A 71,675-nucleotide genomic window follows, 5' to 3' on the forward strand; every position below is an offset into this window, starting at 1 on the left:
CCCTCCCTCAGCAGAGTGCTAAACACGCCAATTTCTAAAGAAGTGTTTTCTTTCTTTCAGGCACGAAAATTAATGAGCTCCGTCTTTGGCATGGGCTAGAAAATTCCACTGTGGCACTGGCAGGGTTTATGCAGAATCAGAACTTTAAAGCAACCCTGCGCTGAATGCTGTGAGGAACAAAGGTAAGGCAGATTGGTCTGACTTCCTTGCTCACAGTGGGGAAGAGACCGCGGGGAAAGGAGGCAAGGACAAATCACCTGGCTAGGAGAGGTGTGTCCAGTCGGAGGAGGTGCTTTCCCGAATTCTGAATTCTTTTCGGGACGTGTCTCTGCAGGCAGCACAATGCCCTCCTTATTCCCGCATCTTCACACCACGGTGGCTGACTTGGAGCCTGATGGGCAGTGGCAAGCGTTCAGATCTATGGCCGACGGGCACGTCTTGGACGGATTCCTTCAGCCACTGGGGTGGGAACAAGCAGCGTTTGCCTCACAGTCTCTCCTTGTTGCGATGAATTGGCAGATTGAACTGCATACATACAACGTGTGGCCTAATTATCAATAAGTACTTGTTCGTTCATTCAGTAAATGATTTTTGAGCACCTACTGTGCTCCAGGGGCTGGACATACAGCAGTGAACAAAACCGATGCAAAGCCTCTCCACAAGGAGGTGTGGGATGGGAGGTGGACAGTCAGCACAAAACCAAGACAATTTCAAGTACTCATAAAACACAGTGATGGGACAGAGTGGGAGGAGGCTATTTTGGGATGATTAGGTAAAGCCCCAAGAGACACTGGAGCTGAAATCTGAATCACCCGAGGGAACCAGCTGTTGAAGATGCGGGAGCAGAGGTCTTCTAGGTGCAGGGATCAGCATGTGCAAAGGCCCTGAGGCAGGAGGGTGTTCGACAATCTTAGGAACTGAGTGGAAGCTGGTGAGGAAGTAGTGCTCGTGAGCAAGGAGTTAAGAGGTCAGAAACAAAGGTAAGGCCTGGATTTATTAATATATTGTGTGAAACATTACATCTAACATTGTAGTGTTTTATAGTTTGCAGGGGGCTATTTTTCTTTTTTCTCTCTCTTTTTTTTTTTTTTAATTGAGACAGGGTCTTGCTTTGTTGCCCAGGCTGGAGTGCAGTCATGCCATCACAGCTCACTGTAGCCTTGACCTTCCAGCCTCAAGTGATTCTCCTCCCTTAGACTCCCAAGTAGCTAGAAATAGAGGTTCGTGCCACCAGGCCTGGATAATTTTTTAAAATTTTTCTGTAGAGACAGGGTCTCACTTTGTTGCCCAGGTTGGTCTTGAACTCCTGGACTCAAGCAATCTTCCTGCCTCAGCCTCCCAAAGTGCTGGGCTTATAGGTGTGAGCCACCGCACCCTGCCTGCAGAGGGCTTTGAACATACACTATCCTAATTCAATCATCCCAACAAACTGATTATATAGATAAGAAAACTGAGCCTCAGGAAGTAACTTCCTTTAGGTCATAAAACGAGGAAGTAGTGGGACAGGGACTTTGACCAAGGACTCTGTTTGCAAAACTCCAGAGTTGTTATAGACCACCATAAGCACTTGCCTTTAGCAGCTTGAAATTTTTAAAAAATGAACATTTTTCATTCTGTTATTTAAAAAGTAAGGCTGGGTGTGATGGTGTAATCCCAGCACTTTGGGAGGCTGAGACCAGAGGATTGCTTGAGCCCAGGGGTTTGAGACCAGCCTGGTCAACAAAGGGAAGACCCCATCTCTACAAACAATAATTAAACAAAAAATTAGCTGGGCGTGGTGGCATGCCTGTAATTACTCGGGAGGCTGAGGCAGGAGGATTGCTTGAGCCTGGGAGGTCAAGGCTGTAGTAAGCCATGTTCACAAACCTGCACTCCAGCCTGGGGTACAGAGCAAGACCCTGTCTCAAAAAAAAAAAAAAAAAAAAAAGTAGAATCACATAGGTAAAATTTTGGTAAATTTAAGAAGATACAAAAATTACCTATAATCTCATCTGTGAAACATAACAACTTGCACATTTTAGTGTATTCTTTCTAGTTTCTTCCCCTAGAAAAACCTAGGGTGTGTGTGTGTGTGTATTACACATTACATATGCACACACCACACATACATATATGTGTATATAGTCACCTTTATTGAGGTGTAATTTACATGCTCTAAAATTCACACATTAAGTGTACAAGTTGATGAATTTTGACAAATGTATACACCCGAGTAATCATCGCCATGATAGAGATCTGGAATATTCCCTTCATCCCATGGAGTTACCTGTGCCATTTAACCTGTTCCCCCATCCCCCACTCCAGGCAATCATTGACCTTATCTCTGTAGCCTCAGATCAGTTTTGTCTATTCCAGGACTTCATATAACGGGAACCATGTGTGTACTCTTCTATGTCTGGCCTCTGTTGCTCAGCATAATGTTTTCAAGGTTTATCATGTCATCATATATGCATCAAGAGTTTGTTCCTTTTGTTGCTGATTAATATTTCATTATAAGAATATACATTCACCTATTAATGGACATTCACCTGTTAATGGACATTTGGGTGTTTTTGGTTTGGGGCTATGATGAGTAAAGAAGTTATGACCATTCCTGCACAAATCTTTTTATGGACATGTTTTCCTTTTTCTTATTTATTGTAGAGATAGGGTCTTTCTATATTGCCCAGGCTGGTCTTGAGCTCCTGGCCTCAAATGATCCTCCTACCTTGGCCTCCCAAATTACAGAGATTACAGGCGTGAACCACCACACCCAGCTTGTAGATGTGTTTTCATTTGTCTTGGGTAAATACCCAGGAGTAGAATCCTAGCTTATAGGGTAGGTCTTTATGTTTAATTTTACAGGAAACTACCAGACAATTTTCCAAAGTGGTTATATTATATTACATTATGTGAGAGTTCCAGTTGTCCCACATCTTTGTCAACACTTAGTATTGTTGCTCTTTTTAATATTAGCCATTCTGGTGGGCATGTAGAGGTTTTAATTTGCATTTCCCTTACCACTAATAATGTCGAACATTTTTTCCCAGGTAAGTGTTTTTATAGTTGTAATTCTTTGTCTGGAGGCAGAACTAAAGACTGTTTGAGGCCATCTTTTGAGTCCTGGGTAATGCTGAAAATATTGATATTGTTATTGATGCAATGCTCTGGTACAGTAGGCTTCATTCTTCCTCTAGCCAAGTTGAAATGTGGAGGAAAATAACTCTGGGTGCCATGTTGCCAAAGAAATGATTTGTGTGAATGATCAGCCAAGCCGCGATTGGATCTTTTCAGTGGCAGTTCCAGAATTTCAGTACATGCCGTGTCTGATTGGAAGAATGGGAACTGGACTTGAAGAGTACTTTCTCGACATGGTGTTTTCGTTTGGATTGTAGTGTGTTAGCAGGATCTCTAAGAGATCTGATGGTGATGATGATGATGGTGATGATGATGATAATGGGGAGGAGAATGTGGAAGGAGTTAGGGTGGAAACTAAGGCCCCCTGCAAAAGCTATGGCAGAGTTGGATTAATCCTACCAAAGTGCAGGTGTGAGGCTGGGTGTAGCATGGTATTGAGCAGAACACCCAGGAAAGCATATTAATCCTAACAGGCCAGCAGATATCCCTAGCGAGCCTTCTCTAAACACCTGAAAGTCCCCCAAAAGCATGAACAAGAGCCATATTTTATATGGTGCTAGCTCCACCTCCATATTCTTATTCCAGGAGGAATTGTCCAGGGAGATGGAAAGCAGGTGGAATTTGTATAGCAAATCAGTCCCCTGGGGGTAGCACATTCAGGCCTCCCTGTGCAGAGGAAAAGGCCTTTGGGCCAGGTTGCCAGGCCTCCCCCTGAGCATATCAGCTCATGTGTTTCCTCAAGACATTCCTAATGATACTCCAAAGGCCAACCAGCAGAACACCTCCATCTGCCCTGAGACCTGACACTCACCGGTTCCCAGACATTCTGAATTGTACCAAGCCAATTTATATAGTTTCTCCATCTAAATGTGAACTTATAAAGAACAGACATCATTTCTTATTTACAAAGTCTTAGTTTGGGTTCCCCCTGAAGCAGACCCTGAAACAAGGATTTAAGTGGAAGTAGTTTATTTGCAGTTTGATCCCAGGAAACATAGGTAGGGGAGCGGGGAAGTGAGGCAGCGGATGGGGGCAACAATGTGGGGTATGTTGGCAAGCCAGTTGCCACTGTGGGCACTGATATGGTTTGAATATTCGTCCCCTCCAAATCTCACGTTGAAAAGTGATTGCAATGTTGGAAGTGGGGCCTGGTGGGCGGTGTTTGGGTCCTGGGGGCAGATCCCTCGTGAATGTCTTGGTGCTGTACTCATGATAGTGAGTTCCTGTGAGAGCTGGCTGTTTAAAAGTGTGTGGTACCCGGCCAGGTACGGTGGGTCATGCCTATAATCCCAGCACTTTGGGAGGCCAGGATGGGCGGATTATCTGAGGTCAGGAGTTTGAGACCAGCCTGGCCAAAAAAGTGAAACCCCATCTCTACTAAAAATACAAAAAATTAGCTGGGAGTGGTGGTGGGTGCCTGTAAATCCCAGTTACTTTGGAGGTTGAGGCAGGAGAATTGCTTGAACCCGGGAGGTGGAAGTTGCAGTGAGCCGAGATCACGCCATCACATTCCAACCTGGGCAACAAGAGTGAGACTCCATCTCAAAAATAAAAAATAATAATAAAAAAAAGGTGTGTGGTACCTCCCTTGCCTTGTTCCCACTCTTGCCATGTGATACACTGGCTCCCTGTTTACCTTCAGACATAATTGTCAGCTCCTTAAGGCCTCACTGGAAGCAAAGCAGGTGCTGGCACCATGCTTCCTGAACAGCCTGCAGAACTGTGAGCCAATTAAACCTCTTTTCTGTGGAAATTACCCAGGCTCAGATATTTCTTTATAGCAAGAGAATGGCCTAGCATAGGCACCTACGGGTGGGTCCTGCGGGTCCTCTGGGACATGGTACAGAACATGACTCCAAGTTATTCCACCTGAGCAGGGAGGGAGCTGGGTTATTTATCTACCAACTGATAATAGTCATTGAATGAGGACACTCTGGAACTTGCAGCTGCCCGCTTGTAGGCAGGGTGGACTCCAGCAGCTGGCAAAAGCCCCCAAGCAAAGATACGCAGGTACTGGCAGCTGGGAGTCAGGTTACCTTTGTACAATGAAGTTGTAAGGCCAAGAGGCTATGGGCAGGGCACTGACAATGTCAGTTGTGCTTCCCCAAAACGTGGCTCAGTTCTGGCAATGAATAGATCCTCAGTAAAGCGTGCTGGTTGAACCCAGAGAGCTCAGCCAGCTTTGGCCCCAAAGCTACAGCTCCTGTTTATTCTCCAGCAACCCCTGAATACTGCCATCAGCTGGCAATACTATTTCAGGATCAAACCTAAGATACCAGCACCCTTACATGTTCTTAAAGTGTGTAGTCTCAGAGCAAGCAGCCTCAACGTCATGTGGGAACGTGTAAGAAATGTGAATTATTGGGTTCTCCCCCAGACCTAATGAGTCAGAAACTTTGAGAGTGGGGCCCAGGAATCTGTATTTTAACAAGTCTTCCAGGTCATTCTAATGCAACCTACAGTTTAAGACCCACTGTTTTGGACTCTAAAATTTAGGGCCACCCAACAGTTTCCAAAGCGAAGCCGTTTGCTCTTGGTTAGAACTCCTCCATCCCCAATCCCAAGCACCAGCAGCAAAAGGGAATGGAATCTCTGGAAACATTTTATACTTTGCCCCCTTTTTTGAGTTTTTCTTTTCTTTTTAGGCTTAGTAAATATACATTGTACCAAGTTATCAATTACCAACAATGGAAAGTAGCCCAGGCATATATGCTATAGAGGATAACCTAAAAGACACCTGTGTTGAATTTAACTTGAAGGTGGGAGGATTTATATTTCTGCTTGTTTTCCTGAGCTAATATTTAAGTTACTTCTCTTTCCTTGAGTCCCTACCAGGTGGGCAGTAGGGGGAAAGTCACGGGTATACCGGTAGAAGAAAAAGCTGCCCTGGAATTTCAAGTCCATCACAGAAGATGTGCAAGGAGCTGGGGGTACCCACGGAAGTCACTTTGTGCAGGAAAACTGTATGAAGGATGGACTTGGTTTAACTGAATTGACGCAGGCCAGGTGAGAATAGGAACCGTGGCAGCAAGTGGCAGCAGGTGGATTCATAAGCAGTCTTCCAGGCTGATGTTTTCTGTGCAGCAGACATCCCTCACTCTTTCCCAGCAACCCCGGCTGAGAACAGCACCCAGACAGGCTGATTTCTTCTGGAGAGGCCTGAGGTTCTTGCTCCTGCCCTGCCCTGTGCCCTGATGCCAGCAGCCACTGCAGCCCTTTTTGTGCTCACCCCCGACCTGTGGTGTGACGTCACAATGTAGTCCATTCAGGATCTTGAGACTGACTTGCCCCATGGGCCTAAGACATAAGCTGAACCTCTGGCCTGCAGTTCCAGATCCAAGGTGACTGAGACAAACTGCCGGCTGCCACTGGCTTATCAGGAGCACCTGGTGAGTATCCAGAACTTTCCCAAGCAGCATGGAAGGAGATACAGCCAACAGCTGGCTGTCTTAGCACTTTAAGGTCTCATTCTCACACAGGTTTAGATGGGCCAAACCGGTGGACAGGAGTTCACCAGGTACGCCCCAAACTCTTCCTGGGAAAGCTGACTCACCTGATGCACACACCCCTTCCCAGCCTCTTCCTGCTGTGTCACCATCTGCGGGAGGTGGTACTCTAGTCTCCCCTAAGACTCGGCTTGCCACCTGCACCAGCTCCCTGGGCAAAGGTCACCTGTGTTCTTAATAGACAGAGCAGAGAGGCCAGGCTTTCAGATGGCACATTCACTAGAGCATCACTTCTAGCCCTAATTGAGGTCAGGGACAGCCATTGGCCAAATGACACACCACATAGCAGGATGAGCAGAGGTAGCTGACACAGCCACCTCCCGTCCAAAATGTGTACGATGGTCCTTCCTTTCTGTAAGAGGCCTTCCTGCTTTGGCTGTTTTTAAATTCACCTCCTGGTGATCTGCTGGTATATCAAATCACTTCCTTTCCTTTTGGGACAGTAAGAGAGCTTTAGGATGGTGACGGGAAATAAGGAGATGGATTAGAACACCAGGAAAGTGGGCAAAATCTAAGGTAGGGGGGACGGGGACAGAGGCCAAAGCCGTCTCTCAAAGAGGATGCTGGCTCTTTCCATATGGGCCACCTGCACTCGGTTGAGGGTGGTTTGAGACCCAAGGCCTTCTACAACAAACAGTGGGGACCCATTCTGGGCCCCAGGAGGCACAGCCGCCTTCCCTACCATGGACCATTCGTGTTTTCCCACAGTCTGTCTACGGTCCATTCACCATCTGTGAGTGCCAACACGTCCACACAGCTGCAGCTGTGTCCCTTCTCCCACAAAGGAGTGGCTTCTATAGGGACCCCATGATTTTGAGAAGGCTCCTGGCTCTCCTTGGCTGTGTAAGGTAGAAAGGGAGGTGGTGGGGGGTGGATCAGAGAAATATTTTACCCTTAGGCTTTGCCATCCCTCCTTAGTTTTATATGTGATAGGCTGAAGCCAACCTCTGCTTCACACACAAATCCAAGACGCCAATGGTTCACCAAGCACGCTAAGAACATTTTAGCCCATGTTAGGCCCCACTGGAAAAGGAAAAAAGACAGTAGAGGGGCTGGCGCTAGAGCAACCTGTGGTCCCCGTCCTGCAGCAGGTTTAATTTGGAGAGGAGAAAGGGAGCAAACGCTGAACCTCCCGTGCCAGACCCACCAGCTATGTTATTGCTCTTAATTCCGACCTCTGTGAAGCAGGTGTTCTCAGGTTCATTCTGCAGACACAGAAACTGAAGACTGTTCTGTGCTGGTGCCACATGTAAAGAGGGTCATTGATCTGGAGCATGCCTTCACCCTCTATCGACTATCCCCAACATTAGAGCTCTCTGAAAAGAGAATGGGCTGCTTTGCGAGGCAGCAAGAGTGTGCAGGCCACGGCTCTTCCGTCAGCAAGGAAGGGAACGGGATTCTTGTGATCAGCTGGGAGCTGGACCAAAAGATCTTTAAAGGCCGTTTCCAAATCCAAGATTGTAGGATTCTGGGTCTTAGTACTTTGCCCACCCTCTGCGATTGAACTCAAGTGGGTCACGCCTTAAGGACGGCTGCAAACTTTCTGTTAGGCAAGGAGAACTGGGAAGAACCATAGAGATCAGCTACAGGCCCCAGGTAGGAAAGAGGAACCCAGGCTGGTTGAGGGAGTTTTCCAAGGCTCCAGAGCCAATTTGCAGAGTTAACCTGTGTTGACTGAACAAATGGAGGAGCCAGTTCTGAGTGCTGATCAAACGTTCCCATGCCCATCTCTCTCATTCACCTGGTTCTTTCCTATCAAGATTATGATTCAGCCACCATTTACAAAATGCCTGCTGCATGCCAAGTGTGTTTCCAGAGATTATTCCACCTACTCCTCCCCAGCTCCATGAGGTGGGTGTCATTGGCCCCGTTTCTCAGATGAGCATGGTTAGGTAACCACCCCAGAGGATCAGGTACTTGTGGAGATGTCATAAATACTAAATGACGAAGCAGGTCTTTCTAACCCCAAGGAAAACTTATGTCTCCATCTGCCGCCTCCCAGCTTGTGTGAGGAAGCAGGGTCTCCTTTCTTAGCCTTTCCCTAAGACAAACTGCCATCGATGTGCCAAGTTCCACAGTGCCTATTTCCAGCTCCTCTTGGACATTGCCCTGATGGATGCTGAACTCCCTGTGGGCCCGCCTGTTTCACTGGCCCGGTCCCTCGCTCTGATGGGGCAAGATGGAGCGATGTCTATACACGGACAGATGTTATGCACCAAGGAAGAAAATCTGCTAATCGAAAGCAGCTTCAGCTAATTGTGGCACTCTCCCTTCTGCGTGGTGCCCTGAAATAGTAGCCATGCTCTGTTCTTTTTTCACATCTGGGAGCCCCAACTGGCAACTTAAATGAGGTTGCAAAGAAGTCAGTTACACAAACCTCTGCTGCCAGTTTCCACGGATGAGGCCTTGCTGATGCTCCTTGGATAGGACCCGTGTGCAACTGTTTGTGGACTTGGCTTCTTGCTGTGGATAATTTGGACTCACTGTTGGGCTAGAAAAGCCTCATTTAACCCTGGGGAAAACTGGAACCTTCAGAAATTTAATGGAATACTAAGCCCAAGAACACATGGTCTGACCTTGAACCCTGGTTCTGATCTGCTTCTGAGTTATTCTATAGCCATCTCAGCCAACAGAACCGTCACGGGAATATTCTGTCTCTGTGTTGTCTCATATGATAGCCACTAGGCACACAGGGCCACTGGGCACTTGGGATGTGGCCAGTGGGACTGAGGAGCTGCGCTTGTTGTTTAAATGGAAGCTTAGATTACACAGCCGTGGGTGGCTGGTGGCCGGTGTGCTAGACGCTGCTGCTCTGGCCCCTGCTGACTTTTGTGACTTCATCTCTGATCTCATTCCCCTCTCCTGGCTTTCCCTTTCCCTCTGCCTTCACTCCCAGACCTCCTGCGCTTTTTGATTTTTGCATTTGCTGTTCTCGCTGCCGGCATCACTTTTTCCTCTGATCATTTTATGGTTTGCCCCTGTTCAACAGGAGGGCCTCAGATCAAGTGTGTGTCTTCAGAAAGATCTTCCCTATTCTACCTAATTGTGTCCCCAGCCCCATTCCAATTGCTCCTTATCTCTCTGAAGTTATGTTTGTGTGTTTTCTTGTCTACTGCCCTCTCCCTGGATAAAAATCCCAGTTTCACCAGAGCAGGGATGCAGTCTGCCCTCTCCCACTCCATCTCTGTGCCTGGAGCAGCGCCTGAGAGGCAGAAAGTGCTCAGTATGGTGCTCACAGTGTGTGAACATTCTGCAGGACAGCCCCCTCCTTCAGTGAGGAGGAAAGGCGGTCATGGCCCCAGTAACTTCTGCTGTGTGACAAAATAACATGAGCACAGTGGCCTAGAACAGCAAAGATTCGTATTTCTTCCAATTCTCTGGGTCTGGAATGTGAGCAGGACTCAGTTCCACATTGTGTCACTGAGGGTCACTCAGCTGGGGGCTAGGCTGGACAGGGTGGCCCAAGAAGGCCTCACTCACACAGCTGGGACTTTTGGGCTCTCCAAGAAACATTTCTATGTGGTTTGTCTGGGTTTTCTTACAGCATGGAGGTCTCAGGGCAAGTAGGCTGACTTTTTTTCTTTTTTTGAGACAGTGTCTTGCTCTGTTGCCCAGGTTGGAGTGCAGTGGTGTGATCTTGGCTCACTGCAACCTCCGCCTCCCAATCCTGGGTTCAAGCAATTCTCCTGCCTCAGCCTCCTAAGTAGCTGGGATTGCAGGTGCCTGCCACAATGCCCAGCTAATTTTTGTGTTTTTAGTAGAGATGGGATTTCACCATGTTGGCCAGGCTGATCTCAAACTCCTGACCTCAGGCCTCTGCCTCGGCCTCACAAAGTGCTGGGATTACAGGTGTGAGCCACTGTACCCAGCTGGCTTCTGAGAGAGGAAGCAGAGGCTGCCAGGCCCAGAACTGGCAGCACCATTTTTATCACCTTCTACCGGGCTAACTAAGCCATAGGGCGAGAGCCCAGACAAAAGGGGAGGGGAAACTGTCCACTTCCTGGTGGGTGGGCAGGATGTTCATAGCAGCAGGAAGGGGTCTATGGACACGCTACACAGTCACTTCAACAGTGCTGTGGTGGTGCTTCTCAACTTTGATCATGCACATGGGCCATCTGGGGTCTGGTTAAGATGCAGATTTAGTAGGTCTGGAGTGGAGCCTGAGATTCTGCATTCCTAACAAACTCCAAGAGACGTCAAAGCTGCAGGCCCACAGGCTGCACGTGGAGTAGCAAGGCTGTATTAGAATGCATCCTATCAGGACTGAGCCTATGCTTAGGTTTGACATTGCAGGGCCCTCAATTCCACTTCTAGAGTGGACAGCATTTCTTTGGGTTAAGCATTACCCAATGTTGCTGAGGTCTACATGATTGGTCCCTTCTTCCCAGGCATCTGGGCTTGTGCCCACATAGGGTAACTGTCCCATCCTACCTCCCAAGCGCTTCTCACGCATTGCTTTACCAGCCTTTAAGGCCCCTTCCTTCTTTAACATTTAATTATCATTGTGTCCCTTGTAAAATTGGTGGAATGGGGCTCTTTCAGTTAGGATTAGAAACTAAACTCAAACTAGTTAAAAGGCAAAGGATTGATTGCAGCACATATGGCTTCAGGACTGGCTGTATCTAGGCCCTCAAATGATGTTGTCAAGAAACTACTTGTCACCATCTCCAGTTCTGCATTGCCAGGATCGCTCTGACAGGATCCCCAACAAGTGGAAGAAGAGACGAACACTCACTTAGCAACCCCAGCAAGAAGGGGGCACCACTTCTTGCCTAATCTTTCTGGCAAAAGTACCAGGATTCTGTCTGGCTGGCCCAGCTGAGGTCACGTGTCCACAATGATGCAGTCACTGTGGCCAGGAGGATGTGTTACCTCATTGGCCAGGCCTGGTCATGTGTGTTGTTACCTCACTGGCCAGGGCTGGTCATGTGTGTTGTTACCTCACTGGCCAGGCCTGGTCATGTGTGTTGTTACCTCATTCGCCAGGCCTGGTCATGTGTGTGTCCCTGGAGCCAAGTGGGAGACTGGCCCCACCCAAGCCACATTGGATGAAAGCAGGAAGAGGTGATTCTCCATGTAAAATTGGAGAGAAGGGAGAGCAGTTAGAAAGCTAAAAAAATTGTCCCAATTGATCATGAGAACAGGTGTTGGAGTCCTTGTGTGATGGCTGAGAAAACAGAGGGCAGGAGCCTCATAAATTCCAGAGGGCCCACAGCTAACCAGGCCTCCCAATCCCTAGCACAGACTCAGGGGCTGTCGAATTAAAGATCTTTAGCACCAGAAGAATCTTGAAAATTAGCCAACGCATGTTCCACAGAACACTGGTTCAAGGGAAGCTAACTGATGTTACTTAAAAGGCTGTCTGGTCTAGGAAAGGTAAAGGATAATGGGCTAGGCCAGGTCAGTAGTTCCCTTGCTTTACAGGACTTTTCAAAGCCGTAAATAGGCTGGTGTGAATAGGATTGTGAATCCCTGAGAATGGGGGGAGGCCTAGGGACTATTGTTTGGAAAATTAGTAACCTAACTCTGTTCCTCCCCATTTTATAGATGAAGCAACTAAGGCCAAGAAGGGAAAGTGATTTGGGCAAGGTTATGCAACTAGTTCATGCTGGGATTACCCCAGATGCTATGTTGAGACATACTTCATGCTGTGCGGAAGCATCTCTTTGTACCTCAGGGCAGCCCTGGCCTCCTGGTTGTGTTCCTGCTGTCTGGAGTCTGTGTGTTTTCCTTTCTCCCACATATCCCTGCATAAGGGTTTGTGGGCTTCTACGGCACTGCTCCTGTGAGGGCCCATGGGCACCCAAAGTGCCCAACCCCTGCCTGGGACATGCCCCTCACTGCTGCATGCCTGAGGGAACTATTGAGAGGTGCAGAAAACCACATGGGTCTGTACTTAGGAAAATGCAGCCACCCAACTGGCAAGGTGACGGCATAGATGAGGTTGAAGGGGCTTGAAGGTTGGCCAAATCCAGAGAGTCAGCACAGACAGACACCAAGTGTGCCAGGCTGAAGGGTGAAGGTTCCTAGAGCCAAGTACACACTTTAAATCCAGGGAGAGATTGTGGGTCAGGGCTGGGGTATGCTGACGTGAGGGTGATTGTTATAGCAACATTACCTTTGAGACCCTCATTCATCTGGGCACTTCATATGAGCTCATTCTAAGCCACTCAGTGACCTGGCTTGGGGATTATCACGACCCATATAGATCAAGAAGAAAAAAGTAGCTGTTGGTTAGTTGGCTGAACTCACAGGTATGAGCTTAACACGAAGGATTCAAGCTCTGGCTCTTCTCTTCACCAAGTATATGATCTTGGGCATGTTACTAAACTGTCTAAGCCCCCATTTCCTCATCTGGCAAATGGGGCTCAGATATGTTCCTACATCATAGCTTTGTTGTGAGGATTAAATAAGATGTCTGTGAATTAGCAAGACACCTAGCCCATCCATAGTAGGGGATCCTTAAGTGATGGCAGGAATGGAGAGGTAGGAACAGATCCACCAAGTAAAGGGTAAAGCCAAGATCAAACACAAGTCCAGCCAGGTGTGGCTCCTTCTGCCTTTTCACTGCCACTAAGAGAGGGGTAGCATTCAATGAGCAGATGGCAGTGGCTCAGAGTGCAGATCAGTGCAAAGGTCTTTCTCGTCTTCTCTGCAAAGAAGGAGGGATGGCATATGTGTATCTGGTCATTTCCAGGTGACTCTATCCAAAGTCCATGCAGGCAAGTAGACGCTGTGAGCAGGATGGAATATACAGATCCAAACCTCTAGAGCAGAGCTAGGGCCAGGCATGACTTGATCAACATCTAAATGCCACCAACACCCAAGGGCCACACAGAGGGAAGAGACCGGGGACCACATCTTGGCACTTTCAGATGGGTTTGCAAGCACTGGAAATCAAAGCTTCACCAGGGATGCTTTAAAGATGAAAATCCCAGCCGGGCACAGTGGCTCACGCCTGTAATCCCAGCACTTTGGGAGGCCAAGGCAGGCAGATCACGAGGTCAGGAGATTGAGACCATCCTGGCTAACACAGTGAAACCCCATCTCTACTAAAAAAAAAAAAAATACAGAAAATTAACTGGGCATGGTGGCAGGCGCAGTCCCAGCTACTGAGGCTGAGGCAGGAGAATGGCCTGAACCCAGGAGGTGGAGCTTGCAGTGAACCGAGATCGCACCACTGCACTCTGGCCTGGGGGACAGAGCGAGACTCTGTCTCAAAAAAAAAAAAAAAGAAAATCCCAGTAAGGATTTAAGGGAAGATGCTGGGAGTAGCATGTGGTCCCCGAGTAGGAAGATGGAAGTACAGCAGAGGCAAGAATGGCAGTCACTGTTTGTAGATATTTTTCACAGGGAAGGTCAGAACATGTCCCAGGGAAACCATGTCCAAGGTTCAAGATGAGAATGACCTGATTATTTATATATATATATATATATATATATATATATATATATATATATATACACTTTTTTTTTGAGATGGAGTTTTGCTCTTATTGCCCAGGCTGGAGTGCAATGGCATGATCTCGGCTCATTGCCACATCCACCTCCTGGGTTTAAGTGATTCTCCTTCCTCAGCTTCCCGAGTAGCTGGGATTACAGGCATGTGCCACCACACCCGGCTAATTTTTTTGTATTTAGTAGAGACGAAGTTTCACCATTTTGCTCAGGCTGGTCTCGAACTTCTGACCTCAGATGATCCACCCACCTTGGCCTCCCAAAGTGCTGGGATTACAGGCGTGTGCCACTGCACCCAGCCCCAGCCAAGATTGTTTTTTAAGAATCAAAACTTGACTATGGGCTGGACACGGTGTCTCATGCCTGTAATCCTAGCATTTTGGGAGGCCAAGGCAGATGGATCACTTGAGGTCAGGAGTTTGAGACCAGCCTGGCCAACATGGTGAAACCCTGTCTCTACTAAAAATACAAAAACAAAAAAACAAAAAAAAAAACAAAAAGAATTAGCCAGGTGTTGCGGTGCATGCCTGGAATCCCAGCTACTCGGGAGGCTGAGACGGAAGAATCACTTGAACCCAGGATGCAGAGGTTGTGGTGAGCTGAGATCATGCCACTGCACTCTAGCCTGGGTGACAAAGTGATATGTCTCGAAAAAAAACAAAAACAAACAGAAAAAACCCTGAGATCCCTGATCCACAAAAGCCTGAAATATGATGTCAAATTGTATTTTTATGTGCAAGGGGGCATTTTTCTTGAAGGAAGGTCCATAGCAGGAGAGGCAAACTGTGGCATGGCTTTGTTTTGTTGGGTCCATACAGCATTATGAATATTTGAATGATTTCCCAACATTTAAAAATTGGGTACTAGTACATAAAAATCTAGATGTTGGGCTTCTCTTGAAAAGACTCAGAAGAGCCAGTCACATGGGACCCACATTCCAGAAAGGGGTGGCCTCCTTTAGATGGGGTCTGGGACCTCAGTCAGCTACACAGTCCATAGCACTTTTGTGACCTCCTCAGTGGATGTCCAATGTTGGTCCTCTTTTATCAGCGCCCTTGCACTGTTTTCTTTACTGCTTTATTTTTTTAATTTGCCTTGTCCCTCTGGCTTTTTCGTTTGCAACCCGTGATTTGAACTTTTAATAGATGCTGAAAGGGTGGCTGATTTTAAGAAGATTATTGAAACCGAGATCTTTTTTCCAGCTTAAACTCTTTCCCAACAATCCAGTGTTGAAACTGACCCTTAGTAGAGGCAGAACACCACCCTTCCCAGGCCCAGAAACAGATTCTTTTCCTCCTAAGGAATGCGTGAATGTTGTTTGTCCAAGCGCATGTTTACAAATGGCAAGCTTATCTTCTGATGTTATAAAACACCAAAAGCTATTTAGAAATTACTGAAACTCCTATCTATAGTCTCTGCAAGATACTGCTCAGGTGATAATGCAATCAATGAAAGCAATGACAATCTGGGAAATCCTTTCTTTATAACCTTGAGAATGTGGCTTTGAATGGAGACAAATCAAACAGATAGAACTCTTGCTCAGGCCCCTTTTCTGAAGCCAGAGCCAACAAGCCTAGTGATTTTCTTTTGAAAGGGTCTTAAGTAGGTCTTTGCATTTGGGAAGATCAGGCAAGTCACTTAGAGCCGATTTCTGAACTGAGACTCACAGAAGCACATACTCACACCCTCCTATCCGGAGACATGTGGACCCGGAGGGCTGGAGGAACTCAGATGCCTTGGTCCTTAGGAGGATCCAGAACCACCGCACTGAGGCCTAGCAGGCAAGGGCAGGACACACAAAATGTGAGAGCAGAGGAATGAAGGAAAATTAAATCTTGGGCGAGGCATTCTGTCCAGCAAAGAACAGGAGGTGAATACATGGCACGTGGGCCTTCGATATCCTATGAGTGGAATGAAGGCAATGCTTAAAACACTGCACCACTGCACAGCTCCACCTGTACACAAGATGCCCCTTTGTTTTGGGGCAGCCAACTGCTGCATCTCCTGTTTATATGTGCACCCAAGCAGAGGAAGTCAGTCCAAAGCTAGAAGGAGGGAAAATGATTGCCCAGAAGCTCAATGGAAGCCTTGCTTAATATCTCAGTGGTTGAGAACACAGATATTAGGCTGAGGCCCACTCGGTTTAAGGCCTGGCAATGCCATAGGTCAGTTAATTTATCTTATCTGTGAAATGGGATAATCATAGAAGCTATCTCATCCCAAGGGCAGGTGGGTGGATGAAATGAGATGATCTTGGTGCGGAGCTTAGCACAGTGCCTTGGTAAGCCTGGATAAGCATGAGCTGCTCTCTTAGGTGGGTTTCCCAGTTGCTGACCTGATCATCTAATTGCAGTGCAAATAGTTGATATGGAAAGGGCTCCTGGTCCCATGAGGAAGGGAGTGAGGATGTGAGACCGGGAAGGGAAGGTGGCCTTGAGCAGTTACTGCCATGAGCACTGGGGGCTCCCTCCCACTGGGGATGTCTGGATATCACCTAATGTGGGACAGGCCCCAGAGCTGTGCCACCTGAGGGGTGTGGGGCTGGATAATTACCCACCTACTCACATCCTGGCCGAGGGCTGCTCCCAAGGTGTCTCGTCCCCAGCCCTGTCCACTTGCAGGGCGAAGAGCCACCATGGAAACCGTGAGCCCTGAGGGGACATGGGCAGGGCAGGGACAGCATCTGCTAGAACTGTCCTTGTTGTTCTGACTCCCGTCCTGGAGAGGGAAGAGCTGGTCTTTGGAACCACCCAGACCTCAGCCTGTAGCTCATCACTGTCTTTTACTAGATAGGTGGCCCCCTTTGCCTCTTCGGGCCTCCATTTTCACATCTCTTAAAATAGGAACAATTCTCTAATGTTGCAGAATTCGTTTTGAGGACTATGTGTGACAATGGCCATACAGAGGCAGGCACGTAGTAGGCGCTCAGCCACCATGAGCCCCCTTACTCGCCAGCTCAATTCGGTTCCATTTCTCCCGCTTGTCTGTGATCCTTATTCTGTTTCTAGTCCCGGGGTGAGCCCAGGCTGGCACCAGACCTTCTTTCCATGTGATCAGGGACAAGCTGACATCCAGACTAGTGCTTGCCTCCGAGGTGACTTCTGAGTGACAAGCTGCTGCAGTGATCTCCCAAGCTGTGTATATTTTTTTTTAATTATACTTTAAGTTTTAGGGTACATGTGCACATTGTGCAGGTTAGTTACATATGTATACATGTGCCATGCTGGTGCGCTGCACCCACTAACTCGTCATCTAGCATTAGGTATATCTCCCAATGCTATCCCTCCCCCCTCCCCCCTCCCCACCACAGTCCCCAGAGTGTGATATTCCCCTTCCTGTGTCCATGTGATCTCATTGTTCAATTCCCACCTATGAGTGAGAATATGCGGTGTTTGGTTTTTTGTTCTTGCGATAGTTTACTGAGAATGATGGTTTCCAGTTTCATCCATGTCCCTACAAAGGACATGAACTCATCATTTTTTATGGCTGCATAGTATTCCATGGTGTATATGTGCCACATTTTCTTAATCCAGTCTATCATTGTTGGACATTTGGGTTGGTTCCAAGACTTTGCTATTGTGAATAATGCCGCAATAAACATACGTGTGCATGTGTCTTTATAGCAGCATGATTTATAGTCATTTGGGTATATACCCAGTAATGGGATGGCTGGGTCAAATGGTATTTCTAGTTCTAGATCCCTGAGGAATCGCCACACTGACTTCCACAATGGTTGAACTAGTTTACAGTCCCACCAACAGTGTAAAAGTGTTCCTATTTCTCCACATCCTCTCCAGCACCTGTTGTTTCCTGACTTTTTAATGATTGCCATTCTAACTGGTGTGAGATGATATCTCATAGTGGTTTTGATTTGCATTTCTCTGATGGCCAGTGATGATGAGCATTTTTTCATGTGTTTTTTGGCTGCATAAATGTCTTCTTTTGAGAAGTGTCTGTTCATGTCCCTCGCCCACTTTTTGATGGGGTTGTTTGTTTTTTTCTTGTAAATTTGTTTGAGTTCATTGTAGATTCTGGATCGAGGGCCCCTTGGGGCTCGCCCCGCCCCCACCCCCGCCTCACCGGGTCAGTGAAAAAACGATCAGAGTAGTGGTATTTCACCGGCGGCCCGCAGGGCTGGCAGACCCCGCCCCCAAGCTGTGTATTATCATCTTGTTTCCCCTTTAGCTTCGAGCCTCGTCAGTCTGTGGCTTTCATCAGATCCAGAGAGGGTAGAATAACTGGCCGGCCTAACGGCGGCTGAGCCAGGAGTGGAATCCCAGCAGGAAGAACTTTGGACCCTTGCGGTTCCCGCGGCAACCCAGGGCTGGGTGTGTGGGCAGATCTGGGGGCTTCTGCTGAGTCAGACTGTGTGGGAGTGTTGGGGCGGGGGCGGGGGCGCCGCCAGATGAAATCAGGATGCCCAGTGAAATTTACATTTCAGATAAACAAGAAAAAGCCCCTTCTGTATAAGTACAGTCTGTGAAATACTTGGGCCATACTTATACTAAAAAGTTATGTTGTGTTTATCTGAAATTCAAATTTCACTGTGCATCTGACATTTTTATTACCTAAATCTGGCAACCCTACTCTGGTGGGAACGGAGAACAAACCTCCTGGGAGGTCTGGGTTAGAGATGAGCACAGCAATCCTCCTGCAGGCAAAGGCCAGTGTGGAGCCACTGCCTGCCCCCAGATGGCCTCCCCCGGGGCCCCCCTCCAGGGCCTGTAAAGCCCTCATGAGAGTCACTTTTGCCTGAAGACATTGTTTAACTGCACAGTGGAGTCAGTTACAGATTCACTCTCACCACAGTTACCCGTATAAAGAAAATACGATTCTTTATTCTTAGACACCTCCACACAATGTGGTAAGAACAGAGTAGCTGCAAATTATGTATGTGTTGGGTGGCGTTCCCTGGAAGCAGAGCCTGAGAGCCGGGTTCCGGTGCCCCTGACCTGGTGAAGGAAGCAGGAGAGGGCAGGGGAGGAGCTGAGAGGTGTGCACCAGGGGCACTCAGCTTCTACCTGACCCCCTGGGGGGCTCTGGAGCCGGAATGGTACCAGGGAGTTGGCTCCACCTTGAGACAAGGGGGTTAGGGTTTTGTGCTTCCACATCCGCAAGCCATTAGTTGCTCTTAGGCAGAGGCCTGGGCCTTGCACCTCCCAGGTGTCTCCAGGTGTAGCAGCTTTCACGGCAGAGGTGACAGTCCAGAGAAAGCCACAACCACGCATTGAGGTTCCCTGCAACACTTGTAGCAGCTGGGTGCACCAGCTGGTCAAGGAGACCTGCGCATGGCACCAATGGCACCTACTACTCTCTGTCTCCTTGCAACGGAATAGTCAGATTCTCTCCAGGCCGTGTTAGAGAGTCCCTGTTGGGAGGTGCGGTCTCCTTAGGGACTGCTCTGCCCCTCCTCTGTCCTTCCTAAAGAGTGATGGCGCCAGGTGTGTGTGGAGACAGGTGCTGACTGTGTCTTCAAGGCAGTGGGGAGAGGGGACTTTGAATACCCACGGAATCTGCAGGATGATGGCCTGAGCCTGTGGCAGTGTGGCTGCTGGAATCTGCTCCTTGCCATGGAGGGGTGACCAGTCCCTTTTTGTCTTTTAGGGCTATCTTAGTTTCCACTGCTGCAGCCTGTGGTCTGGACATTTGCCCATGGTTGTGAGGTCCCCATGCATGGGACTTCTTCCTCCTGACTCCAGGCTTCAGTTCACCCATCAGGCCTTAAAGCATCTTCTGCCCTATCTTGCCCTGAACTTTTTGCTGCAAAAACCAAGGGCACTGCCTCAAGCTTATCTTCCCAGCCACTGTTTACTGCTGCTACATTGTTGCCCAAGACACTTCAGAAGTGACCGTTTTTGTCATCTCCTGCCAAGTCCTGGAAGGCAAGCCACCAAGTCCCATGCACCATTCCCACAGCCTGACAACCTTCCTGACTCTACCCACTGGAATCTAAAGAGTCTGCCCACTTCTGGATGTTTGTTCAGGTAGGGAAGTTCAAGCCCCGTGCCCATGAATGTTCATCTTTCTTTTCTTTTCCACCTTCCCTGGGAGGGTAGTGCGGATAATGAGGTGAGCCTTCTTTCTCTTTCTAGAATCCACGGGGCAGAGAAGGTAGATTCTCCCTTCCTGTCTTCTGGGGAAACTCCTTCTCCCTCCTGAGACAACATTGCTTTCCCCTTCTCTGTGGGGTAATAATGGCAGAGAGAGGTGGGATCAGAATGCTGTACTCATAAGGGGGTGTATATTGAGAGGTTTAGAAATATGTTACAGTGCCCCTATGTTTATAGCAGCATTAGTAACAATGGCCAGATGGTGGAAGCAACCCAGGTTCCCATGATGGATGAATGGAGGAGCAAAATGTGATGTATACAGTGGAATGTTGTTTAGTCTTAGAAAGAGGAAAAATCCTGGCCGGGCACGGTGGCTCATGCCTGTAATCCTAATATTTTGGGAGATCAAGGAGGGAGGATTGCTTGAGGCCAGGATATCAAGACCAGCCTGGGCAATTTAGGGAGACCCCCCCGATCTCTACAAAAAAATTAAAAAATTAGCTGAGCATGGTGGTACACATATGTAGTCCCAGCTACTAGGGAGGCTGAGGCAGGAGGATGGAGGATCACTTGACCCCGGAGTTTAAGGCTGCAGTGAGCTATGATTGCACTCCGGCCTGGTGACGAGCAAGACTCCATTTTAAAAAGAAAGAATGAGAGAGAGAGAGAGAGATCCTGTTGCATGGATGCACCTTGAGGACATCAAGCTGAGTAAAATAGGCCAGTCACCAAAAGACAACCCCTGTGTGATTCTACTTCCATGAGGCATCTAAAGTAGTCAGCTTCATAAAGACAGAAAGTGGAATGGTGTTTGTCAGGGGCTATGAGGAGGGGGAAATGGGGAGTTGTTTATTGGATATGAGAATGTTCTGAAGATTGGCCCAACAACGTGAATACATTGAACACTACTGCACCGTACACTTACAGATGACTAAGATAGTCCAGGCGCAGTGGCTTATGGCTGTAATAATCCCAGCACTTTGGAAGGCAGAGGCAGGAGGATTGCTTGAGGCCAGGAGTTTGACACCAGCCTGGGCAACATAGCAAGACCTCATCTTTACAAAAATATTAAAAAATTACCCAGGTGTGGTGGCTCGTGCCTGTAGTCCCAGCTACTCACCAGGCTGAAGCAAGAGGATTGCTTGAACCTGGGAGTTCGAGACTGCAGTGAGCTATAATCAGGCCACTGCACTCCAGCCTGGGTGACAGAGTGAGACTCCATCTCAAAAATAAAAAATAAATAAATAAATAAATAAATGTTAAGATGGTAAAAATTTAAGTTGTGTATTTTACCACAATTAAGAATAAAAAGTGGTCTGAGCACAGTGGCTCATGGCTGTAATCCCAACACTTTGGGAGGTCGAGGTAGGCAGATCACCTGCAGTCAGGAGTTCAAGACCAGCCTGGCCAACGTGATGAAACCCCGTCTCTACTAAAAATACAAAAATTAGCCAGGCATGGTGACAGGTGCCTATAATCCTAGCTACTTGGCAGGCTTAGGTACAAGAACCCGGGAGGCAGATATTGTAGTGAGCCGAGATTGTACCACTGCACTCCAGCAGCCTGGGTGACAGAGTAAGACTCTGTCAAAAAAAAAAAAAAAAAGAAAGAAAGAAAAAGAAGAATAAAAGGTGAAAAAAAATACATCTATTACAAATGCAGATATCTCATCCATGGAGGGTGAACTAATATGCTTGTCCATTCTTTATATGACTTATTCTATTTCATCAGCTCCTGATCCTTTGCAGATAACAGGACCCCAAAGGGAAGGGAATATTTTCATGAAGGAAAAATGCAACCAGAAATAGTCCTGGCTAGAACCACTATCAGACAAGTATGTCCAGCCTAGATGGAATTTTATAGACAAGGGACAATTCTATTCACAAAGGTTGGGAGACAGAGTCATGGGACAAGGAAGGTGGAGGCTGCACAAGCTGGGAGACAAGCTGGCTTCTTCATGGATCGTTGCAGTTTGCCTTGGCTGCAGGCATGGTGATCTTAGCACACATCCATGAAACCTTACTTAGAATTGCTGGGGCCAGAAGTTCTAGGGAATTCAAAAAATTTTTTTTAAAAAATGGGCAATGTGATGCCTCTTTTGTATATTACAGAACATTCCTAGTGGAGCCTGGCTCAGCACCCTGTAAACCCATTAATATTCCTGTGGTGGAGTGTATAAATATTCACACTAACTGGGATAATAAAGACTATAAATAGCCTCATGTCAGTTCAGGCCAGCATTTGCTGCCAAGTAAGTCTCCCCGCCCTGTGCCCCCAAAAAGAATTTCTGGATTTCAGAGCCATTTGGATATGAAAATGGTAGCTTAGGGATTGTGGACCTGTATGAATTTTATACCATCTAGAGACTGTAAATGAACAGAGACAAAACATAGGAAGGAACCAGAAGGATGAGGTCAGTGAATTTAACGCTGATCTTATAAATAAGAAATGGAGGTGACAGGCCCAATGTCGCTCTGCTGGTCATTGGTGGAGCTAAGGTCAGACAAGGATCTCCTACCCTCAGCCCAGCTCCTCCAGCAGGAGTTAACAGGAACCTCCAGACACAGAGTCCATGAAGCTGAGCCGCCACCTCCTTCCTAGTTCCCTGAAAAGGTGAGCCCTGCCTTTGGGAATGCCTCCTTATGGCTAGTACACCGTGTGTGGTGTGCCCTGCCGTGGGCTGGTTCTGTTTTCTCTGGGAGAGGTATCTGCAGAAGACATCGTCCTGAGGGTTCATGCACTTAGCTCAAGGCCTTGCATACAGATGGCACTCAGTGAATGTCTGAGGAACTGTTGAATGTATTTGGTTATTCATCACCTGTAGACCCATCAAGATAAGGATGTATAATCAAAGGGCCATGTGTAAGACAGCCAACAAGGAGCAGAGAAAGAAAAGATCTTGTTCCCCATTGCAGAATCGGAGCTAACGGCAAGGAAGGCAAATATTATTTTATTTTTGAACAACGAGCATTAGTGGTCATTAGAAAGTGATTTCTTTCATTCCTGATGCCTAAGCCATGGGCCTGACCCCGCCCCAGCACTCTAGGTGGAATGGGGAGGGCTTTGTGCCCAGCACAGTGCTCGGTACACAAAGGGTGCGCCACAAACACTTGTTGGATGAGTGAGTGAGTGAATGAGTATTAGGGATCATCAGTTAGAACTCTGTTATAAAAGGCACAATCCTAACTTAAACTGAAGTAAGCAAAAATGCCTATTTTGTTTATTTTTGCCTGACATAATTGAAAAGTCCAAGGGTAGGCGCCTTCAGGCATGTCTAAATCCAGGCCTGCAAATGATTATTGGGGACTCTGTCTCTTCCCTTCTCTCAGAGCTGCTTTCCTCCACCCTGGCTTCTTTCTCAGGTGAGCTCTCCACAAGTGTGGTGACCATGACCACGGCAGGCTCAGTTCCCACCCGCCGAGCAGCCCTCACAGAAAGTGACTCATGTGGCCCAAGAAGGTGAGGGGTGGTCACTTGCCTGCCCCAGGATACTGTGGTGAGCGTGGTACACCCTGAAAAGTAGTTCCTGAGCGGACTGTACAAAATGGAGCCCTGTGGAAGCTCTTGAGGCCATGAGCTTCCATCCAAAATGGAGGCATTTCTCCCTCCGGTGTATGAGTGCAGCCTGACAGGGTCTCCTCAGACCCTTAACAGCCTAGGTGGGAGAGGGCTCCTCAGAGTCCGACCTTCAGTGTTATAGGAAGGTTACCCCCCTTCTTTTCCTTTCCTTTTTTTTCTTTTTTGAGACAGGGTCTCCCCCAGGCTGGAGTGCAGTGGTACGACCACGGCTCACTGCAGCCTTGACCTCCCCAGGCCCAAGCAATTCTCCCACCTCAGCCGCCCAAGTATCTGGGACCACAGGTGTGTGCCACCATGCCTGGCTAATTTTTGTAAAGACAAGGTTGTGGCATGTTGCCCAGGCTCACCCGTCTTTCCTTTCTATTTTTTTTTTTAAAGAAAGAGGTCAGGTGCAGTGGCTCACACCTGTAATCCCAGTACTTTGGGAGGCCGAGGAGGGTGGATCACTTGACCTCAGGAGGTCAAGGCCAGCCTGGGCAACATGGTGAAACCCCGAGCCAGGTGGTGCGGCATGCATCTGTGGTCCCAGCTACTCGGGAGGCTGAGGTGGGAGAATCTCGAGCCCAGGAGGCGGAGGTTGCAGTGAGCCCAAGATTGTGCCACTGCACTTCAGCTTGAGCGACAGAGCAAGACCCCATCTCAAAAAAAAAAAAAAAAAAAAGAAAGAAAGAAAAAAGAAAAAGAAAAGAGAGACGGGGTCTCACTCGGTTGCCCAGGCTGGTCTTGAACTCCTGGGCTCAAGTGATCATCCTCCTGCCTTGGCCTCCCAAATTGTTGGGATTACAGGAGTGAGTGATGGCACCAGGCCAGCCACCCTCATTTTCATTCTTTCTCTATGAAACACTGATCATTTGAAGGGAGAAACTGCAACTCTGGGGTGTGTGGGTAGAGGTACAGGGAGCCAGGAAGCAGCATTGACAGTATTCCCTCAGATTCTGAGGGGTGAGCATCCGAGCTCCCTCGGGCTTGACTCCATCAGTGCAGAGGTCCCATCATCCTCTCACTGTAGACCGAAGGCACAGCAGGCATCCAAGGAACAACCCTGGGGTCATTCTCACCCTCATGCTCTCCCCGCTGCTTGTTGCTACAAGACTGGAGTGTTCTCAGGGCATAGGGGTGGATGCTCTGTTTTCCTATAAATCTGCTTGGTTTGGGAGATACTTATATTCCATATCTGTGAGGAGTTAACTATGTAATAGAGTAGCTTTTAATAAAGGATGTCAGTGCTTTGAATATACGAATCTACATTTTAAAATAAAAGTAGGAACAGAAAATGAAGGCACCGAGCAAAAGAAGCAAATTTAACTACAAAGTGAAAGAGCTGTTCATCTAGGCTAGTTTCCCTATACGGTCATTAGGGTTAGCTCAGAGCTTCCTAGTAGGCCAAGTAAAAAAGGAAACAAGATCTTTACAAATTCTTTCCATCATAAAGGTAGAAATATACCAATTTTGAAAGGCATACTTTTTTCTTGGCATTAAGTTCCAAAAGAAATATATCATGTGGGATAATTTATAAAACAAAATGTGAGCAGCAACAGTCTCAACCATGTTCCCACAGATGCAGATTCCCCTGCCCAACCCCTGTAATATACCTTGTGACTACCCTCTATAATAGATGAGGGAAAAACACTAATTTTAAGTATTAACATCCCACTTCCCTGGGGTAGGCAATATCACATGTGTCTAAATATAAAGCAAACATGGAAAATAAGATAATCTCACAGTTTCTCAGCAAGAAAATTCCAAAAATGCTTTTTGGCCACTTGAATATATAAACTTTTAGGGATATAGATAAAATAGTCTTACAGGTACCATTTGATTTCATAATTTAATTACACACAATTGAAATAACATATTACATAAAATAATATTTAGAAATGTTCATGTAGCAATCTGTTAATGGCAAAATAATACATGAAAATATTGCATTTTTCCCATTGACCTTTTGCAAAAACAATGGTATTCTAATGGGAGTCACTTTTTGTGTTGTAGAGGCTTTTGTTTGTTTGTTTGTTTTTGTTTTTTGTTTTTTTTTGAGATGGAGTCTCGCTCTGTTGCCCAGGCTGAAGTGCGATGGCGAGATCTCAGCTCACTGCAGCCTCTGCCTCCCAGGTTCAAGCAGTTCTCCTGCCTCAGCCTCCCGAGTAGCTGGGATTACAGGCACCCGCCACCATGCCTGGCTAATTTTTGTATTTTTAGTAGAGACAGGGCTGCTGACCTCAGGTGATCCACCCACCTCAGCCTCCCAAAGCGCTGGGATTACAGGCATGAGCTACCGCGCCCAGCCTGCATTGTAGAATTTTTAGAGAATAACAAGTTCACTTCCAGCCAATGGTGGAAGAGATGTCCCTTCTTGAATCCATGTATAGTGTCCCCACTGGAAATTGTATCCCAAGCCCCAAATAGCCATTTGTATGGCATTGGAGCAGTTCCCCATCCTCACCCCATTTATCTGATAGTGGGGACATATTTGTGATCACCTCCTTATGAAGACCTGTCATACAGCTTTTAAAAATAACCTTAAAGGATGTCAAACATTTGCAACTGGGAGGTCATTCCTTTGGGAATTGAGATTAAATTCTACTGATTCCTTTATTCCTTATTTAAAAAGGTGATGCTCTAAGCATCTAAAACCAGAATTGTTTTTGGTCATTCCCTGCCGATGTGTCCTCCCCAAGCAGGACTTTGTGGTTCAAAATACAGTAGGGTCATTGACAGAACACTCTGTAATACAAGGACTTTTACAGGGCAGGATTATGTTGAGGCATCTGCTTAGTTCTGTTGTATGATGGCCAAGGGCTTAAGCTGTCCATAATGGACCCAATGCTGCAGCTCGCCCGGGGTTACAAGAGGGATGCCTTAGAAGAGGGGCGCTCCCCTGGAAGATGGAGAGCTGGTGTGCTTTGCCAGGTGCATGGTTGTTGTTGTTGTTGTTCTGTTTTGTTTTGTTTTTTGAGATGGAGTTTCACTCTTGTCACCCAGGCTGGAGTGCAATGGCTTGATCTCGGCTCACTGCAACCTCCGCCTCCCGGGTTCAAGTGAGTCTCCCGTCTCAGCCTTCCGAGTAGCTGGAATTACAGGTGCCTGCCCCCACGCCCAGCTAATTTTTTTTTTTTTTTGTATTTTTAGTAGAGATGGGGTTTCACCATGTTGGCCAGGCTGATCTCGAACTCCTGACTTCAGGTGATCTGCCTGCCTCAGCCTCCCAAAGTGCTGGGATTATAGGTGTGAGCCACCACACCTGGGCCAGGTGCATCGTCTTGAACAGGTCATTTACCTTCTTAGGCCTTGGTTTTCTTATGGGAGAAATTAGGGGTTTAGGCTAGATTAGAGAAGGATTTCGGGGAGCCCAAGGAGGGCATGGGGATGGCATCATGTGTTGGGGGGCTCTAGTGTCCTCTTTTCATTCCCAAGTCAACAGAGAGTAATTCTGCTTTGATCTATTTTATATAAAGGAATTCCAGGTATAATTTCCTTTGAAGTAAAGATCCCTTTTTTTTAATTAAAAAAGAAAAAAAGAGGAGCAGCTTGTTATTCAGGTCTGTCTGCTCTGAAGTTCTCTGACTTCAAAGCCATTGGGGTCATAGTTGTCTTCCTATTGATGGCTAATGAGGACATGATGCGCCTGGTGATTTGGGGGTAGACACTGCCTGGGAGCTGCGAGCATGTGCCATATGGCAGCACAGACGCTGCAGATCCCCCTGCAAAGGCCCATTTAGCTGGAACCCCATCATCCCAGCAAATCTGCTTGGAATTTATCAGATAGAAGCAAAGGACAAGACGTGGTTCTCCAATTTTGCAACATACTTGAGTCACTTGGGGAGTTTTTAAAACTTCTATGTCCAGGGCATACCCTATGCTAATGAAATCAAACTCTGGAGGTGGGATCCAAGCATCAGTAATTTGTAACTCGCCCCATGTGAGGCCTAATGTGCTGTCAAGTTTAAGAATAAGTGCCACTGGTACAGCCGCTTGGAAAACAGTATGGCAATTCCTCAAAAAAATAAAAATAGAATTACCATATGATGCAGCAATTTCACTTCTGGGTATATACCCAAAAGAATTGAATGCACGTTCTCAAAGAGATATTTGTGTGCCCATGTTCGTAGCAGTATTATTCACAATAGCCATAAGGTGGGAGCATCCCAAACGTCTATCAATAGATGAAGAATAAACAAAATGTATTGTGTACATACAATAGAATATAGTTCAGCCTTAAAGAGGCAGGATATTCCAAGACATGCTGCAGCACAGATGAACCTTGATAACATTATGCTAAGTGAAATAAGCCAGACAGAAAAGGACAGATATTATATAATTCCACTTAAAATTTTTTTCTTTTTAGATTCTCTGCAGGGCAAGTTCTACACAGTTCCACTTATATGTAACTTCCACTTATATGAGGTATCTAGAGAAGTCATTTTAATAGAAACAGAAAATAGAATACTGGTTGCCAGGGGTTGCAGGGAAAGATGGAGACTTGCTGTTCAATGGGTATGGAGTTTCAATTTTGCAAGTTGAAAAGAGTTCAGGAGATTGGTTGCACAACACTGGGAATGCACTTAACATTACTGAACCGTGCACTTAAAAATGATTGAAATGGGACATTTTATGTTAGGTATATTTTACCACAATTAATGCAATAACATAAAAAGAGTAAATGGCATCATGAATGTCTTGCTGGTGGAAGTGAGGTCTGTGGGCCAGCAGTGTCACATCTGCTTGGAGCTGGTCACACATGCAGTATCTGAGGCCCGTCCCCGACCTGCTGAGTCAGCACCTGCATTTTTTAACAAAAAAACCCGCAGGTGGTTCATGCACTCACTCAACTTTGAGAAGTGCTAGTTGTAATGAACCAAACATTAGACCAGGGTTTAGAAGGTCAGAAGATGTAGCAGACATTGTTGTTTGCCTACCCAGCATTCATTTCTTCTCTTCCTTCCTTCCTTCTTACAGAAACTGACGTTCTCTGAGTAGCCTCATGTTTCAGACGGGGCTCATCTCATCCACACCTCCATAGCCCCATAGCGGTCCCATTCCCCTGGCCAGTGGCTGCTTTACAGGTGGGCATGTTGCCTGGTTCTGGCCAATGAAACTAAAGGAAGTTCCGCTGGAGAGTTTCTGCGGGAGGTTGCCTCCCTTAAGGACACCCAAGAAGAAAAGACCTCTCCTTCATTTGGAAATTTTTTTTCTTTTTCTTTTCTTTTTCTTTCTTTCTTTCTTTCTTTTTTTTTTTTTTTTTTTTTGAGACAGAGTCTCGCTCTGTTGCCCAGGCTGGAGTGCAGTGGCGCAATCTCAGCTCACTGCAACCTCCACCTCCCAGGTTGAAGCAATTCTCCTGCCTCAGCCTCCCGAGTAGTTGGGATTACAGGTGCACGCCACTACGCCTGGCTAATTTTTGTGTTTTTAGTAGAGACGGGGTTTCACCATGTTGGCCAGGCTGGTCTCCAACTCCTGACCTCAAGTGATCTGCCTGCCTCGGCCTCCCAAAGTGCTGCGATTACAGGTGTGAGCCACCACTCCCGGCACCTTTGGAAGTTTGCACATTGGAATAGGACCTGAGCAAATTCTGGACCCTTGTTCACACAGAGTCATTGACTGATAAGATCCTGGGTCCACCTCATCAAAGGATTTCTTGTTATATGAGGTTAGAAGTGTATTTATTGTTTCAGACCACATGGGGCAGGATTTTTCATTACTTATAGCCCAGGGTTTCTTAACGTCGATGGTGTTGACACCTAGGGCCAGATAATTCTTTGTTGTGGGGCAGTTGTGTGCATGGCAGGATGCTTAGCAGTGTCTCTGGCCTCTGCCCACTAGAGCCAATAGTCCTTCCCCCTCTCCCAGGTGTGACAACTCGAGTGTCTCTGGACATTACCAGTGTTCCCTGGGGAGGGGGGCCAATGGCCCCCAGTTGAGCACCACTGTTGCAGCCAAAGGTGTCGTAAAGAATGTGAAGACCTTTTTATTCTGACCTCCGATGTTGCTGGAGAGCCCCAGGAGGGCAAAAATCACTGCCTATGTCCACACCCCAGAGGTGTTGCAAGGATCAAAGTGAGCTCAGGTGTGTGAGAAAAGCAAACACACACAAGGTGTTACTAAGCATTACCCGTCTTTGATGCTGCTGATGCATTGATAGCAATGTTGTAGTTTCCATTTATTCTTAGATTTCATAGGCAGAGATGTTTAACTTAACAGATGGCCAGCATGGATAGTGAATGGAATTTTCCCTCAGCAAAGGCGGAGCGGCTCATGAGACTTTCAGGCTTTTCCTTGCTCAGAAATTCTGGATTCTCACCCAATTCATCAATCCCAATTCATCATCCCGTAAAGCCATGGGTGCTGAGGCGTTCTCCTGTTAACACCTGAGTTAAACACCATCTTGTACTTACAAAACATATTTTCACAGACGAAGAGTGAGATTCCTATTTAGCTGCTAAAGAGAGGTCGATGCCCTCGGCTCACACATCTGTGGATTTAAGACCCACAGAGTCAGGGGACCCTGAACAACCTCTCAAGTCTTTTGCTCCCCTTCCTAGAATCTGCTGACACATCAAGGCCACTTTTCTTAGGAGCCCCCTGACTTCCAAAATCAGTGCCTTTGGATTCATCTCTTCCGGGAGAGTTCAGTGTCTTCTGAAATGTTACAAAACGTCCTTCGGAGCAAGAAGGCGTACACGAGGAGCTCGACTTTGTAGAAAGGTCTGGAGGAGGATGGGGACAGGAGAGGGGATGGGGCTGTGAAAGGGAGGTGTTGGATGCACCTGATCATTTACGTCATCGAATGCTTACCATGTCCTCGGCAGAGGGGCTGGTGTTGGATTGGGGAGCAAAGGCCATTAGGAGGCAGCTGCAGCCCTTCAGGGCTTCATGATCTACTGGGGAATGTGTGGAGGACATTGGGTCATTCCTGTATCATAGTCCCATATTGTAAGGGGTAACTATCCCCAGGAACAGGATAACTATCTTGATTTTGGTCCCCCCAGCCCCACCCCTGCAGCCCATGGGCTTTGAGGGACACTGACTTCCTTGCTGAGCCCAGAGGTAGAACACACATATCAGACCATAATTTTTGTTTTAGGGGTTGGCATATTACAGTTTGAACCAGAGAGGGCATTTGTTGGGGGCCCCTAGGAAAAGACAGCTTTGTGTTTCTTTGGGGGAGAGGGCTGTGGCTTGCAAAAGCAATGCTGCAGCCCAGTTACTTCCACGAAGGAGTTAAGCAGAGGATTGATCCCATTCACAAAGAAAGACTGAGTCGAGAGAGCTGCCGGGAAATCAAGCTGAAGCCTTGCTCAACCTACGTCTGATCTACCTCTGGACTTTTCGGTAGCATGTGCTAATAACACCTCCCTATTGTGTAAACTGATTTACACTGAGTTTTGTGTTACTTTCATCATAAACTGTCCAAACTGGCACAGAATTTTGTACCAGGAAGGGGATGCTACAATGAACAAACCTTAAATGTGGATTGGTTGAGAAGAGACATTCAGGTGGACAGCAGCAAAGATGTCTCTATCAAACTTGGAAGATGGCGGCCGGGTGCAGCAGCTCATGCCTGTAATCCCAGCACTTTGGGAGACCGAGGTGGGTGGATCACCTGAGATCAGGAGTTCAGGACCAGCCTGGTCAACATGGTGAAACCTCATCTCTACTAAAAATACAAAAATTAGCCGGGCATGGTGGCAGACACCTGTAATCCCAGCTACTCGGGAGGCTAAGGCAGAAGAATCGCTTGAACGCAGGAGGCAGTGGTTGCAGTGAGCCGAGATCATGCCATTGCACTCCAGCCTGGGCAACAAGAGCAAAACTTCATCACAAAAACAAAACAAAACAAAAAACTGGAAGATGGCAAAACTGGAAGATGGCAACCCTCGTTTAACAAAATGGCCAGTTTTGCTGGGATGCAGACCCAATGCTTATGGAGCCCATGATATTTCAAGATCTTCCAGGAAATATTCAGGATGTTAGCTACCTCTGGCAGTCTTCATTAAGGTCCTAGGAGACTCAACTCCTGGGAGATGGTGGTCCATTTAAAAGTGGAGAGGGATGAAAATAGTTTTGCTAAGACAGAGAGTCTTTTTGCCTGGGGCCTGCAATCTAAAGTTGCAGGAAATTGATGAGTAAGTCCTGCTGTTTGGGAAAGCTGATTTATCTGGCTAAAGTTAGAGCACAGGCAACAAATGAGGTGACTTAAGCAAAAGCCACCTTCTCTTCCTTCTTTTGAGGTGGAGTTGGTGAGGCCAAAGAGTGCTGGAGCAGCCCTTTCACCACCGTGAGGGGAGCCAAGCAAGAATAAAGCCAACACAAGGAGGGAAAGCTGGACAATCCCTGAGGAATGGCGCTGCGACCCATTCCCACCTGCAGGCTTTGGATTTCTATAATGTGTTCTTTACAATTTGAGCCAGTTTGAAGAGTTTCTAGAGAGTTTACACTATTTTACAGTGTGATGAACACTGAAATAAAAGTATGACTAAAGTGTTGGGTGGTTAAGAGAGAAGGTGGGTTAATTAGCTAAGAGAAGTAAGTTGTTGCTTTAGGCATTTAGAATGGGGTGAGTTGGAAAGAACCCACTGCAGTTCTTAATATTAAGCACACTCTTTTCGTGGAAATTTATTTGACTCATCTGTGGCCATCATTCGGCTTCTGTTTGTCCATCCAGGTAGGAATGGATGTGTGAAGGCCTTAGTGGAGGCCAGTGCACCTGCATTTAGCAGACCCCAGGAAATGCTGGATGATGGAAGGAATTCTGCCATCTGTTGCCCCAGTCCCTTGGTGGGCTGAGGGAGTTCCCCAGTGTCCATGCACACTGGGAGAAGTCAGGTATCTGCTAATCCTCCTTTCTCCCCACTGCTGTCGCAGGAGATGGACGACATGTCTCCCAGGCTGAGAGCCTTCCTCTCCGAACCCATTGGAGAAAAGGATGTCTGCTGGGTGGATGGCATCAGCCATGAGCTCGCGATCAATTTGGTCACCAAAGGTATCAACAAGGTAATTCATTTTTTCTTACTTCTCTGACTTCTCTTCCCTACCTTTCTTCCCCCAGTCCTGCCAGATGGCACTTCCTGCCACGTGTCCCTGTGAAGGGCCATCAGAGAGCAAAGCTGCCGCTTGGCGGGGTGCCACATGCTTTCGTGCTATTGACCCCACATGCTCAGGCAGCCTCAAGGGCCTGCAGATGATGGGCACATACACATAGAATGGCTTCAGTTCAGAGCAGCTGGGCTGGGCATGATTCACTTGGTGTTCAAACACTCAGGGATCAACAGAAGTAGGTCAGCCGCCGGGGTCTGAGATGAGCTGTCAGGATGGATGATTTAGGTGCACTCCACGCCCCCATGAAGGGACTCATGGCATCTCGCTTGCCCCTGCCAGGGCACCAGCCTGGCAATGGGCAGGTGAAGAAACAGGAACCTGGGGTCTACACCAGAGTGAGTTATTCTATGATGTCACTCTCAGACCAAGAATGACCTCAAGGCTATCCAGTGGAATTGGAATATTCTTTTCTACGTCATTGTTTGTTTTTATGGGGCTTTTAAAAAGCTGCTTAGGGCCTCAGGAGAGGATGAGACAGTCCCAAAGACAACGCAAAGAGAGTGAGCACAGACAAGGCAGGCTGTGAACTCACAGAACATGGCATGCCCGGTCAGGAGAGGCACCAACTAGAGCTGTTGCTGTTCATTCTCCTCAGTGCCCCAAGTCAGTCTACCAGGCGGGACAGTGTTACAGAAACACCCAAAGAGGCTGGGAACTGCTGCACACATGGCTGATGACTAGTTTGGTTTGCATCTACATCTGAACCATGAGAGCCATGGTTTTCTGATTACCCCATTGCTCTGCACTAGCTGGTAAATACTCGGAATAACACCGCAATCTGTGAGCCAGTTTAATGTCCAGTAGATGGTATCATCAGAAATGGAAGTGCCCCTATTGGGTAGATTGGATTCTTTCCTGCCAGACAAAGGAGGGAGAACCATTCTCTGGGGAACAAATTTTAAATGAAAAAAATTTTTGTACTTTTATGATTTATTTATTTACTTATTTGAGACAGGGTCTCACTCTGTTGCACAGGCTGGAGTGCAGTGGTGCCATCTCGGCTCACTGCAACCTCTGCCTCCCAGGCTCAAGCGATCCTCTCACCTCACCCTCCCATGTAGCTGGGACTACAGGTGTGTGCCACCATGCCTGGTTAATTTTTTGTGTTTCTTGTAGAGACAGGGTTTTAGCATGTTGCTCAGGATGGTCTCGAACTCCTGGACTCAAGTGATCCAATGTACCTCGGCCTCCCAAAGTGCTAAGATTATAGGTGCAAGCCATCACACCTGATGAAAAATTCCTTTTTTAAAAAAAGAAATCCTTCTTCTTTTTACTTTCCTATTGTGATGTAACATACCGAGGAGAATATGTGTTGATATAAAGGAATTCACAGATCAATGAATTTTTACACACATATGTACACCTATGTACCCACTACCCAGATCCAGCAATCAGATGTCTCCAAAATTCCAAATGGTTCTCTTGTGCCTCTTCTTGGCCAAGGCTATCCCCTATCCTTAGAGGTAACCACTCTTCTGATGTCAAACGCCATTGATTAAATGTGTCCATAATTGTGGGGTTTTGTGGTTGTTGTTCAGCTATACTCATTATTTTAAAAATGTTTTTATTAAGGTATAATTGACATACATACATTAAATTTCACCCTTTTTAGTACATAGTTCTATGAGTTTGGACACATGCATGCAGTGATGCAGCCGCTACCATAGTCAAGACACAGAGCAACCCCATTACTCAAAATATTCATTTCCTCGTGCTCTTCATATTCACCAGCCTCAGTCCCTGGCAACCACTGATTTATTTTCTGTAGTGTTGCCTTTTCCAGTTTAAGTCTGTGTGTGTGAATAGCTTAACTGTGTTTTAAATGAGGATTATAGGTGGGTGGGTTTTAGAACAAAAAATGAATGAATAATGGAAAAATGTTAGGCATCTGAAAACTTGCCTGTCGAGTCAGGGCTGTGGGGACGGTTTGTCTGTGTACAGCTGGGTCCCTGGAGATGTGCTCCTCTTGTGTCCATGACCTCCTGGCCAGTGCAGTGAGCACTTTCCTAGAGCTGCTAATTTTAGGCACTGGCACTGGGGCTGTCACCTGTATCCTTCGCTTTGAGCCGCCCACACCCGTGATTGAGATGAGGGTCACTCTCTCCACTTTACCAATGAGGAGACAAGGGCTCCGAGGAGTAGTGCCTTGTCCGCTCCCAGGTGAACTGGAGCAGCCGTGGATTGTACTGTCACAAATTGCACAAGAAGATCTGTGGCCAGGTGGTTATGCCCGGCAGGGAGGAGGCTTAGACTAAATTTGGGGGTGAGACCCTGTATCAGGGTCTGGAGTCTGTCTGGGCCTGTAATGAGACCCAGGAGGAGACCCAGATGCGGCCCTCCGAGATGGGCAAGTGCTTCAAGGTGAGGACCCATCCGAAGTCAGGGCCAGCAATGACAGCATCCTGGGCGGGCAGATCCTGGCAGGACAGGGTTCTCAGATTTAGCCAATAAAGATGCTGACTCTTGGTGGTTTTTATTTTGTTTTGTTTTTGGTTTTGTTTTTGTTTTGAGACAGTCTCATTGTATTGCGCAGGCTGGGGTGCAGTGACGTGATCTCAGCTCACTGCAACCTCCTCATCCTGGGCGCAGCCTCCACCTCAGCCTCCCAAGTAGCTAGGACTAGAGGCACGCACCACTATGCCCAGCTAATTTTTTGTGATTTTTTGTAGAAACACAGTTTCGCCATGTTGTCCAGGCTGGTCTCAGCTCCTGGGCTCAAGTGATCCTCCCAAAGTGCTGAGATTACAGGCATGAGCCACCACACCCAGCCTCTTGTATTTTCATACCTTGCCTGCAGGATACCTAATCCTGGCACAGGGAGGGACATCTTCCTGAGCCTCACGTGACCTCCTGTCTTTGCTGGCTTCTGCCAAGGTGCAGCCATCACCCTCCCCTGCTCCCCGTCCCACCCAGGCTGGGGCTCAGCCTCAGTTTCTTTGCTGTGCACAAAGCCACCTTGGGTTCCACCCTTGCTTGTGACGGCGTTCCTGGCCTCGCCCCATGGGCTCTGCTCTCTCAGTCCTTTCTGCACCCTCTCTGTGCACCTGCTGGAATGCAGGCCTGTGGGCCACCCTCACACTTACCTCCCTGGGCTCTGCACTCAGCCATCGGCTCTCTCTAGAGACCCCAGGGTGCTGGATGCCCTGGGGGAGATGAGACACCAGTGCCCCCGCTCCACCCCGCCAATTTATCTGGATGTTCTATTACCTCTCTGGGAGTCCCCTTCTCAAACTCTTACCAGCCCCTACATCGAGTACCTTCTGCTCCATTCCTCCTCTCACACAGGTCTTTCAGCTTTTTTTAATGGAGGATGTGGGGTGCTGGGAGGGGACTGTTCTTACTGCCTGTCCCCATTTTTCCCAGAGCTTTGGCTTTTGGCATGCACTGGTCTCTGGCTCCTGGTTTAAGTCAGGACTTTCAAAACTATTGAGTCTGCCATGGATCTACCTAAGCCTCTTCGGGAGCTTAAAAGCCATATGTGATAGCCTTCTTCTGGGTGTTTTGTATCTGCCCTTCCCAGGGGCAATCAGCATCAGCTGTGGCCTGCGGATCTAGATCCAGACAGCGGCCGCAGGTACCTGTGCCCTTGTCCGAACTGAGATGTACTAGAAATATAAAACACACCCTGCAGTGTTAAAGACTTAGCCCAAAAAAGGAACGTAAAATAGCTCATCTGTAATTATTTTATTGATTACACGTTGAAATGATAATATTTTGGAAATATGAGAGAAAATATATTTTAGAATGAATTTCACCTGTTTCCTTCCCCCTTTTTACTGTGGCTACTAGGAAAATCAAAATCACATATGTGGCTAGCTCACTTATTTCTGCTGGACAGCACTGGTCTAGATGTAAGGGCGAAAGAGCTGTAAGGGAGAAAGGAACTGTGGAAACAAAATTCATGGTGCACATGCCAATGAGGCTCGCTGTGCCTGGCTCTAGCTCTGTCTTGTCTTCTCTGTCCCGCTGCCCCATCCCTGACCCCTATACTACAGCCAGACTGTCCTCGAACCACCCTCCTGCCAACTTGGAGCCTCTCTTGAAATGGGTTTTGAACCCCTTCAAGACCCTACTCACAGCCCATCTCCCCTGGGAAGTCTTCTTTCTGCCACCCCACCCAACAGGCTCCTTTTTCTGAGCAGTTTGGGTTTTTGGTGGGTGCCCCATGTTGCGACATCTGACAAAAGGTTGACTGTAGCTGGGCACGGTGGCTCACGCCTGTAATCCCAGCACTTTGGGAGGCCAAGTCAGGCAGATCACTTGAGGTTAGGAGTTTCAGACCAGCCTGGCCAAGGTGGTGAAACCTGTCTCTACTAAAACTACAGAAATTAACTGGGTGTGGTGGTACATGCCTGTAGTCCCAGCTACTTGGGAGGCTGAGGTGGGAGGATCACTTGAACCCAGGATGCAGAGGTTGCAGTGACCTGAGATTGCACCACTGCCCTCCAGTCTGGGTGACAGAGGGAGACTCTGTCTCAAAAACGAAAAAGGTCGACGCTAGTTTGTCTGCACATGCCCCAAGAGTCCACACTCACAATGTTAGTGGCACAGCTTGCCTGTGCTTTTCTCCCTAAGTTCCTTGGAGGCAGGGGTGGGTCTGTGTTCTTTGTACTTCTCTTCTCCCTGTGAAAACCCCACCTATGGGTAGGTGAATTTTCAGACATCCCCCAAATGCAGAACTGTGGGGCAGGGCCCTGTGGGGCGGGTGTGCTTGAGTTCTCCCACAGTGCAAAAGTAAGTTTAGCATTGCAGATAATCTGGTTTGGTTCAATGCTCTTTGCAGACACTATAAAGCCATATCCTTGAGCCTAAGTATTCCTCCTAAGAGCTGCCTGAAGGATGAGACTGGAGGAAATAGAAGCAACACTTGGCATTTGCTTCATGTCAAGCACCTCTAAGTGCATTATGTATATTTATCTCATTTAATGATAAAAAACAATCCTACAAAGTACACTATTTCATTTCCATTTTCCTGATTGGAAAGTGGAGACGCATAGAGAGAGACCACATGTGGATTGCTCAAGATCACATGGGGTGGTGACAGAGATGAAATTTGAATCTGGGCGGATAGGCTGCAGGGTCTGGACACTAAGCCATTGTGCCGTCTGCCCCTAAAACTGAAGCTGTGAGGAAGGTGCTTCTCGCGCGGCTGCTCTTACCTCCTTACCGGCGAGGCTCTGCTCTCCCTCGCCCTCACCTCCTTACCAGCGAGGCTTGCTCTGCTCTCTCTCTCCCTCACCTCCTTACTGCAAGGTTCTGCTCCCTCTTACCCTCACTTCCGTACAGGCGGGGCTCTGCTCTCTCTCGCATGCCTGCAGCCAACCATAGCCCTACCTCTAGACTCTCCATGCTCAGGGGCTTCCCATCTCCTCCCTCCGTTACTTCGTGGCCATTGGTGGACAGGAGCGAGACTGAGTTCAGGACCAGAAGGCCCCAGTGTGGCCAGGCCCTGCCTCCATCATGTCCCCAGGTCTCCACAGCGAAGCCTCTGAAGGCTCCAACTCCTTTCTGTCCACTCTGCTGGGTGGGCGGTGAGACGCTGTGCTCCACGGCCTGATGTCTGAGCCCCACAAGGGGCCTGTCACGTAAGTTTGGGGTTTTTCTGCCTAGGGTTGCCAGATCAAAATTCACATTTCAGATAAGCAAATAATTTTCTTAGTGTAAAATTAAAAGACAGGGAGGAGGAAGAAGGGGTAAACATTCCCTGAAGTGAGGATTCACACCAAAGACACAGAGTTTAAGCCGGGCGTGGTAGCTCCTGCCTGTAATCCCAGAACTTTGGGAGGATCACTTGAGGTCAGGAGTTCAAGACCAGCCTGGCCAACATGGTGAAATCCCGTCTGTATAGAAAATACAAAATTAGCCACGCATGGTGGTGCATGCCTGTAATCCCAGCTACTTGGGAGGCTGAGGCAGGAGAATCACTTGAACCTGGAAGGTGGAGGTTGCAGTGAGCCTCTATCGTGCCACTGCACTCCAACCTGGGCTATAGAGTGAGACTCTGTCTCAAAATAAAAGAAGAAGAAAAAAAAAACACACAAGAGTTTAAACCTGAAATGACATGAAGACTTAGGCGACTGCTGAGAGAGAATCAAAGAAAGTTGTGTCACTGCACCATGGAGTCTGGTGGTGATTGAAGTCCGTTCAGCACAGGTGCTCAGGACCTGCGGACTTGGGCAGAGGGCATTGTAAGCAGCTAGAGAACAAGAGAGGGCAGAGACAGCTTATCTCTGCTTGACAAGGCCCAGCATTATGGTGAGTACTGAGCATTTTAATAAGTGTGGATCTCAGCCAGCTATTTAATTTTTAGGGCCCACTGTAAAATGAAAATGCAAGACCTCTAGTTCAAATTTATTAGGGGGTGTAGTGGCACGTGCTTGTAGTTCCAGCTACTCGGGAGGCTGAGGTGGGAGGATCATTTGAGCCCAGGAATTTATGGTTGCCAAGAGCTACTGCATGCTACTGAACTCTAGCCTGGGTGACAGAATGAGATCCCGTCTCTTAGGGAAAAAAAAAAAAAGTAGGCCAGGCGTGGTGGCTCACGCCTGTAATCCCAGCACTTTGGGAGGCCGAGGCGGGCAGATCACGAGGTCAGGGGATCGAGACCATCCTGGCTAACATGGTGAAACCCTGTCTCTACTGAAAATACAAAAAATTATCCAAGCGTGGTGGCACGCACCCGTAGTCCCACCTGCTCGGGAGGCTGAGGCAGGAGAATCGCTTGAACCTGGGAGGCAGAGGTTGCAGTGAGCCAAGACCGTGCCACTGCACTCCATCCTGGGCGACAGAGGGAGACGTCGTCAAAAAAAAAAAAAAGAAAAAAAGGAAAAGTAATAAAAAAATAAAAGAAATTTAGTAAGAATTTCCAGATGACAAGAGCCAAGTGTTAAACCAGCTCAGGGTGCTCTTAGCACCAGGCGCTGTGTGAAAACATGGCTCAGATGCAAGGGAACCCAACCCTGGCATAGGCTCAAACTGCTGCTGTTTAGCAAGAAGTGGGCACCGCAAACTGGAGGGTGATTCCTCCCCAGCTTGGGGGCCGGCCCCTGGAGGAACCTCACTGTTTGCACTTGGAGTTTAGGGGCATTCTGCCCTTGAGCCCCCATCCTTTTGTTTGTTTGTTTGTTTCGAGACAGAGTCTCACTCTGTTGCCCAGGCTGGAGTGCAGTGGCATAATCTCAGCTCATGCAATCTCCACCTCCTGGGTTCTCCTGCCTCAGCCTCCCAAGTAGCTGGGATTACACGCGGCTGCCACCATACCAGGCTAATTTTTGTATTTTTAGTAGAGATGGGGTTTCACTATGTTGGCCAGGCTGGTCTCGAACTCCTGACCTCAGATGATCTGCCCGCTCAGCCTCCCAAAGTGCTGGGATTACAGGAGTGAGCCACCACACCTGGCCCAGCCCCCCCTCTTACAGCTGCAGGACGGAATGTAATTCCCTGGCTTGGCCATGGCCACGGCCACTGTCCAGAGTGGTAGGAGGACAGGGACATCTGCTCAGGGTTTCTGTGTTTCTGTGTCACCCCTCCCACCCCAGTAGCTGAATTCTGGGGAGCTCTGGCCCAAGGAGGGAAAGGGGCAGCATCTTTTCTCCTTGATTAGGGGGCTTTCTGGAGCCGGGGGAGAAACCAAGTGGGCATCTGGCAGGGCCATGATGGGAGCCCACGACTCCAGCTTCCCTGGGGAGCAGGGTGAAGTGCTCAGGGAAGAAGGGAGAAGGGAAGCCAACTTTCCCTCCTGGGAGATGCCACAGGGAGACAGGAGGGAAAACTGAGGAGGGAGTGTCAGGTTGCCACTTGGCTCCAGAGGCTGCAAGACGGGGCTTCCTGTAGCATTCCTGGAAAGTTTGCCCAGGGTCCACATGTTCCCAGGCATCCTGGCTGCTGAGCCTGTGGGTATGTGGAGGCTGTCACTAACAGGCTAGCTGATGCTGGCAGTGCCACTTCTAAAATGGGCAGGGGATGCATTAGCCTCCGGGCCAGACTGTGGACAGTTGGGACGTGCAGGAATAGTGCAGAGGAAAACAGGAGACTTAGTACCTCCACCTGGGGAATGGGAGGGGTGAGTACATGTGAGGATCAGGTGGATTAAAACGTGTCAGGTGTCTAGCAGCACGTGGCCGACAGAAGTGCTAAAAAGTGCTACTTAGCATTAACTACTATTATTAAGTATTATCATGAACATTTCTCTTTATGGAGAAAGCTTTGTGTAAGCCACTTACTATTAATTATTGTTAATTATTATTAATATTCTCTCTGCTTGGACACAGCTCTATGTCTCTCGTTTCTGTTACCTTCACCTTGGCACCTCCCACACCTACGTCTACTGGCTCAATTAACACTTAATAAATGTTATTTTTCAAAAACATTAATTTAAATACATCTCAGTAAAATCCACCATTCAAAATGGGAGGATACTGATAAAGTAAAATGAGATCACACCAAGTAACTATATTGCTTTTTTTAAAAAAGATTAAAGTAGCAGTTCAGAATCACCACAAAATCCTGGCTTTTTTCTCTTATCAACAACTGGACCATGACTAAAAATAAAACCCCCAAAATTCAATGCTTGGGTATATTTTATGACTGGGATTCAGCTTTTATTTGATTTCTCTTCTTAAAAAGTATGCTCTCTTTGGTTAAGATGAAGTTTGCTTTATTTTACATAACTAAAAGTAAACAGACACCATCAGGTTTTCCTGGAAAGGGCCCAGAACTCGAGGCATGGGTGGATGCTGGTTCTTGTTGGTTCCAGGCTGGAGAGCCCCCAAAACCAGCCCTGAGAGATGGGCGTTTAATGTGACCTGAGATCTCCAGCCTCCACCATTTAGTGGCTTGGCTAGTTTCTGCCTACGTGGCTTTGGGAATTCCCTTCCTCTATGTGGTCCTTGTGCCTTGTCAATAATGGTGTAATAAAACTATAAAAGATGAATTAAAAGCCTCGAGGCAAGTATTAATAGCTAGAAAGCTTGAGAATGCCATAAAAATAGAAATCACGGTGCACTGAGTGCTTATCTTCCATGTATTTTTTATCCACAGAGACTGAGGAAGGGGAACGTGGGCAAGGTTTAGCATGTTTTAAACCTTCTATGCTCCTCCTACAGGACTACAGCTCCCAGTATGAGAGAGGAATTTACATTTTTGAATGCCTTCCCATTTAATTCACTTAATTTAATTTGCAGAGCACACCATGTGCCTTAGGAAGGTGCAGAAACTGAGATCCAGGTTCTGTGGGTTCTTACTTCAGGTTACATGAGTTGCCTGAGATCACACAGGTGGTTTGCAAAAACAAATCAATGCTAAGATGCCATTCATCTGTCAGCCCCATGTGCAGTGGTTCTCAGCCCAAGGAGATTTTGCCCCCAAGGGACATTTGGCAATGTTTGGGGATGGTTATGATTGTCGCTACTTGGGTCGGGGAGGGAGGGTGCCACTGGCATGCGTAGAGATCAGGGGTGCTGCTGAACATCCTGCAATGCACAGGACAGCCCCCCATAACATTTCAAGCATTGTCCAAAATATCAATAGTGCCGAGGTCTAGAAACCCCGTGCTATGGGCGCAGTGGCTCACCCCTGTAATCCCAGCACTTTGGGAGGCCAAGGCAGGTGGATCACCCGAGATCAGGAGTTCGAGACCAGCCTGGACAACATGGCAAAACCCCGTCTCTACTAAAAATATGAAAATTAGTCAGGCATGGTGGCAGGCACCTGTAATCCCAGCTACTTGGAAAGCTGAGGCAGGAGAATCGCTTGAGGCGGAGGTTGCAGTGAGCCGAGATCACGCCATTGCACTCCAGCCTGGGCGACAGAGCAAGATTCTGTCTCCAAAAAAATAAATAAATAAATAAATAAATGAAAGAAAAGAAAAGAGAAGAAAAGAAAAGAAATCCCGTGCTACAACAATTGCAGAAGTAGTGGGGCGGGAATGTCTCTTACTCTGTCTGGGTTATGTGTGTGTTTCCAAGAGAAATGCTTCACTGGAGGTCTGAAGGGAGCTTCAGGAGTGTGCTAGGCCCCGGCTACTCAAACTGTTGTCCCTGGACCAGCAGCAGCTGGGAGCATGTTAGAAATGCAGGCCTCTCCCTGGACTTAGACTTTCAGAACCCACATTTTAACAAGCTCCCACATGATTCATGTGCTTGTTAAAGTTTGAAGGGGGCAGGGTCTGACTCATTCCAGGGTGGACGGCCCGCAAACCAGCCCTGAGAGATGGGCATTTAACTTGGCCTTAGCTCTCACCAGGGCTAAGACCCATGTCAGGGCTTCAAGGACTGACAGGCTCCCTTGAATCGGCCCTGCTCCCTCTCCTTTGATTGTCACGTGAGCCCTGGTTGCTGGGAAGGAAGAGCGCGTCTGAGCTGGCTTATGATAACCTTTCCTGCTTTCCTCCCTGTCTCATCCCCTCCCCAGGCCTACATCCTGCTGGGACAATTCCTTCTGATGCACAAGAATGAAGCCGAGTTTCAGAGGTGGCTCATTTGCTGTTTTGGTGCCACTGAGTGTGAGGCCCAGCAGAGTTCTCACTGCCTCAAGGAGTGGTGTGCCTGCTTCCTGTAGACACAAACCTCATTGCTGCCCCCCACCACCCCCTGGGGAAAATGACGCCTTCTCCACCTATGCCCAGGCTCTGAGTCCTCATTTGTGTTTTTAATTTTAATGCTACACTCCCATTATAAACAGTAGTTCAAGAACATAAAACAGGACAAATGCAAGAGAAATGACTCCCAAACCCACCACCCAGAAACCATAGTCAATCCCCTTAGATGAATATCATGTCAAATATCTCTCAGCAAAAAATTTATATGAAAGAATGGATAATTTTATTTAAAAACAGGAATTGAATTTTAAGTCAGTGTATTAGTGATCTATTGCTGCATGACAAATAGTCCCAACATGTAGCAGCTTCTCAAAACAAACAATGATGCTATCTCACAGGGTTTCTGAGGGTCAGGAACCTGAGGGCTGCTTAGCCAGCTGGTTCTGTCTCAGGGTCTCTCATGAGATTACTCACTGTTGGCCCAGCAGCAGTCATCTGAAGGCTGGACCAGGGCTGGAGGACCCACCTCCAAGATGGCTGCCTCGCATGGCTGCTGGCAAGACACCTTGGTTCCTCACCACATGGGCCTTCCCATTGGGCTGCTCGTGGCATGGCATCTGGCTTCCCCCAAAGCTGGTGACCCAAGAGTGAGTGAGAGAGCAGGCAGGAAGCCATAGTGCCTTTTATGACCTCATCTCTGACACATGCAATATCACTTCTTCCTTATTCTATTTGTTAGAAGCAAGTCACTAAGTTCTCAAGGGAGGATAATGAAACATTCTTGAAATAATATGCATACACATTTTAAAAATCACAGTTTCTTGAGGCCTGATTTACATATAGTAAAACTTACCCTTTTCAGGTGTGCATTCTATAAATTTTGACAAATTCACCAGCATAATCAAGATGTAAGACACTTTCATTACCCCAGGGAGTTCCCTCGTGCCTCTCTGTAGTCATCACTTCTCCCTTCCCAACCCCTGGCAACCATGAATCTGTTTTCCAACCTTATAGCTTAGATTTTTCCAGAAAGCCATATAAATGGAATTGTATAATATGTAGACTTTTCAGGTGGGCTTCTTTCACTTAGCATAATTCATCTGAGATTAGTCTATTATACAGGCTTGTTAAACTCAAAAAAAGGTTTATTAGATGCTATTGGTGCCCAGCCCACATCCTGTCGGTATTTGCTGTTCTAGTAGAGTCCAGTGACTTCTCCTAGCAAACACTTGAATGTCTTCTGCCTGAGGGTCTCTCTGGCTACAAGAGTGGGATCAGCCCACACATAGGGCAGAGGGGAAGTGGCAAGCAGTTAATGCCCAGTGAAGCCCACAGTGATGGATGAACAGTGATGGATAAATGTCCTGGCTTACCCTGCAGATAGGACAAACTCTGAGACCGTCTGTTTGAGCTCCCTAGTGGTATTGAGCCCTAGTTTCCCACAGCGGTCACCTGCTCTTGAACAGCTCATACTTCTCTCCTTCCTTGTCTTGTTTCCCCACTCCACTACCAGTGTTTCCTGGCATCATCCCCCTACTCCTACTCCCTAGAAAATACTCCAATTTTAGATTCAGGTTCTGCTTCTGGGAGAACCCAACCTAAGACCAAAGTGTTGGAATTTAGTTTTATTTTAATGAAAGAAAAAATTGAAACGTAAAGAATTGCTGAAATTTGATGGATTTTTTCTTCATCTCTGGATATAGTCATAAATTATTAATTCAATTTCCTCTGAATTTCAGAAGAATATGGAGGAAAAGAGTAAGAGGTTAATATCATTAGGTTTATTTTAAACTCAGGTTTTCAGTGAAAGATGGTGTGATGGCTAATACTGAGTGTCAACTTGATTGGATTGAAGGGCGCGAAGTATTGATCCTGTGTGTGTCTATGAGGGTGTTGCCAAAGGAAATTAACATTTGAGTCAGTGGGCTGGGAAAGGCAGACCCACCCTTAATTTGGGTGGGCACCATCTAATCAGCTGCCAGCACAGCTAGAATATAAAGCAGGCAGAAGAACGTGAAAAGACTAGACTGGCCTAGCCTCCCAGCCTACACCTTTCTCCCATGCTGGCTTCCTGCCGTCAAACATCAGATTCCAAGTTCTTCAGTTTTGGGACTCAGACTGACTCTCCTTGCTCCTCAGCTTGCAGACAGTCTATTGTGGGACCCTGTGATGATGTGAGTTAATACTTAATAAACTCCCTTTTCTGTCCCTCTAGAGAACCCTGACTAATACAGATGGTATGAATTCCTGCTATAAAAGTAAAAAGAAATTGATATTCATGATTCTTCTCTACTTCCCTCCCACTTTTATTGGCTTTATTATTACTTTTAATTTGTCAAGGTTTATAGCATTTATATTCTTCCCACAATTGTTTAGGCCTAGTTGTGTATCTAAGAGCTTATCACCAATCCTTGTTAGTATCATTATTTTAAAGTTCATATCTTTGTCATTCCTGAATTATTTATTTTGATAATGTCTTTATTGGTTGACTTACATCAGTGTATCTATCTGTCAGAATAGGCCAAGTTCTGCTTCTGTAACAAACATCCCCCCACATCTCAGTGATTTATCCAACACAGGTTGACTTCTCTCTCATGCTACATGTCCAGTACCTGTCATCAGGGAACTCTGTCTCCTGTAGTCACTCTGAGGCTTTGGTTAATGGAGATACCCTCTCAACACACACTTCCATGATTACCACGGTGGTGGGAAGGAGCCATGCTGAATTACATACTGTCTGTAAAAGCCTCTGTCTCAAAGTAACACATTCTATTTGCACTCACATTTCATTGGCCAAAGGAAATCATATGGCCACACCTAACTCCAAATGGGCAAGGTCCCTTCTGAATGCAGGAGAAGTGGGAACATTTAGTGGCAGCACTAATCAAGACCACTGTCATCAATTAAGTTTATAACTTTTTTACTTGCTAATGTTTTCTTGAAAAAACAGAAACCAACCAAAGTTTATTATTTTTCCCCTGAAAGCCTTGCAGGTATTATGTTTAAGGTGATGAATATTTCCTAAATTCGTAAAGTGATTGGAATATTTCTACCGGAGTCTGTTAGCTCTTTCTAGCTCTGCTTTTCTTGCTCTCTTCAAGGAGAAACCAAAGAATGAAGAATTCCAGGAGAGCCAGTGGGTTGGCCCAAAGATCTTCTGAGAGCTCTGGGTCTCAATAGCCAGAAGCTTTCCTTTGCTCCTTCTTGCATGGCCCACCCTTGGACTAATTCTTCACTGAAATAGTCATGGTATTTAGAGGTAACTAATTTTCTAAGACAGGAGCTGGATGGCTCTAGGGAAAGGAAAGAGAGAGGTACCTTCATCTCTCAGTCTATTTCCACATCCCTCCAACATTGTTGAAATTCATCCTTCTAGCCGGGTTGATGTCCAGGATCATGTAGGAGGGCCAGGGAGCTGAGAAACCTGGAAGAGATGGGGCCCCCAAGACTGAAAAGCCTTTATAAGAGAGACCCTATCACAGATATTGAAGACAAGAGTAGCTGTTCCCTATTTAGTGTAAAAATCTTCCCAAAGGCACTAGGAAATTTCCCCATCAGTCACTCATTCCCTGGTGTTGATTTTTGTCATCCTTGTAGATAAAATTATTGGTCTAAATTCTTCCCTTCTCCCTGCATTCCCCATGTTTGTCATGTGACTTTGCAGTTCCTCCCACTAGAGGCAGAGTGTAATTCCCAGCTCCTTGACTTAGACTTGGCCATATGACTTGCTTTGGCCAATGGGATGTGGCTGAAGTGAAAGAGTGCTAGTTCTGAGCCACATCACTCATTTCTACTTGCTCTCTTGTGCCTCCAAGAGGAGAGCTATTCCCTTGTATAACTGCTGCCCCTTCAGCCTGGGCTTCAGAATGAAACCAGGTGAAACTGACCTGAGCCAACCTGCTGCCAGGACCCAAGGCCAGCCAGCCCTTCAGCTTGATGCAAAGCCGCCCCACTGAGCCCAGCCTATATCAGCCAACCCTCAGCCAACTCATAGGTTTGTGAAGGAGAACGAAGGATTGCTATTTAAAGCCACTGATGTTTGGGACAGTTGGTTATGCAGCAATATCTAACTGATACATTCTTTGTAGTCTAAAATGTCCTTACCCTGCCAAAGTGTGCCACATTGAAGACCAACCCAACCTTTAGATGGAGAAGCAGCCTAGGATGCGGTGAAAAACTTTGCTTCTGGAGCCAGCCAGGCATGGGTGTGAATTCCAATTCTGCCAGTCCTTATCTTATCCTGGGTGAGCTACTTCAACCTTGCTGAGCCTCTGTCTCCTCACTGTAAAATGGGTCAAGAAGGTAACAACCCTGCCTTGCAGGGCGGATCAATTAAAATGCACATGTAGGCTGGGCACAGTGGCTCACGCCTATAATCCCAGCACTTTGGGAGGCCGAGGCGGGTGAATCACTTGAGGCCAGGAGTTCGAGACCAGCCTGGCCAACATGGCAAAACCCTGTCTCTACTAAAAATACAAAAATTAGCTGAGTATGGTGGCACATGCCTGTAATCCCAGCTACTCAGGAGGCTGAGGCAGGAGAATTGCTTGAACTCAGGAGATGGAGGTTGCAGGGAGCCGAAATCATGCCACTGCATTCCAGCCTGGGTGACAAAGCAAGACTCTGTCTCAAAAAAAAAAAAAAAAGAAAGAAAGCAAGCACATGTAAAGGATGAGGTGAATAGGAACATGATGAATGGTCACTGATGGCTGTTTTCTTAGAGCTCTCCTTCCAGTCCTTGCCTCTTGCACTCTTGGTCCTCTCATGGCCCTTGGGAGAGAATTCACAGCTGCGAGTTGAAAGGGAGCCGAGATATCAACTTATCCAAACTAGTCCAATTTTGTCCCACCATATGAGTACTGGACACTGTATAACTTAGGTATTACACACTCTTTAATGGGTAGGTAAGAAATAACAGATGAAAATCAAGTTATCTCAGATTTTGACTATGGTCTTGTAGGGTTCCCCTAGCCCACTGATCCCCAAATACATTTTAAAGTATGCAGAAGAGGAGTGGGCTTGCACATACACCCCCAGTCCTGCCAGTGGCATCTCTTCTGCTTCTCAGGGCCATTGATTATTTGGGAAAGGGTTAGTGCCTGAAAACATTTCTTGATTGTCACAGATTTGACCAGCTTCTTAAACTATAGATGAAATGTCTACAAGGAAGAGGGATTGGATGCTTCTTCCTGGCCTGATATCTGTAGTTCTGAGGTATCTATGAATCAATAAATGATTTTGATTAGGATTTATGGAGTGTGTAAGTATCCACAGGCGCTGTGGGAGAGGGAGGGGTAATAAGTATGAGTCTCTGGCTTCCAGGGGTGGTTGATTGTGAGAATGCAGGGTCACATGGCAAAGGTGTTGAGAGGTGTGTCTTCCTTTGGGCTTTCCCAGAAGCAGACCCTGAGACAAAGATCTCAGTGAAGGTGGTTGATTTGGGAGCTGCTCCCAGGAAAGGGCAGGCAGGGGAGCATGGCAGATCGGGGAGGCAGCCAAGAAAGGTAACATCACCGCTCATCACGGCGGGCAACTGGTGCCCAGTCCTGCTGGCAGTCCTGGGAGCCAGTGTAGAGCAAGCATTTGAAGCTACCCCACCCTTGGGTGTCTAAGTACCAGTCTTATCAGTCATTTGTGGAAGGCTGCTCCTGCAGGAAGTTCATTCCTCAGCTCCTGAGCCTACTACCTGGGAAATGAACCTGTGAGCAAGTGCTCAGGCAAAGAAATGCAGGCCCTGGCAGTGGAAGGTGGGCTGGCCCCTGTCCTGAAGTAGCAAGGGGCTACTGAAGTAGCAAGGGGCACTGCCAGCCCCTGCCACAGATGGGTTTTGGAATAGGACAGGCCTGGCTTTGAAAAGAGAATCCACCCCTTCCCTCCCATTATGAGACCTTTGGAAAGCCACCCTCTCAGCCCAGCTGCCCAACTGTAGAATGGTTATAATAGTTCCTGCTCAAGTGTTAGGAAGATTTAAATCCTTGCACCGGTAAAATCTTTATGCACAGTATATCTAAAAACCTATGTATTAAAAGGTGCTGCACTACTTTCAGCCAAATATGGGACCAACTTTAGTGCCCACTAGTGGATGAATGAATAGAGAAAACGTGGTATAGATACACCATGAAATATTATTCAGTCATCAAAAAGGATGAAATCCTGTCGCTGCAGCAACATGGATGGAAACGGAGGTCATTATGCTAAGTGAAATAAGCCAAGCACAGAATGACAAATATTGCACATTCTCACTCATATGTGGGCACTAAGAACATGGATCTCATAGAGGGGGAGAATAGAACGATGGTTACCAGAGCCTGGGAAGGGGATGGGGGGCGGTGGGGATGAAAAGAGGTTGATGCATGGGTACAAAAATACAGTTAGAAGGAATGAGACCTGTCAGTAGAGTGAATACAGTAAACAATAATCTTCTGTGTATTTCAAAGTAGCTGGTAGTGAATAATTCAAATGTTCCCAGCATAGAAAAAGACAAATGTTTAAGGTGATGGATATTTCAATTAAGGGTAATCAATCAGGGGATTCGATTATTATACATTATATGAATGTATCAAAATATCACATATGTCCTGAAAATATGTATGTCTATTATGTGTCAATAAAAAATAATCTTTAAAAATGTGTGGCACTGATTGTGTATTGTTATTTAAAGAAAGGAAAGGTTGGTGCAGACCAGAGTGGTCAGGGGAAGCTCCTTGTTGGAAATGACATTTAAGCTTGCTGTTGAAACGGGAGTTCAGGGGCTGGGTGACGGCTCATGCCTATAATGCCAGCACTTTGGGAGGCCAAGGCAGGGTTATTGCTTAAGGCCAGGAATTTGAGACCAGCCTAGGCAACATAGCAAGGAGAGGTCAGGGTTGAATAAGCTGCAGATAGAGAAGAAGGAGGGGGAGAAGGGACAGAGAAGGGTCTGTGATAGGGAAGACAAACCCAACTGGCCTAGAGGGAGTGAGCTGTGGGAACGGAGGAACAGGTTAGGGGTGGGGCTGAATCCTGTAGGGCCAAGAGGCTTCCTCCCACTTCCCCCTGAAAGAAGTGGCAGGTGAGCTGGTAGCTGGCCCAGTCTGAGAAGCCAGTCATTGCAGGATTGCCATCCTGGGGAAATGTTCGTGTTCTGTAGCTATCAGCTGTCAGAAGGGATCAGAGATTCCATCTGTGCTGACAACCCAGAACATGGCAGACCTGCTCCTCGTGCCTGAGAAAGATCCTGTAGTAACGGATCCTAAAAATACAATCCTTCAATCCTCCTTGTACCCACACCCTTTACCCAACTTCTCAGCTCCTCAAGCCAAGAAGTGGAGTCTAACTCCCTACTATTGAATCTGGGAGTCTAACTCCCTATTACTGAAGCTGGACTAACCTTGCAACTTGCTTTGGCCAAAAGAATATGGCGGGTGAGACACTGTGACAGTTGTCAACCTGGGGTCCTGCTTGTGCTCTTGTACCCCTGCAACTATCATGTGAACAAGCCGGGGCCAGCTTGCTGGAGGATGGGAGACACATAGCCCAGTTGTCTCCATGGCCTGTGTCAGCAGTTAGCCAACCTCCAGATATGTGAGTGAGGACATTCTAGACTAGCCAACACATCAGCTGACCTCAGATCCATGAAAGAACCCAGCCAAGATCAGCCATACCTGGTGCAGACCAGAAAAACCATCTAACTAACCCACACACTCATATACACGAACCAATGTTTTAAGCCACGACATTTTGGGGGTGTTTTGTTATACAGCTAGAGCTAACTGGTACAAGTCCCATGTGAAGCCTTAGAGTGTGGAGTATCTCCTGGTATCAGAAAGAACCTCCTATTTTATCTTTTAGAGAGCACCCTGAGTGGTATCCAGGCATACGATAATAGAAGGATCACTACCACTCACATGCAGAAACCAAGCGACTATAGTGGGCATGGGGTGGGGGAAGCAATAAAAGCTAAGCACTGAACAGAGTCATTTTTAAAAAGTGCGACTCTGAGAAGAAGGAGGTAGGACAAAACCGTGACTGAATCTCAGAAGGTGAAACAAGACTTATCGATGGTGTGACCAGCTGTAGGTGGTCTGGGTGATTAATTCCTGGAAACCTCGGAAAGAAAGCTGGCTCATGGAGATAAACCTTTAGCAAGTGTGTCTGGAAATAGATATATAAGTTTTGAATGTTTGGTGTTCTACATGAATGTGAATGTTTTATTCCGCACCATGGTTAATTCACTTTAGCCCCAGGAGGCTTTGGGGGTGCTACTACTTTACTAACACCCCCAAAGCCTCCCAGGACTGAGATGAGGGGTGTTTTCTCTGTCTCAAAAGTGGAGAAACTTAACCAAAGAGGTTAACACAGCCATGATGATTTGGCTGGTGATTTCACTCTAAGTCTGTCTGGCACTGAAGCTGTGCCTGCTGTCTGCAGAGCGCCCATTGGTTGTGGGGAGCGGATCTGTTGATTCTGAGATGCTCTTGGGATCTCGAAGGGAGCACTGACCAAGGACAGACAGGCATCACAAGCGATGAGAAAGACTCGTTGGAATGGTCATGGAAAGAGGACCATGATGCATTAAGGGGGAAGCAGTTTACTAAAAAAGAATCACTCTACAAATGTTTACTGAGCACCTACTATGTGCCTGGCACAGTTCTAGGTACAACAGAGAAAAGGGCAGACAAAAACCATCATTCCTTAGGAGCTGACATTCTATGGATGAGGCAGAAAAGAAGGGTTAAATAAAATAAGTATTAATACGAATCATGAAATTGGCACTTTTTTGGCTGAAAGTAGCTGAATAGGGCCGGGTGCTGTGGCTCATGCCTGTAATCCCAACATTTTGGGAGGCCAAGGCAGGCGGATCACCTGAGGTTGGGAGTTCAAGACCAGACTGACCAACATGGAGAAACCCTATCTCTACTAAAAATACAAAATTAGCTGGGTGTGGTGGTGCATGCCTGTAATCCCAGCTAGTAGGGAGGCTGAGGCATGAGAATCGCTGGAACCCGGGAGGTGGAGGTTGTGGTGAGCCGAGATCACGCCATTGCACTCTAGCCTGGGCAACAAGACTGAAACTCCACCCCCCCAAAAAAGGAAAATAGCTGAATATAGGCAATTTCATATGGTTCAACATGATACTATGTTAGTTTCATGATGGGTGCTATGAGGAAAATAAAGCAAAGGAAAGAGGTCAAGAAGGCTAAGGAGAGTGGGGATTTTAAGTAGAGTAGTCACAGAAGGCCTCACTGCAAAGACTAATTACAGTCAAGTAAGCAGTGAGGCTGAGAGCAGTGGGGTAGCTGGGAGAAGACCATACCAGGCTAAGGGAGCAGCTCACACGAAGGCTCTGGGGTGGGATGGGCCCAAGGAGTGGAGTGAGTCAGTTGAAGAGAAAATGGGTGGGATCAGATTGCATGGGGCCTTGAGGGTCATTGACAAGACATTGGCTTTTACTCCAGCTGAGCCTGAAATCCACTGGGGGGCCACAAGGTCAGACACATATTTTTGAAGTATCACTCTGTGGTGTTTAGAACACTCTGGAGGAGCAAGCATGAGAAGAGAGACCAGTTAGGAGGCTACAGCATGAACCCAGGGCAGAGGTGAGGGTGGGTTAGGCCAGGATGAGAGTGATGTCCTGGTGAAAGTGATCAGATTCTGCATCTATTTTGAAGGTAGGGCCCCTGGAGTGAGTGTAGGAAGAAAAAAGTAGAGGTCAAGGCCTGAGCCCTGCACATACCAATGTTTAGAAGGCAGAGAGATGACCGAGGAGGAGCGGGGGTTCCTAAATGCCGTGCGAAGAAGGTGTTTCCAGGACGAGGGAGTGAGCAACTGTGTCAAATGCTGCCGATGGGTCAGATGAGGGGAGAACTAAGAATCGATGAAGGACAGTGTTTTTGGATGCTCTGCAAAAGATCCCGGGGCGGGGGCAGGGGGAATGAGGGGGGAACTTTGGGGATACGGGAGAGAGAGGGAAGAGCTGCTGCAGCGTGTCCTCCAGTAGACAATAGGTTTAGGATCCAAACAGAAGGAAAGACTGGCCTTGGCTAGGAGGACACCCACAGTGGGCCATAGGAGGGAAGGCAGAGCAGGCAGCCCTGACGCAGAGAAGAAGGTGTTGTGGTAGTGGGAGTTCAAGGAATTTCTCTTCTGGTGGCTTCTGTTTTCTCAGTGCAACAGGAAGCAAGATGGCAGGCTATGAATGCGAATGGGGAGTAAAGATGAAGTGTGAGCTAGTTGTCTAGGACAGTGGAAAGGTGGATGCATTTTTATAAAGAGAAGGTATAACAATATAGACATATATATATACTATAACAGTATAGGATAAACAATATAGATTAGCCAAGTAGATAGATAGATGATAGATAGATAGATAGATAGATAGATAGATAGATAGATAGATAGATAGATAGATATAGATGGATTGGATGATGGATAGATAGATATCCATTATCCATAGCATAGATCCTGGCTATTCTATGATACATGCATAGAAAAAACTGTGGAAAGAGAGATGCTGAACTGTCAGCAGTGGTTATCCTTGAGGGATGTGATTAAAAGGCCCTTTCATGCTCCACTCTATGCAGTAGTCCAGCATTTAAAGTTTTGCAATAAGTATTACTTTTACAAATCAGAAAAAAGCAAGACAGACATTTCCATTTTGGAACACAAAGCATTAGAGCTGTAGAGAACAGGGGGACGAGGTCCTGGGACAGCATTCTGTGGGCCCACACCCATCCTTCTCCCTCTGTGTTGCTGTCTCGCATCAGGAGCTCTCTTTCTAAGCCGAAGAGAGCGCCTCCTACATTTCTCTGTCTTGGAGATTTTTGGATCTCCTTACACCTTCCAATTTTAATTCTCTGGTTACTTTTCCAAGGCCAAGGTCACCTTGGCGAAATGCAGGGTGGCTGTCTTTCTTTCTTGACTCATTTCTTTGTGCCTGTTTCTAGCAGATTCTTCAAAGCTGTGCACTGGTGCCCCCTTGATAGTAAATCAACACATTATTGTTGGGGCTGGGTGGGGCCATGTGACTGGTGCTGACCAGCCGTTTGTTAGTGAAAGTGACATGTCACTTCTGAGCCAGAGCATTTAATGGCTAGTGTGAGACACTTCTTTCTGCTGAAGTATCCTGCGTACATTTTTTAAGGACAATCTTTAACTGCACAAACTATGCTGCTTTAGTGCTTGGCCTGGTGATTGATTCTTCTTGGACCAGATTGAGAAGCCACTGTAGCCAGGGCACTGGGCAGAGAGTTAGAGGGCCAGATAATGCCATTAAGTGGGTGGGGGGCCAATGACAAAACACTTAATTTGTCTGAGTTGCTGTTTCTTGGACTGCTAAATGAGAAAAATATCTGATTTTCTTACCTCCTAGCTTTGTTTTGAAGAAAGCTCAAAAGTAGACATGAAGGCATTTTAAATAGAAAAGGAGGTGAGGTGGCCGAGTCCGGTGGCTTATGCCTGTAATCCCAGCATTTTGAGAGGCTGAGGTGGGTAGATCACAAGGTCAGGAGTTCGAGACCAGCCTGGCCAACATGGTGAAACCCCATCTCTACCAAAAACACAAAAATTAGCCAGGCATGGTGGCGCGTGCCCGTGATCCCAGCTATTCAGGAGGCTGAGGCAGGAGAATTGCTTGAACCCAGGAGGGAGAGGTTGCAGTGAGCCAAGATCGCACCACCGCACTCCAGCCTGGGTGACAGAGCAAGACTCCATCTCAAAACAAAACAAAACAACAACAAAAAAAAGCAAAGGAAGTGAGGTGCTGTGCAGCAATGGAACATGCAGTTATTGATATATTTTACTTTGGACAGCAGCTGCAGATGACTAACATTGGTGGCAGCTCCTCAGACCTCACCGTCTGTGTGCATGAGTCAGTGCAGGCTACGCTGTGCTGTGATAGCAGCAACCACCCCCAGGAGCTCAGTGGCTTAGGACAGCAAAGCTGTCTATCTCATGCCCATTCCGTGCCCATCTCAGGTCTGCTGGGACAGCTCTGTGTTGTCCTGTCTCCACAACCTGAGCTGACACAGCAACCTCATCTTGAATGTATGCAGGATACTTCAGCAGAAAGAAGTGTCTCACACTAGCCATTAAATGCTCTGGCTCAGAAGTGACATGTCACTTTCACTAACAAACGGCTGGTCAGCACCAGTCACATGGCCCCACCCAGCCCCAAGGGGACCAGGTAGTGCTGTCTGCCGGGAGAGGAGAGAATGGAAAATTGGGGTGAACATCACAAATCACTACCATGTGAACCTATCTTGGGAGTGGGGGTGAGAGTCACAGGAAGTCCCCGAGAAGGCTCTGTTATAGGCAATGTTTGCCCCTTTTTTGTCTTTTTACAGATTTACAATGACTGAGTTTCTTAACCAATGTGCGTGGGTACGATGAATAAATAGTGGATTTACATTGTGAAAACTTTGGAAAATATAGGGGAATGTATAGAAGAAAATGAATAAGTTAGGAAATAAACCCTATCATCTAATATTTTATCGGATTTCTTTCCAGTCTTTTTTCAATTGCCTATAGGTACATTTTTAAATAATAGCTTTATTTCAATAAAATTTGTATACCATAAAATTTGTTCTTTTAAAGTGTACAACTTGGTGGTTTTCGGTATATTCACAGAGTTGATACAACTCTCGCCACTATTTGATTTTAGGATATTTTCATCACCCCAAAAAGGTATCCCCCTAGCAGTTGCTCCCCTCCCCCAGCCCAACCCAGCCCCTGGCGATCACAAATGGACTTTGTGTTTCTATGGATTTGCCTGTTCTGGACCTTTCATGTAAATAGAATCACATGCTGTGTAGTCTTTTGTGACTGGCTTCTTTCACTTAGCATCATGTTTTCAAGGCAAATCAATGTCACATGTATGCTGTATATTTTCAAAAGCAAATTGAGAGGCTGGGCGCAGTGGCTCATGCCTGTAATCCCAACACTTGGGAGGCCAAGGCGGGCAGATCACTTGAAGCTAGGAGTTCGAGACCAGCCTGGCCAACATGGTGAAATCCTGTCTCTACTAAAAAATGCAAAAAAATTTAGCTGGGCATGGTGGCGCATGCCTGTAATCTGAGCTACTTAGGAGGCTGAGGCAGAAGAATCGCTTGAACCCAGGAGGCAGACGATGCAGTGAGCCAAGATCACGCCACTGCACTCCAGCCTGGGGGACAGAGAGACGTCTCAAAAAAATAATTTAATAAATAAATAAAATTTTAAAATTTTAAAAATGATCATATCAAATATAAGTTATCCTGTTTCTTTCATTTTTATGCTTTAAACATTTTCCCTCATCATTAAATCTTTTTGGAAAAATGGCTGGTTTTTTGTTTTTTTTTTTAAGATGGAGTCTCGCTCTGTCGCCCAGGCTGGAGTGCAGTGGCCCGATCTCGACTCACTGCAACTTCTGCCTCCCAGGTTCAAGTGATTCTCCTGCCCCAGCTTCCCGAGTAGCTGGGACTTCAGGCGCACACCACCACACCAGGCTTATTTTTGTATTTTTAGTATAGACGGGGTTTCACCATGTTGGCCAGGCTGGTCTCGAACTCCTGACCTCAGGTGTTCTGCCCACCTCGGCCTTCCAAAGTGCTGGGATTACAGGCGCGAGCCACCTCACCCAGCCTGAAAAATGGTTTTTAACAGCTATGTGTATAACAATCCATCAAATTTGTGTCCAATAATGTGTTGATTTGTGCCTTCTCTTTTTGACTTTTAGGCTTTCAGTTTTTTCACCATTACAATCAAAGCTTTTATGAGGAGCTATATACGTATTTTTTAAAAAATGAATGAGTGAATTCTTAAACAGAAATCTTTGCAATATTTTCCATTCTTCTTTTAAGGAAGATGCCTAAGAATGCATTTAACTGAATAAGAAGGCAGAAACATTTTTAAGACTTTTGATTCTTACTGCAGCTGGTTTTTCTAGTCACCAACCTGGGGACTGGCTTCATGTTAGTCTGGTGACATCCTACCCCATCTCAGAGTAAAACCAAATTTCTTAAGATGGTCTGGAAGACCCTGCACAATCTGGGCCTATTCCTTCTCTCATCTCCTCTCCACCCTGGCCATACCGGCCCCTTGTTGGTCCTTAAACACACCAGAGCCGCTTGTTGGCAGAGAGGCCTCCCAGCCTCTGCACGGCTCCTCCTGTGCCTGAAACAGCCTTCCCCAGCCTCCACCCAGCTCACTCACCTCTTTAAGACTCTGCTCACACTTTCGCAGGAGGCCCTCTCATTAAAAACACCACCCTATCTCTTCTACCAGTTTTATTTTTGTTTTTTCTTCACAGTAGCCCTTATCATCTTCTAATATAACTTTAAAATGTACTTATTTTATTATGTCAACCCATTCAAATTAATCACTAGGGCCTGGCCCTGTGCCTAGTATGAGTAGGCATGCAATAAGTAAGTGTTGAATCAAGCCAATGGCCAGCACTGAGAGCTGGGGGCCTCTACTGCCCAGCCATCCGACCCTCTTCCGCGGCCATCAGTGGGAGCTCTGGTGTTCTACTAAGTCCTTGTCAGCTGTTCCTTCTTGACTCAGCTCTGGAGCAAACTAGAAAGACAACTGTCTCAAGGGTTGTTTGTTCTGCCTTGTGGTGAAACCTGGAAGAGGTTGACCCTGAGAGAAAAATTCGCTCGTGACTGGGGTGAGCAAAGGTTTGTTTTTGGGAGACGTGCAAAGCTTCCCAGGGCTCACACAGGGTGGAGCCCTCCAGGGACCCCCAGTGGCCCACCCAACTTCCAGACCCTGACTGCCCATGGGACAGACTCAGGTGCTGTGACCTCACCAGGACCTGCCAGGGATCAAACTCTCATGCCCAAACAAGGACGGCAGCCCCCTGGTGCTCCTGAAAGCAGGCAGTTTCCTGAACAGCCACAATGTGACCCAGGCGATGGGGCGGGAGAGGAAGAACCCACGGGAAGCAGGGAAATCCCTTGGCTGGCTGAGTCCGGCAAAGCCGTGGGGACCTCTCGGGAACCTCCCCATTGTGTAACACTTCCGGCCAGTCTCCTTAGGCTTCCAGGGCAGGCACAGGATCAAAATTCCCAAACCTAATACAGTTATGTTTTTAAAGTGTCCATAAGGCAATGGACAAACAATGCCCCATAATTAATGGCCTCAGGGTTGGGCCCTCAGCAAAGGAAGCAAAATCAGAGCTGCTCGGGGTCACCCACAGGCAAGCAGGCCCCTCCTTAGACCAAAGGGCTTCTCTCTCACTCCCCATAAGGATGTTGTCCACCCAGGCCCCTGGGGGCCCAGCCACTACTGAGGTTACCCACTCCTGGCTCAGAACATTCTGGAATTCCTCCTTTGGAATGGCCACTAGAGCCCCAAGTGGTTCTCTATACTATTCTCAACATGGTGACGACCCATTTGATCCATTCTCAACAAGTCTTCTGAAGATCCATTTGAGTGACTGAGTTATGGAATATGGTCTCTTACAAAACTCGAAGTGTAATACCCACAGAAAGATGCACAAATTATTAGCGAACAGTGCAATGAATTTTCAGAAGTGAACACAGCCACTTAACTACCACCCAGGTAAAGAACAGGACATTACTGGCAGGCCCCTCGGGCCCCGTCTCAGACGGGTCCACCTTCCCACAGCTGACATCTAGCAGCAGAGATCGTTTAGTCTATTTATGAACTTTATATAAATGGATGTGTAAAATATGTGCAGTTCTGTGTCTGGCTCCTTTCCATGTTATGTTGGTGTGATTCATCCATGATATTGTGTGCAGTAATAATTCATTCTTTCTCGTGGCTGTATAGTATTCCATTGTATGAATAGACTACTCATTGGCTATGACAGATAGTGCTGCTAAGCATATTCTTGTATGTGTCTTTTGGTAAACGCATGCTCTCGTTTCTCTTGGGTGTACTTCAAAGTGGGATTGCTGGGTAACAAAGCATATGTATGTTAATTTCATTGGACACTGCCAAACAGATGCCCAACACGGTTGGACCAATTTATACTCCTGCCAGCCATGTACGGGAAGTCTGCTTGCCCCAAATCCTTATCGACACTGGGTGGGTCAGTCTTTTTAGTCTTATCAGTTCTGGGGGAGGTGTAGTAGCATTAAATTTTTCAGGATTTTTAAAGTTAAATTTTAATTTTTTTAGAGGCGGAGTCTTGCTCTGTGACCCCAGGCTCAGTGATGCAATCATGGCTCACTGCAGCTTCAAACTCCTGGGCTCAAGTGATCCTTCCGCCTCAGCCCCCGGAGCAGCCGGGATTATAGGTGTGTGCCACCACACCCACATTTTTCAGTTTTAATTTGCATTTAGAAATATGGTCTTCATTGTTAAAAATCTTAACGTGTGGCTGTAAAAGAAGGAAAGGGACATCCGCATTGTAACTAAAAGGCTGGTGGGACAGTCGCTTGCTGCCTGCAGAGTCCATTGAATAAGAGCGAGGTCCGCTATAAAGAAATTGATTTATTTTCAAAGCTAGCTTACGGGAAGAAGCACTGGTGTCCACCTTGCCTTTGAATGTATCACTTCATTTTTGGAGCAGAAAGTGGGCACTTTTAAAAGGCAGGGGAGGGGCTGGGCATGGTGGCTCACACCTGTAATCCCAGAACTTTGGAATGCTGAGGCAGGCGGATTGCTTGAGCTCAGGAGTTTGAGACCAGCCTGGGCAACATCATGAAACCCCATCTCTACAAAAAATACAAAAAATTAGCCGAGTGTGGTGGTGTGCACCTGTAGTCCCAGCTATTTGCAAGGTTGAGATTGCAAGATTGCTTGAGCCTAGGAGGTGGAGATTGCAGTAAGTGGAGATCGCACCAGGGCACTCCAGCCTGGGTGACAGAGTGAGAACCTGTCTGCCAAAAAAAAAAAAAAAAATTTGTTTTAAAGGCAGAGGAGGAAGCAGGCAAGGTGAGGGGTCCGAGTGTTAGCTTGGTGTCTAGGTGGTTGAGCTGGTGGTGGTACCAGGTGGTTGAGCTGGTCACTGCTGGTGCCCTAATGGGCAGGCTGTTCTCTTTTGAGGCAACCTCCTGGAGGGTGAGAGTTTCTTAAGGGGCATGCTTTGGTTTGTAAATTGACTGTTAACTCTCAAGAGTTCTGTCTTGGAGCATGTAGATGAATTTGCCCTGTAGGGAGTCTGGTGAAGGGGAGGAAAAAGGACATATTTGCATTTCTAAAGGGCTAAGTAGGAAGTGGGGAACCAGGGGAATGAGAAAAGACATAGAAAAAAAATACTTAAGCCATCTCTTAGAAAAATGGGGGTACTTACTTACAATGTTGGGTTTGTAATGGGGCTCTGAAGATAGCCCCAGTACCTGGAATCGGGGCAGCACTATGCCAGTAAGTGCCCAATGGGTCCACTCACCTGGGAGCAGAAGGTCTGATATCACTACTAATACATCAGTCCTGTACCATGTAAGCTTGCTTCAAAAATTCCAATCATCCAGGGGCTTTCAGAGACATACAAAAAAAGGACAATTCTGAGGTCTGTTGAAGTTCCCTTTGCCAGGATTTGCAGACGCTTGGGCTGCAGAATGCAGTGCCTCTCCAGGGGCTGGGGACTGGGGAGGGACCATGGAGTACTCTGTTCATGCAGGCACTCAGACTCCCCAGAAATAGTCTCTCACATTACGTATCTCTCCCTCAACCTCAAGAATCTGGGGTGTCCATGGAGAGAAGCTTGGCCCCTGTTCCAAAAAGTCTGTGTGATGGTGAGGGTGCTGCCTCCCCAGGAAGGTCTCAAGGCACTGTCCTAATATCCCAGGCAGGCCATGGAGGATGAAGGGGTGACAAGTGACAGCCCCTTTTTGGGGAATTACCAATAGCTCAGCCCAGAAGTGATTATGTTTGTCAACCCTAAAGGTGTAGTCTCCCCTCCTCTCCCACCCAAGTCCTGTTCAACATTAGTCCTGTCCACACCAACTCCAGAATGTACCGACCATCTTCCCACTTCCATAGCTCATGCCACACACTACTTCTAGTTGGAAGAGGACAACTTTTCTCCACCAGCCCTGTTTCCACACCTTCCCTTCTACTCCCCTCCCCACCCTAGGCCTTTGGTCCGCTGCCCAGCAGCCAGAAGAATTATTTAAAAACCAAATTAGATGATGCAGTCACATCTTTAAAACTGCAATGCCCTTTCATTGCACTTGGAGTAAAATTCAAGCTCTCTGAGGCTTCCCTGGGTCCCATGTGACCTATGCCTGTCTCTTTCTCAGACCTCGTCTTGTATGCCTGCCCCCTTATCTTCAAGACTTCTTTCTGATCCTTGAGGTAGACCAGTTAATTCCTGCCTCAGGGTCTTTGCACATTCTGTTCTCTCCACCTGCAATGCCTTTTCCACTGGTATCTGCATAAAGTTCAAATGTTGTCTCTTCAAAAAGGCCCTTCCTGACCACTCAACCTCCAGTCATCTCCTCCTCTGGCTACTCTGTCATATCACCCTCTTTATTTTCTTCATAGTGCTTATCACCCTCTAAAAAGATCTTGATTTGCTTCTAAAATGTCTGTATCCCCATCTCCAGAATGTAAGGTGGTATATCCCCAGCACCCTTAAGTGCAGCCAGCATTCTGCAGGAAACCCATAGGTATTTGCTGGATGAATTCTAACATGCTTCCATTAGCGGCAGGGGCTCATCCTATGGGTCTCCTCCCTTTCTCTGGTTCCAACAACTTGTGGTTGAATCGGTACCATGGCTCACAAGCCACTAGCTTTTCCTACCTCAGCTATAGCAGTACCAGGAAGGTGAGCTGTCCCTACTCACATATTTGGGCAGCAAATTGAGAGGATCTGCTCCACTCCTGCAGAGTGTGTCTGTGTCCATCACAGAGCTGAACCGCCTTTGTGTTGATATAAGCAAACTGAGGCACACACACTTTTTTTTTTAAATTGAGCACCTACGTGCCAGGCACAGTGCTAAGCACCAGAGTTAAAGAGAGAAAGTTCACAATCCCTATCCTGAAGATGCTCACAGTTTAGGGTTGGGGAAGAAAAATAACCAGACAAGGGCAATGCTACTGGGTTCAGAGGTTGCAAACATGAGTGTCTGTGGGAACCAGGCAGGTGCTGTGTCCCCTCACCCATCTCGGGTCTCGCCGGTGATGCAGTGAACACCCTCAGGTGCACTGCAGCTCTCCACTTCTCTAAGGGTTTGCTGTGTTTGCACACTGGGCAAGCTGAGAGGACCAGGGATGGATCACCCCAGGGGTGGCCTGCAGCCAACAAGAGATGGCAGCTGGCGATAAATACCCCAGCCGCCCCACCCCTAGTGGGACCATTCTGAGGCATGTTCTATGATGTTTCTCAGAGGTGCCCAGTAGCATTGAGCCCCACTTGCCTATGGGATAACTGGTCCATTAGCACCCTATGTATGGGCTTTCTCTCCTCCCTGTCTCACTTCTCCAACCCCTCCCTTGTGCTTCCTGGACTCACCTCCCAAATAAACTACTTGCACCCAAGTTCTCATCTCAGGGTCTGGTTTGGGAGGAATTCACACTAAGGCAGTGTGAAGCAGCTGGGTGTCGTACAATAGGGAATGGTGGGGACTGTGGTGAACTTCTGTGCTCCCTGAAAGGTAGCAGCTGACACTCAGCTCCTGGCTGGTGGTGGCCAGGTTGCCATCTCCTTCAGTTTTTCAAGAGCTGCATCCAGATTTTCACGTGGTATCTCTCAACTTTTTAATGTCATAATAAATTCAAAATAAATTTAAAATACTATACAGGGCAAAGAAAGCACATCAATAGCATAATCTGCCATATAGACCATAAATTTGCTGCCCCTGGTGAGCTCAATCAAGATGTGTAGAGGCATCACGGTGACTCCAACCCAGACTTACCCAGCAAGAGAGTAGGCAGGGGAAGCTTCCTGAAGGGTGTGATCTTTGAGTAGGGTCTTGAGAAGGAGACAGCTAGGGGAAGAAGATGGGAAAGGGCAGGAAGGGAACATAGGCAGGGAAGAGAAAATGGCATGAGCAACATGTGGAGAATTAAAAAGGGGCTCGGAGCTCTGAGGGATGAGGAAAGAGACCATGGATTGTCCAGAAAGATGAGAGAGATGAGTAACAGTCCACTAGATGCCAGGCATGGTATTAAGCGCTTACGTGCATTTTTCATTGCATCTTCCTAACAGGAGTTGAAATTATTATTGTTCACTTTACATACAGAAAAACTGAGACATAGAGAGGTTATTTGCTCCAGGTCACACAGTCAGTCAATGGAGGAACCTGGGCTGGATCAGAAACATGCTATTCCTCCTGGGCCCTGCCTGAATCTGCAGGCATAATAAAATGCTTGTTGTTTTAGGCCTCTACGTTTGAAAAGGCCATTATGCATAATAGATGGCTGAAATAAGAACCTACTGTCATTAGGTGCTACTCCAGGCCCTGCAGATAAGCAATAAGCAAGGTAGCACAGTCCCTCCCTGTGTGGGGCTAACACTCTCACCGGGGAAGACAGATTATGAAAACAAACATGGAAGCAGTGACTTAATGCTTTAGAAAAATAAAACCAGGGACCATGAGAGTGACTGTTGGACAATCTTGGGGAGTGGTAGAATCAAGGAAGGTCTATCTCAGGAGGTGATATTTGGGCTGAAACCTTAATAAGAGCAGGAGGATCAGACAGAACAGCAAGAACGAAGGTGCTAAGGACGCTGGAGGAGCGGACAGCAGTTGGGGAAAGTGGAGAGTGGTGAGGAAGGGCCTGAGTGAAATGAGATGAAGCTGGAGAGGCAGGTGGGATACCCTGCAGGGCCTGTGGGCCAGGCAAGGAGGCCTGTACTTTAAAGAGATGGCCCTGGCTGATGTGTGGGGGATGAGTGAGGGTGGAAGTGGGGACACTGGTAAGGAGCCTCATGTGGTAATCCAGGTCACAGACAGTGGTGGCTGGGACGAGAAGGTCATAGTGGAGACAGGAAAAAGATGAAGTGACACTGTGTGTTCAGGTGGAGCTGACAGCTCTCATGAATGGATTGACTGCAGAAAGCAAGAGATGGAGAAGAATCAAGGACAGCTCCTAGGTTTTCCTATGTCTAATAATTTTGGATTGTATTCTAGGCATTGTGGATGCTATTTTGCAGTGACTCTGGATTCTATTATATTTCTGAAGAGCACTGATACTTGTTTGTCTGCTTACTTGTTTTATAAAGCCATAAACTTGGCTCTCTCTACTCCAGCTGCCAACCCTCCCTCTCAGTCAGCAAGTTGAACCTCAGCTCAGTTCTTTAAGTCTTGGCTGGGCTATTGGAAGTCTTGCACACACGTACACAGTTGAGGGAACAGCCAGAGATTTGGACGGAGAAAACACACAGAATTCAGGGCTTCTCCTCACTGGTCCTCACCTTTCTGGGGCTCACCTCTCACTTTCTAGCAGCTGTCATTGCCCAGACTCTAACTTTTGACTCTCCAAGCCAGAAAGATGGCAGGTTTTCTTTTTTCTTTTCTTTTTTTTTTTTGGAGATGGAGTTTTGTTCTTGTTGCTCAGGCTGGAAAGCAATGGCACAGTCTTGGCTCACTGCAAACTCCGCCTCCTGCCTCAGCCTCCCAAGTAGCTGGGATTACAAGTGCTCACCACCACACCCGGCTAATTTTCAAATTTTTAGTAGAGACGGGGTTTCGCCATGTTGGCCAGGCTGGTCTTGAACTCCTGACCTCAAGTGGTCTGCTGGCCTCAGCATCTCAAAGTACTGGGATTACAGACATGAGCCACTGAGCCCAGCCGACGGCAGGTTTCCTACTGGAATTTTAACCACCCTGCATAGTTCAGGCCGAGAACTGCTTTCAAGCTAAAAGTCATAAAAACAAAATAGCAACCTCTTTCTATGCCATTCCTGTTTTCCAAGTGCAGAGCCTCCTCCTGTTTCTGCCTGCTTTTGTTCATTCTGTAATGCCTTTGGGCAGTTGTTATTTTTATTTTGAGATAATTACATAATCACATGCAATTGTAAGAAATAATACAGAGATACTCCCTGTACTGTTTACTCAGTTTCGCCCAGTGGCAACATCTTGCCAAACTATAGTACAACATCACCACAGGATATTGACACTGACATAGTCCAGATACAGAACACTTCCATCTCCACAGGGACCCCTCATGTTGCCCTTATACAGCCACACCCACTTTCCTCCCACATTACTCTTCCTTTAACTCCTTGTAACCACTAATATGTTATCCATTTCTAAAATTTTATTATTTCAAAAATGTTATATAAATGGAATCATACAGTATGTAACCTTTTGGGGAATTTTTGTTGTTGCTTTTTTCTTAGCATGGTTTCCTGGAGATTCATTGAAGTTGCATGTATCAATGGTTCTTTCCTTTATTTCATGGCGTGGATGTGCCACAGTTTAACCATTCACTGGATGAAGTCCCTCTGGGCTGATTTCAGCTTTTGGCTACTATAAATGAAGCTGCTATGAACATTCGTGTCCAGGTTTTTGGGTGAGCATAAGTTTTCATTTCTCTGGAATAAATACCTAGGAGTGCAATTGCTGAGTCACATGGTAGTTGCATGTTTGGTTTTTTAAAGAAATTGCCAAATTATTTTCCAGAGTGGTTGTACCATTGTAAAGACCACCAATCATGAATGAGTGATCCAGTTTCTTGCATCCTCACCAGCATTTGGTGTTTGTCACTAATTTCTGTTTTAGCCTTTCTGATAGGTATGTAATGATATCTTCTCATGACTTTAATTTGCATTTGTCTAATAGCTAAAAATATTGAGCATTTTTTCATGTGCTCATTTGCCATCTGTATATCCTCTTTGGTTAAGTGTCTGTTAGTTTCTGAGCTTTGTTTTTGTAAAGGAAAACAACATATACAATTCTAATAGATATGTATCCTACAAACCTTCACATTTGTAGTCTATCTGTCTTCTTCCAGTGAGGCTGCCACAGTCAGGACATTTTGCCCTAGGGTTCAGGAGATGATTGTGAGTCTAAATCACCCTCAGGTCAGTGAGGATGGCCAGGAAGAGAGGAGGGAGCAGTAAGACTTTCTCGTGTCCTTAAGCAGAGGCCTGTGGATAAGATTTATCCTCTCTCTCTCTCTCTATGCCATTCCTCATTTTCTGATGGTAAACAGAAGCTCCCAGCCCAGTTGCCGGTTCCCATCCCTTCAATATCTTCCTTGGGCATCCTTTCCCACAGCCCCTCTCAAAGTCACAAAAGCTGACCCCATTGTATTGCACATAGTAGATTATCCATAAATATTTGGGTTTGGTGGATAGAGTTTAGTTGGAATTCCTGGTGTGGTATCACAGAAATCCAGTTGGAGGTTGACTGGTCCAGAGGCAGAATCTGTCAGAAAGAGTCATTTCTGAGATATATTAAGTCAGTGTGGGAAGGACAGGAGCAAGCCTTGGTCTCAGGCAGCTGGAATCTGCAATCCAACCCAGCCACTACTCTCTCTGTTTCTCATCTCTGTCCTCTGCTCATCAGCTTTTATGCTCTGTGACTGCAGATTGCTAATTCCACAATGCAAGGAACATGGTGCCACCAGCCCTGGAGCCTCCCAGAAACAGAGGGCCTGACCCTGTTCCAGTATTTAAAGTCCTGGGGAGAGCAAGGACAGGCTCAGTAGTGGCAAAGGGGTGAGGCACCACGATGGACAGTTTATCAAATTGTGGGGGTGGGAGAGCAAGAGGTCCTCAAAGTGGGCAGGCCTTGCAGACTCAACCATACCTGTTTGCTCCGAGTTTACTGCAAACATTGAAGGTTCCAGTGAGACCCTTGGAAGGCACATGAAGCTCACTCTCCCAATCTGGAAAGTCTCCTTGACTCCAGCCCAAATCTTACCCAAGTTTCAAGGGGCCATTCAGGTCAGCCTCCTCTGTGACCTCCTTCCTGGGGTCTAACTCTCCATGACATTCTCTGTGAGTCAGAATAACACTATCTGCTGTAACAAAGAAGCCCCTCCCTTGCAGTGGGTTAACACAATACAAGTATTTTCCTGACTCACTTAAAAGTCTAATGTGTGTGTTTGAAGTTAATCCGGGGATGGAAATTCTCCTCTGATCTTGTGGCTCCACATTTCCCCATTTCAGAGTCTTCTGCATTTAGCCAGGAAAATGGGGAAAGATAGTGGAGAAGACCCTTTCTTAACCACCTCACTCCCATTCACATTCTAGCGGTGGGAGCGGGTCACATGGCCATGCAGGGTGCAAGGTGTGATGGGAAATGTAGTTCCTGGTGCACAACTGCTTCCCAGCCATGATGTTATACCACATAAGGAGGGATGTATGTTTTGGTGGACTGTTGGCTGACTTGCCACCCCACCTCCTGCCCACACAGTCAGCTATTCATGGACGAGTGCCTCGACCTCTGTCCCTGCTTGCTAGTCTCAGTGTCCAAGACACCTGAGTCTTTGACTCTTGTTACACCCAGAGACCCAGCAGGCCAATGGATTCCAGAAAGAAGATGATTGGCTTAACCCAATACCTTTTAAAAACCAAATTGGCAAGCTACGGCCTGCAGGCCAGCTGCTTATTTTTGTAAATTAGGATTTATTGGAACCAGGGCGAGGATGAGGGTGAGGTGAGTGAGGCAGGATTAGGCCAGTGCAGGATCCAATCCCATCTTTATTTAAAATTTTAACATTTTGCTCATTATGGATTTATTTTTTGCATTCATTTTGATTTTTTAAAATATTACTAAAAATGTTATTTATCTTGATTACCAAGTTTCTTGGCGCCCCCTTCAATGCTGCACCAAGGCCTCTTGCCTTACCCAGCCCTGGCTTCACCCTCCCATCACGGTTTCCTACTCTGAATGCCTGGCATTTGGAAATGTGCCCAGCTCTGTCTGAGTGAGGCTGGTGCAGTAAAAAGAGGTTGCTGCTTTATAAGCAAGAGGAGAGCACAGGCCGCCACAGGTGCAGGGCAGGTGTCTGAGGGGAGGGGCTGGGCCAGAGGCTGCTGAGAAACCCACCATGGGCCTGTTGCTTGTCCTGGAGAAGAATTACTCTCCTACAGCCTCCTTTCACCCAGTCCCTTCACCGCGCTTGGCCAGCAGTACCAGAAGGCCTTGGCTGTTTGAGGACTGCGGTGGAAAGGTCCTGGTTGGCTCCTAGGAGGCCTCCCTCCTCCTTCCAAGGCTCCTGCTGCCTCTGAAGTAGCCAGAGGCCTCACTTATCTCATTTCCTTGGAGTTATGTTGAGTTGAGCTTTGTGAACCTTTCAAATTGAAGTCACATCTCACAATTATTTGGTAGAAAAACACAATTGTCACCTATTTGAAGATACAGATTTTTTTCCCAGAGCTATCTGGTTTCACTTCGCAGGCCCCAGGTTTCACTCCTTTTTGCTTTGTAGCTGAATTTGTTTTTGTGGTTCTCTCTCTCTCCCTCTTTCTGTCTTTGTCTTTCGCAGTGTGTCTCCTCCTCTCTTAATCTCTCTCCCAGTCTTCACTCTCCTCTCTCCCTCTTTTTCTTTCTCCCTCCCTCCTTCTCTTCCTCTTCCCTTTCTTTCTCTCATTCTGCATTTCTATCAGCCATAATCTCTCTCCACCTTCCCGGTCTTTCATCTCTGTCTTGGCCTCTCTCTCCCTCTTGCTCTTTCTCAGTCTCTCTGTCTCTCACTCTCTCTGTCTATCTCTCTTGCTGGGTTTGGGTGGTGCAGACAACAAGGCACCAAGTAGGACCTCAGGGTTCTGTCTCCTCCCACCACCATGATCCCATTTCCTTCCCCTCCCTACAGCGCTGGGGAGGAAGAAGGAATGTGGTCCTGCAGGCTCCAGGCTCTGGCAGTCCTATCTGTGAAGGTCATTGGGAGAAGAGGAAGTGGCAACTTTCTTTAATATGAAAATAAGAATATTTTCCAACCAAACCATACACCTTGTACCCCAAATGAGAAGGACCGAAAGCCTTAGAAAACCACAGGCTGCCCTTTCCCCAAGAGAAAACTAACCATGTTCTATGAGTTAATGGAAGTTGACCTCCACATGCGCTCACGCCATGCCCCTGCAATTCTCTCCTGGACATAATTAAGGGGAAAGCATTTTGGCTGGGCACAGTGGCTCACGCCCATAATCCTAGCACTTTGGGAGGCTAAGACATGTAGATCATGTGATCAGAGTTCAAGACCAGCCTGGCCAAGATGGTGAAACCCCGTCTCTACTAAAAATACAAAAATTAGCCAGGCGCAGTGGCAGGTGCCTGTAATCCCAGTTACTCGAGAGGCTGAGGCAGAAGAATCGCTTGAACCCTGGGGGTGGGGGTTTCAGTGAGCTGAGATCGCACCACTGCACTCCAGCCTGGGCAATAGAGTGAGACTCTGTCTCATAAAAAAAAAAAAAAAAAGGAAAGCATGTCTATGGTTACCAAAAGACATAATCAAGAAGGCTCACAGTGGCATTAGTCACAGTCGCCTCAAATCAGAAACTACTCAAATGTCCATCAATGATAAAATGAATAAATACATTGAATAAATATGGCTCACGCCTATAATCCCAGCACTTTGGGAGGCCGAGGCAGGTGGATCACGAGGTCAGGAGAGTGAGACCATTCTGGCTAACACAGTGAAACCCCGTTTCTACTAAAAAAAAAAATACAAAAAATTAGCCAGGCATGGTGGCAGGCGCCTGTAGTCCCAGCTACTCGGGAGGCTGAGGCAAGAGAATGGTGTGAACCCGGGAGGCGGAGATGGCAGTGAGCCGAGATCGCACCACTGCACTCCAGACTGGGCAACAGAATGAGACTCCATCTCAAAAAATAATCATAATCATAATCATAATCATAATCATAATAAATGAACAGATAATCCATCTCATTTGATGGAATATTCTCCAGTAATAAGAATAAACAACCTAAAACTCTACACAAAGACATCGTGATGAGCAAAGGAAGCCAAACACAGAGAGCACTTGCTGGGTGCTGCCACATTTATAAAGTGCAAAAGGCAAAGTGAATCTCTCCTGTCCACTGGCGGCACTGCCTCAGCAGGGCACAGAACAGACGGGGGGTGAGGGGCTGCTGGGAGCTGGGATCATAGTGGTTCTTGACCCGGGTCCTGGTTACCTAAGTGTGTTCAGTTGGTGAGAATCTGTCAAGCTTTATACTATGGCATACATATGCTTCAGGCTACTTCCAATCATAGTAGAAGGCGAAGGAGAGCTGGCGTGTGCAGATCACATGGCGAGAGGGGGCAAGAGAGAGGAGGAGGAGGTGCCAGGCTCTTTTCAACAACCAGCTCTCTCTTGGGAACTAAGAGTGAGAACTCACTCACTCTCACCAAGCCATTCATGAGGGATCTGCACCCATGACCCAATCATCTTTCACCAGACCCCAGCTCCAACACTGGGGATCACATTTCAACATGAGACTTGGTGGGGCCAAACAACACCAATCCAAACCATAGCAGCTACTGCCTGGCCTCTTGGACTTCATGAGAGGTGAGGAGGTATAAGAAGGGTGCAGGTCCATCAGGCTCTACAGCAACCCCCAAGCCTCCTGAATGTCCCCCAGGGCAGGGGCAGCCTTCGAAGATGACCCACCTCCTTGACCTGTTTCATACCAGAGTAGCTGAGCCACATCCGATGGGGGCACTGTTCTTGTCTCCAGGACTCAAACATTTCCCCAGCCACAGTCTAGCCCAGGCATATGCTGCAATGGACTCCAGGCCAGGCCCAGCCAAGGCTGGGTAGGTGAGCCCTGCCCCTCCAGGGAATGGGTCATAGGCCCCTGAGGAGGAGCTGAGACAGGCCAGCTGTCACCAGCCTGCCAGGGCTGCCATGCTCTGAGGCCAATGGCACTCCTCCGACTGGCTCAGCTCAGCCCTGTTTCTCCATGCCACAGTCCTCACAGCCTCCGGAGAGGCCAGTAGGTCCCAGAAACTGTACCAGATGCTGCAATACACCCCTCTCCTCACAGCGCTGACATATAAAAAGCAAATGAATAAATAAGACAGTGACAATTTGTGACAATTTAACAGGATAATAATAGATACACCCCTAATATCTGTAGATGATAGACAAGCGATCCAAGGGATGTTACTGGTCCAAAGCCCACACCCTTTCTATGCTCCGAACTGTGTCTGAAGGAGCTTTAATACAACCCAAGTTCACAGCCACCTCCCACCACCCTCCCCTCCACGGGTACACATGCCTGTGTTGCAATCTGCCCATGGGAAAACAGACCCAGAGATAAAAGCCCTGTGCAGCCCTGGGGGCAGCGCTGGGTGGTCTGGGTCGAGTTAGGGTCCCAGGTCTCCAGGCTGTGACCAGATGGAGCATGGGCTCTGGGTGAAAATCTCCCATCAGCCCCATTTGTTCCTTCCCTGGGGGGAAAGGAATGGCCGAGAGGGCAGGAGTAGGGCTCGTGGCTTTAATGGCAGAAATGATTATATTAACTGGGATAGGGACTACCTGGGGGAGGAGAAATGCCAGGTAGG

General features: G+C 47.2%; 1 protein-coding gene across 6 annotated transcripts; it reads left to right on the top strand.

Annotated features, from left to right (window-relative positions):
- Positions 1 to 618: 618 nt before the first annotated feature.
- BANF2 (BANF family member 2) lies at positions 619 to 43,423 on the top strand. Of its 6 annotated transcripts, XM_063802484.1 has the most exons (6): positions 6,382 to 6,506; positions 19,686 to 20,065; positions 23,494 to 23,590; positions 28,667 to 28,773; positions 32,573 to 32,701; positions 43,217 to 43,423. In XM_063802484.1, the coding sequence occupies exons 5-6, from the start codon at positions 32,576 to 32,578 to the stop codon at positions 43,361 to 43,363; spliced, it is 273 nt and encodes a 90-aa protein (XP_063658554.1). In that variant the 5' UTR covers positions 6,382 to 6,506; positions 19,686 to 20,065; positions 23,494 to 23,590; positions 28,667 to 28,773; positions 32,573 to 32,575; the 3' UTR covers positions 43,364 to 43,423.
- Positions 43,424 to 71,675: the final 28,252 nt, after the last annotated feature.

Source organism: Pan troglodytes, chromosome 21 (assembly GCF_028858775.2).
Source record: "Pan troglodytes isolate AG18354 chromosome 21, NHGRI_mPanTro3-v2.0_pri, whole genome shotgun sequence".
NCBI classification, from domain to species: Eukaryota; Metazoa; Chordata; class Mammalia; order Primates; family Hominidae; genus Pan; species Pan troglodytes.

What these genes read in the sequence shown, in the direction of transcription:
- BANF2 (XM_063802483.1), top strand. An exon ending in TCACCAAAGGTATCAACAAG is followed by an intron (nt 32,702 to 43,216) that starts GTAATTCATTTT and finishes TCCCCTCCCCAG; the next exon opens with GCCTACATCCTGCTGGGACA.